The 63,100-nt window shown below is 37.9% G+C and overlaps 1 protein-coding gene and 2 long non-coding RNA genes across 3 annotated transcripts; 2 read left to right on the forward strand and 1 right to left on the reverse strand.

Moving 5' to 3' along the window:
- The first annotated feature begins 29,160 nt into the window (after nt 1–29,160).
- LOC126831927 (uncharacterized) lies at nt 29,161–31,214 on the forward strand. Its single transcript, XR_007684423.2, has 3 exons — nt 29,161–29,215; nt 29,881–29,948; nt 30,481–31,214. It is a non-coding gene; the product is annotated as an uncharacterized LOC126831927 (long non-coding RNA).
- Nucleotides 31,215–35,473: 4,259 nt separating this feature from the next.
- LOC126831924 (uncharacterized) lies at nt 35,474–39,784 on the forward strand. The gene is made up of 3 exons (XR_007684420.2): nt 35,474–35,543; nt 37,547–37,624; nt 39,178–39,784. It is a non-coding gene; the product is annotated as an uncharacterized LOC126831924 (long non-coding RNA).
- Nucleotides 39,785–43,609: 3,825 nt separating this feature from the next.
- LOC126832680 (peptidoglycan recognition protein 1) lies at nt 43,610–57,366 on the reverse strand. The gene is made up of 5 exons (XM_050563546.1): nt 57,340–57,366; nt 47,063–47,111; nt 45,960–46,172; nt 45,001–45,114; nt 43,610–43,809 (listed from the first exon to the last, which is right to left on the reverse strand). Exons 1-5 carry the CDS (start codon nt 57,364–57,366, stop codon nt 43,610–43,612), a joined length of 603 nt encoding a protein of 200 aa, XP_050419503.1.
- Between the last annotated feature and the right edge of the window lie 5,734 nt (nt 57,367–63,100).

The raw sequence follows: 63,100 nt of genomic DNA on the forward strand, positions 1-63,100 counted from the left end.
CTTCATTCGGTTTTGAGCATTCACAAGAAAACCTGGGTGAGTAAACAGCTACTTTAAATTTTTCAGATCTTGTAAGATTTCATTGAGTTAGATGATGGTTCGCTAGCCTGGGGTGTCCTGGGTTCGATTCAGATATTCGTCAAAATAGTTACTCGGGATTATCCGACTTGTTTCAGTGGTGTAGGACGGAGTGGACGAGAAACCGAGGCCACGTGTATACATTGGTGTGCACGTAGAAAAAAACCCAGGCCGCTTGAATCCGCAATACGGGTAGACTGTAGTGCCACTGTCTCGGCAAAATTCGCTCATATAACACAATGGTGTAAGCATGTCATCATTGACCATGATGGACGTTGAACCCCATTTCTTTTTCATTTTAAGCTTTCCGACAAGCACGGTACAGTCAAATTGTGAGAGGGGCATAGGCTCGAACGAGGAAGTCTACCATTCAGTAAACTTTGCTTAACCTTTGGTTCGCGATCGTCCAACGACAGGTAACAAATATATTTCATCGGTTTCCAAAGTCTAGAAGACTTTATCATTTGGCCATCTGCTTTTTTGTTTTTCTTTAAGTATTTCATGACATACGAATACTTTATTTATATTTTCCAGAACACTGAAACTTTAATAATGAATCCAGCAACTGTTTTTGTCCTTGTCGCCGGTATGGTAGTTGTATCTCACGGTAAGTAATATTTATAACCGCTTTATTAGATGACAAAACAACACACAACAGAGATTGTTAGAAACTTAATCGGTTTTAGTTTTATCGAGGATTTCCAATATACAACTCTATAGCAGTTAATAAGACCAATAAAAGAACGGAATCAGAATCAACACATTCGATTTTTCTTATACAAAGTCATGATTTCTATTTTCAGCTCAAGGCATGGGCGGTATGGGAGGAGGCATGGGTGGTATGGGCATGCTTGCACCTATGATGATGGGCGGTATGGGTGGTGGTATGGATATGAGAACTCTGATGATGATGAATATGATGCGAGGAGGTGGAGGTGGACGAGGTGGAGCTGCTGGGGGTGGTATGAGTGGATTATTGCCTCTCTTAGCAATGGGGGGCAATATGGGATCTGACGCCATGGTCCCATTGATGATGATGATGAACAAAAATGGACAACAGGGAGGAGCCATGGACCCAATGATGATGATGATGATGATGGGCGGTAATGATAGCTTAATGAAACTTATGCCTCTTATGATGATGAATCAAAACCAAGGCGCCGGTACTTCTCCCACACACGGACTTACAGGAGCTGCTCCCCCACTCGGTGCTGCTTCAGCAACATCAGGCGGTCTGGCGTATTAAAAGATTATCACAATATTTGAATATTTCTTGCTTGGACATGTTTTGTTTCAATGTTTCTAATGTATCAATGTTTTAATGAGCATACTCTGTTGAATAAATCCTTTTACAAATTATTATTATCAATTACTCTACGGTCAAGCCAGCATATTGGGAATATGTAAAGGGATCAAGATACCGTCGGACCCGCGGCCCATATTCAAACAAAAATGAATGTAGCAGCTTCTTTGCGCTTTAATACAAATGACTGTCTTTTTTAACAGATACAGTTTTCATCCTAACTCTGATGAACCGTATTGCCAAAGAAATAATATTATCAAGATAAGAAACTATAGAAAGGAAGATATTTTATTATTATCAACACTGTTTTGTTGGAAACCATAAGTAAGTTTCAGATGACAGTCCCGTTGCCACTGGCCAGAGAGCGTATCGTTCCCATGACAGACTGAGAGACTGAAAGAGAGTTGGTTTAACATTCTACTTCCACATACAGACAGCCTTGTCTCCTCGGGAATGGGCAATAGATGACACATTCAAGACGTGGGCAGCAAGGAGTCCATTTTGCAAGCATTCGCTACGACTATTGACTTCTTGATCTTTACTTCCCCAACCCTTCAGAAACGGGGGATTATGTACAAAATGAAATGTTTAAACGACCACTGGTCTGTGTTACAGAGACTCGAGTGTCACGGGTATGGTTACAATGAATCTTATTCGGGACACTATAGCCCTGCTCGATCAACATAAATATCTCTACCTCAAACAGAATAAATCATGTTTATAACTCCCTAGAATTCATCATTCAGTCATTATATTTACGCATTTCTAGGCGTGTAAATAAGAATATATGTGTTCCAAAATCCGACCTTTATATGGCCGAGGTAGGCGCTGTGCAAATCGTCAAGTATCCCGGATAAATTGTCCCGGAAACTGTTGTCTATATAATAGTTCAAAGGTACTCTTCTACATCTTCAAGGCGTTAAACGGCGAAGCTCCATCTTAAAGTCTTGTAGAACCCTATACTACCAGCTGAAGTCTCTGTTCTCAGGAGACGCGTCTTCTAAAATCTTTAACTATTACCTGTAAGTTGCAGTATAACGCCCCACGCCCGCGCTCATTGTGTAGTTTCAAAAACAGGTTAGGGATTAAATAGGCCGTCAAACGATATAAAATGGAAAATCGAAACTCGGGATTAGTCTAATGTCCATGTCACTTTATACAATTCAATTCGGGCCGTCTTATCTCGTTGGCGTTGGTTTGGTTTTTTGAGTTTAATTCAGTTTTTTAATGGACTTAATTTACGACAGTCCTAGACAGTTTCCTAGTTTTCCTATGGGGTAATCCACCTCGGGGCGTAACATTATTACAAATAATGTTCAGGCAACGTGGCAATCTTACATTATTTGAAATATTGAACTCGCCTGAAGATTTATTTTAATGTGACGCCCTCGTGCAGTACCAATCAATATATTACTTAATGTCTCGCTCGTTGGCTCGTTGACCTGTGTTCGATCCCTGCGTTGGGCGAGAATGTTCCACCTTGTCAGTGGTGCAGAACGTAGGGTCCGGAAAAGGACAACATATAGCCATTCGGATAGGACGAAAACCCTATGTCCTGTGTACACATTGGCGTGCACGTAAAAGATCCCTTGGCAGTTGGAATTCGAAATGAGAGAAGAGTAGGTTGTAGTGCAAAATGTCAGGGCCCGTGAGGGGGGAGGGGAGCTGGGACACTTGTCCAGGGGCCCGGAGGTATGCCGAATAATGTATTAAAAACATTTGTGGGTATAAAGTAATAAAAATACACTGTTACTTGATCGTAAAGTAGTAGCAGATTATTAAAAACGAAAGTGAAGGCGAAACTTTTACTTTCGTCTTCGTTTTAGGCCCTAAAAATCGCGATCAATGTGTTTTAGAAAAGTGACCTCCAGTTACCCCAGATATACACCTATGTGTCTTTCACAACTCTTCGCCGAGTTTGATGTCGCGGCCCTGTTATCAAATTTTAATGCTGACAAATGAACTTAAATTAATATAGGCCTAACATATATAAACAATTATAAGACTAATTATAGATCAATTTAAAGAACCTGACCATTATAACAAGACTCTGTGATTTAAGTTCACAGCGCCACTAACACATTGACAATTACATTAGAGAGGAAAATGATGTGAAATGAAATAAAACTGGGTTTAGTGTCCTACTTTTCTGTGCTGACTCAGCTAAAGAATGGCATACGTGATACAGTGTGCTGTGAGGGAATTTTTGGTCGGACAGTGTCGCTCCAGCCTACTCTTATATCGAATTCCAACTGTCAAGGATTCTTTAACGAATGACTAGACAAGGCGAAACGAGCCGGAAAATCCTGAGCGAATCCGGGTAGGCCTACTCCTGGTTAGCGACCCAACATCTTACTCACTGGGTCACCGCGGATACCCATTAGAAACTGACACACTTCATCAAGGTCAGGTTGGTGTCAAGTTCAGAAGTTTAGTACATTTTCTAACTGGTTTCGACAGTCGATTCCGAACATTAAACTTTTAAACTTCTGTTCCAGATACGTACCTGGCTTGTGAAACAGTGATATATTTTATGAAAATATACTTTGAATGATTTATGATAAAATAACACTTCAAAAGCTACTTTAAAACATTTCGCTGTCTTCATTATCCCAATCAATGCATTTCATTTCGTTTTCAAAAACATACAATGGTCTCTCTCTCTCAGTTACTGTCGAGAGGAGAGGGAAATGGGGTTTAACGTCAACACTACACAAACTAGGTCATTTCGGGACTAACATATGGTTTAATTTTATTTCAATAATTCGCTTGCGCGTAGGCGTCTTTAGCAGCGGGAGGAAACCGGAGGACCCGGAGAAGACCCACGAGGTTTTACAGGCGATCCTACTTCTTGTCACGTACAACCGGGGATTCGAAACCACGCCAGTTGACTCAATGACAGACTTTATGTTACAGCGCGCACACGCTCACCATTCAGCCATCCAATCCCGACAGTTATTGTCGATGGTCTTCAATTGATGCATAACACGTTTACGTTATATAGTAAGTGCAGGGGGCAGCGCTATGCACAAACAAAACCGAAAACTGTAAACTATAAACAGATATTGACAGCAATAAACAACAAATATCATATCAATTAGTGAAGTACCTGTTCGTGATTTGCATTTTTCAGAAAATATCAAGGTTTATTTAAAGCGGCATTAGGTTAAGATTAGATAAAGAGAGTTCTTGTAATAATAGTTAAAAGAGAGATAGTGAAAAGAGAATATGCTGAAACTGTTGGTCAAATTAATTTAATCGGGGTCTAGATATCGGCGATTGTCGTTGATACGGCGGTAATAAACAAAGTCTCGATTATCCAGTTTTACGGTAACCGCATTGACCACAGCACGTATTTCAATCAACTTATATCGCAGCCATCCTGTGGCATCGAGTGTTAATTATGGTATTGGTAAGTTAATTAACGGCTAATTAATAATTTATAGTACATTTCAGGCAAAAAGAAAGACCAGCAACTGGCAAATTTAGCTTGTTTTAGAAAACAAAATCAAAATACCCACGCTAGATACTCTCCTATCTTGGAATCAATCTGATTTTCAAAACATTTGCACGAGTTTGGTTCATGGCAAACGCAGATGGTGTTTGGCCAATTTTGTAGGGAGCAATATATATAAATTCATCATATCTGTGTAAATGAAATGAAATGAAATGAAATGGGGTTTTACGTCCTACTGTTCTGCTCCTATGCTGGGCTAATGAAGACGGGCATACGCCATACAGTGTGCTATGACGGAAATTTTGCCCGGGCAGCGGCACTATCGCCTACTCTTATATCGAATTCCAACTGCCAAGGGATCTTTTACGTGCATTCTAATGTACACACGGGACCTCGGTATTTCGTCTCATCCGAAGGACTAGACAGCTGTCCTTATCAGGCCCTCCGCCCTGCATCACTAAAAAGGGGGAACCACGCCGGAAAATCTCGATGAACTTTCTCGGCCAATGCAGGGATCGAACACCCGACCTCCAGGCTAGCGAGCCAGCGTCTTACCCACTTAGCCACGTGATCCCCAATTTGTGTAAATACCGAGCGGAATTGAACCATTTTCGAAAGATATTCTTAATAGAGATCCACGTTTCACAATATTGTAGTTTTCAAGGACTTATATAGCGCTAAAATCATGTCTATTTTAGCAAATCCATTCAAGTTGTATAATAATGGAATCAGGAACTCGATGGACACATCCCTGGTTGGGTGATCGCATGGTAAGTTCTTGGACATGGCAAGCAGTAAGATCTAACAACCTGAAATTTATACGGGTTCTCGAAACCGTATGATCAAGGTCAATTGTTCCGACAATTTTATTTACAATAAATTACTTGTAACCTTTAAAAGAAATTCCCAAATCATTTATAAAATCGAAATGGTGACAAACTTTTACAATTAGATCGTATGATCAAAGTCAAAGGGTTTGAAAATTTTAATCTTTAAAAATTCTTCTCAAATCGTTTACAATATTAAAATCGTGACAACCTTTCACAGTTATATAGGATGACAAAGTGCTACCCGGTTTATTTTTCGTTGTCTAGCAAACTATATTTTTTGCATTTAAGACTGTATAAATCAGTGTCCATTTTTTTTTGTTTCTTTTTTTTTGTTATGAATGTTTCTGACTGATGCGACCACGTTTTGTCTATAACCTATTCAAATCAAGTACAAACGCATATGTGTTTTATTATTGTTTTAACAAACATGGCTGTGTGTGTGTGTGTGTGAGAGAGAGAGAGAGAGAGAGAGAGAGAGGGGGGTATAACGTCCACTTGAAACAGACTAGGTCATTTCTGGACTAACACATAGTTCAATTTTATATCAATAATTCGCTTGCGCGTAGGGGTCTTTTGAAGTGGGGTCTGACCCAGATTTTTCATCGTCAATGTCATTTATCGTTGAAACTTTCGTAGGGGTGGCGTATTCTCAAATGATGGAGTGTTACTGGTAAATCAAATTTAAGAAATTTTGAGAAATGGTCGACAAAATTGTTCAAAATTGTGACTATTTCCGAGGAGGGCAGACTATAGAATGATAATTATGTGGTTGCTTGGGGTCCATTCTCATTAGTTAGACTGTTAGCGATGGGTAGAATAACCAGAAACACACAAAGAAAAGTATCTAACGAAGAATGGTGTAGCTATCTTCAATTTATCCGACACAACTGTTCGAAGAAATAAGAGGTATTCCCCATCAAATCAATGCAAACATGTGTTTATAATTTGTATGCTGTTTATGATGTAAATGTAATATTAAAAATCCAAAGGAACTAATATAATGATCTAAATGTAAAATAAACCGCATGTCGACTTCATTGGTTTAGCTAGAGCAGGACAGCGGCACGTTAAACACCATTTCATTTCATTTCATTAAACACGCTTATATTGTAATGTAAATCATTCCCTTGATATAAAATCTCATTTAATGTATAAACATAACAATAAAGCTGAACTCCGATTACAAAACTACAGAAATAATTAAATAAAAAGAAGTTAACGTCCTAAACAATCGCCGTACTTGTTTTCAATTTGTAGAACAAACATGGCGATTGCTTACGGCGTACAAAAACAGAGGCAGGCTTCGATCCCTGGTGTGAGCGTATGTGACTTGGAGATAGAGTTGCCTTCTCAACCTCGTGGATATACTCCGGGTACTCCAGTTTCCCCCCACAGGAAAGACCCCTGCGAGTGTGATAAGATAATAAAAATGAAAATAAGACAACTTGTCTGCGATATCACCTTCTGTCAAAGCGGACGTTAAACACTAAGAACAACAACAACAACCACGCCCACAGCAAGTATATGCCTTGTCAAGCACACCCGGCTAGGACTATTTCAACTACCAATTACCTCCCGATTGACGTTTTTTCACTACCAGCTTACTGAAAACATTATTACTACACAATTATTATGTCTGATCAGGTGCACATTATTTTACTTGTTAGACGAAATAAGTCAACCACGATGTACTTTTGCTATAAAAATAAGAGAAATATTGCCTTAATAGTTGTGTCGAGTGGACGTTAAACCCCATTTCTCTATCTTCTATTAATAGATTAAAATCATGTTTTGTTCGTTCTGATAAACCAAATCACCATTTAATACATATTGATCAGTTAAGACAACATTCGGGTAAAACTCTTAATCAAAATGCTCATTTTTTTATCGTCTAATAATGTATCGATGAAAATGGTTTAGTGTGTCTGAGTTTGATGTCGCAAATATTGTTAGTAATAGAGTTACTAGACCAGTTGATATTTCCCAACCTGGCTTTAATTTGTAAGTTAGATTATTCACAAATGGAGCAACAGTTAAACCATTTAACTGAAGTTGTTCATGATGATCAATTAATTCATATCTAAAAAGTTCGCATGAAATATGGAACTTTGCAAGGGTTAGTAAATTTTAATTTGGCCAAACCAAATAACTGGTAATGGATCAATGTAAATACTTATCCAGAATTATGTCATATTACTAAACAATTGTGTACTAATGATAATGTGTCAATTACTGGTAATTTTTTTGTAACTGAGTTGATTCGTTCTTATTCTTATTATATGCTTGTGAAGTTTGGGGCTACTCTAATATTACCAATATCGAAAGAATCAATATGAAATATTGTAAATATATATTATCACTAAATAATTCCACAGGTTCTTCGATAGTCTTGGGTGAACTGGGCAGGTACCCCTTAATTATCGATATTAAAGTACGAATGGTATGTTACTGGGCTAAAGTAGTAACTGATGAAAACAAACTGACAACTAAACTATACAAACTGTCAAAATCTTGCAATACATCCTGGATGAGATGTATTAGAAACATCCTTGACGAATGTGGCTTATCATACACATATGTAACACAAACCTTTTTAAATATAAAATGGCTGAAAACCCGTTTGCCCAGTCTCTGCAAAACCAGTTTTTACAATCATGGCATAGTAGCATAGCATTATCTCCAAAGGGTTTAAATTACAGACTATTTAAACATAGTCTTGATTTCGAAAAATATCTTTCAGTCTTACCCATGTACAAATCTAAACTAATATGTAGATTTAGAACTTGTAATACCAAATTACCCATAGAAACTGGCCGATGGAAGAAAACCCCGAGAGAAAATAGAACCTGTAAATTATGCAATCTAAATGCAATTGGCGACGAATTCCACTATTTATTTATTTGTACAGATTCGGTTATTTTAAAGAAAAGGAAATTGTCTATATTGCCTAAGTTCTACTTACGACCAAATATACAAAAGTTTAGCGAATTGTTTAACTGTACTCACCCTTAGGTAATAAATAGTTTACACGGATTAATTAAGGTTATAACACAAAGGTTACACCCCCACCCCCCCCTAGTTAAATCCTATTCATACATGTATATATATGTTATATTTTGTTGATGTAAATATGTTATTGTTTCTACACTGTATCTATGTACGGTTTGTGAAATAAAGAATATCTATCTATCTATCTGTTCACATCAGATTGTATTCATTACAATAGACTTGCTATGCAATTTAAAGGAGCTAAATCGCTAATATTTGGGACCTAAAAATTGACCCAAATGGGTCGCAACGCATATAATAATGTAATCTGATTATATATTCATTTGTTTCCGATTTGACTCTAATTTCAAATCAGTTATATCCAGCGAAATACGGTATGAGTCTCAACCGAATAGCAATTTCTAGCGTCTGGTTATTCCAGTCTATTGCGCATGCTTTCCAGATAAGATATGGCGTCACCGTTTGACATGAGTTGTGGAAAATGTCTAGCCTTGTTCTTTCTGGTCACTTGTTACAAATGACGCTGAAACGCACTATGGTACACGATTCGTGTACCAATGGTAAAATGTTTATTTTGTCTTAAATATTGGATATCAGAAGTCTACCTGTTCCTGGTAAGATCACAACATCAATGTTGATTTGAATTGACAAATAATTCGTATTTTCAACGTGTTAGACTTTGGATTATAATGGGTTAGAGACTTATCTACTTTAAGTAAACCTATTGTTACGTATCTATATTTCATTCATTTCTTATTTTTGTTGTGATGTTCGTTCAAATCTTCATTCAGTAAGGTATTTGAAGTTTTTTTGGATAATTGAATATACACTTGTATGTTTAGAAAATATATATGCTAAGCTTGGAGCAGTACTTAAAATCAAGTTCATAGACAAAATTTCTGAGATATTTTCAACTTTTGATGTTTATCGAATTTTAACTTTTCATGTTTAAAGGAGCTAAATCGCTAATATTTGGGACCTAGAAATTGACAAAAATGGGTCGCAACGCATATAATAAAGTAATATGAATGTATATAAACTGATTTACATTCAATCCTTTCTGTTTTTACTGTAATTTCTAATCAGTTTATCGGCGAAATACGCCAGAAGTCTACACCGATGGTATTTATTGCGCATGCTCTCCAGATAAGAATATAGCGTCACCATTTGACATGACTTGTGGAATATGTCTAGCCCTGTTATTTGAGTCCCTTGCTCCAAATGGCGCTGAAACGCATTATGGTACACGATTCGTGTACTAATGGAAAAATGTTTATTTTGTCTAGAATATTGGTTATCAGAAGCCCATCTTTTCCCTGTAAGATCACAAGACCAATGTTGATTTGAATTGACAAATAATTTGTGTTTTCAATGTCGAAGATTTTTGATGATATTGAGTTAGAGACTTAGCTACTTTAATTATATGTGAGTGAGAGAGTTTGCAAGGTTTTTTTTTCAGTCTGGTATTAGCAATGTTTTCAAAAGTCCTATATGAAGTTTCTGTTTAGAGCTGGGGATGTTGTATATAGTCCCTCCCAATTACTTGTTCACTATTCTAATTTTACAAAGTAAATTAATATTAATTAGATAAATGTGGTCTGAAACCTTCTTAAAAACCATTATGCTATATAGAGTTGTTTCCCCTGTTAATAAACGGCCTTAGTCCTAGAGGATTCTAGGATTGGGTGAACATCAAGATGGATGTTTGTTTTGATGGACTGTTATAAATAAAACCAAATATATCAAATGATATGCCAGGCGTATGGGTGGGGAGGGGTATCAAATTTAAATCGCCAGAATTCTACTTTCTACCGCCAGACATTCTACTTGTGATTTTCAACCGCAGATTTTCTCAAATATAAATGGGACTATTTCATTTGGGAGTAAAGAATTCGAGCAATCGGACCAGTGGGTTATCGGGCATATACGTTTGCCAACAACGTTAGGTGTAAGGGACTTTGTCTCTACCTCGCATAAATTAATCAAAGGCCATTTTGTTCTGTAAATGGAATTCCTTTCTCTTTTGGTCTACCACTGTCGGGTTTTTTTCTACAATAATCTAACCCCGACAGCAATTGGATTCCAACTTTCAATGGTTCTTATACGTGTATGCCAAAATATGCACGGAGCCTTGGTTCTTTCGTCCCATCCAAACGACTAGACACTATTCCTTGGCAGGCCCTCCATCCTGAACCACTGACAAGAGGAAACACTGCCGGAAAATTCCTTTTAATGAGCCAGCCCCTTGCAATTCCGAGGGCCTGTTCTAGGTCTACACTGTTGAGTGTTTGTCAGCAACTCTAGAGATTTTGAAGTTGTCAGCTTTGTATGATACAATACCTTACATACTGAAGGCTGGGGCCGCAGGTCATTGTAGAGAAATATAAATTGATAACATCCATTCACATCAAATCGGGAAATTGGATAAATCTTTGGGATATAACACGACAGTGTAAAACTGCTGTTGGAATCGTCAAGTAATTTGGTTATAAATATTGAATTAGCAAATCGGACAAACCCCAAATCTCAAAGAATTACTTGATAAAACGTCGACTGTGTCAAACCGGCGTATGACATTACAGATCGTGACAAACCGGAAGTACATCGTGCTTCAAAAGACGAAAGGAAATGTGATTTGTTAAGTGAAATGAATAAGATGACACAGTTATGTTGTTCAAGGATTTTAATCTTAAAAAAATAGAAGTTCAATATCTCCATTATAAAATGCACATATTTCAAAGGCACACATATGTCCAATATTAAAACAAATTCGGACCCGTAAGCAATTATCCACAATAAATATTATACGAAAATAATAATTAAAAGGCAGTGCCTGTCGCGCCCGCGGCACCTGCGGGGAGAGATGCGGCTCCTGCTGGGGCGGTTCCTTGGTGACCACCTTGAGTTTGAGAGTGCATCAAGAAAGGCAGCATTTGCATCATGTTGTCATTACCACTCATCATTGCCATCATTACGAGGGGATTCATGCCTCCTTGTCCTCCCTGGTTCTGTCCATTCAACAAAAACATTAACGGCATCATGTTTTCACTACCAGCATTACGAAACAGCATCATTTTCATTAATGGATTCATACCACCTGCAGCTCCTCCCCCCTGTGCACCCAACATATTCAGCATCATCATAGTTTTCATATCCATACCACTACGTCTCATCAACATCATTGGTCCGAGCATACCTCCGCCCAGTCCTCCACCCATTCCTGCGCCCACTCCTCCACCCATTCCTGGTCCCATTCCTCCGCCCATACCTGCCATCATTCCTTGTCCCATTTGAGCTGAAATTGTATACGTATATTACATTATTGGTATTACTACTAGGAAGAAAATCAAAAAAATTAAAATGCGTTTAGCGGAATACGGCATACTTTTATTTCGAATGCCCAGTATCAGGCGTACTTCGGCTATTTGAACTACGGTACGCTGTTCCTTGCCAGGCCCTCCGTCTGCACCACTAACAAAGGAAACCACGTTGGAAAATCGCAAGGTACAGTCTCGGACAACACTGGGATCGAACTCGAACCTCCTGTTTAGTACGCCGATGACTTACTCTTCATCTAGGAAGGAGTCAGCTAACACAATTTCTAATACTGGTAAAATTCCATGGAAAATGAGAGACAGGGTGAAAGGCCGAGATAGAGAACGGCTGAATTTAACATCCGCTTAACACAAACTGGGTACTTTTTGGACTAACATATGATATATTGTTTTGTTCAATAATTATCTAACAGTGGGATCAGCCCAGAACGATATATCGTGATATTTGAAAATGGGTCCTCAAGCACACTTGGAAGTGGAAGTATCGGTTACTACAAATAACTGCATGGTGCCAGCACAAAATACAAATTTATTTAGACGTGAATGTTTCACAATACTAATACGGGATTGTATAGTGTGTTGGACGCTTACGATCGGCCCCGGTATCCATTATTTATTTATTATTATTTTTTTTTTTTTTGATAGTTCCCATATGCCTTACAGCTGCATTTGATGTTACTTGGTTTAAAGTTTCCCGTCCTTACTACTGACTTATACCATTCTACTGCGAATAAACACGAAGGTAATTTTTTTCATTTACCAAAAGAAAAAATGCTTTCTTACCTTGAGAAACAGCCAATATGGCGACGAAAGAGGCAAATAAAAGAGCGGTGTTCATGATGATAGAGTCTGAAAATAAACAAATTAACATCTATTAATATTGAATGACACCTTGTCCATGTTTGCACTATATCTGTGTCAGTCGCTTTTCACTTTTAGGTTCTAATTCTCGTAATTAGAAATAAAATGAAATCTACATTTTGATTCACATGAAGTAATAATGCATAGCATGATACATTACAACAATTGCTCATTTTCTTATCGAGGGTAACAAAAAACAAAAAATGCCACGTTACACTCAAATAATAGACTTTGCACCATACATGCAAGTAAATACAATTTTCACCTATGCTAAAAAAAAACCCCAAAAAAACCAAAAAAAACAAAACAATTAATCGGAAACAAAATGGGGTTTAACGTCCTACTTTACTGCACCAATTGGGCAATGAAGACGGGAATACGCCATGAAGTGTATCGTAAGGGAAATTTTGCCCGGACAGAGGCGATGCGTAATACTCTTGTTTCGACTGTCAACGGGACTTATATCTTTCGTCCCATCCGCACGACTAGGCACTGTTCCTTGTCAGCCCTCCAATCTTGCTCCATTGACAAGTCGGAAACTGTACCGGGAAACACTAGGGGTTAAATCGGGAACTCCTGGTTTGCGAGCCTACTGGAAGGTGATGTACTCACTCGGACAAATCGTAATACAAAAAAAAATTATCATAAATAATAACCAACAACAGTTATAAAATATAATATTAAAGTTTTCTTACAAATTAGAGACTTTGGGTGTTAAATATTTTGTAAAAAAGTTAGACTTGTTTTGTCTTTCCTGTAATATTATCTATTTTTAGCTTAGGGTTCCCCACTGTCGTCATAACATCTCAGTTTTAATCAACAACAAACAATGTGTAATTTACGACCAACTGTAAAGTGACCTAGGAAACAATTCTATGGAACACTGTTTATAACCGTGCGACATTTGATTTGGCGTCTCTAGACTGTATCGAGAAATTATAAAATATAAAATATGAAGAGGCATTATATTAAAGCAATGTCCTATCGAATTTCTTTGTATATACTTGCTTGATAAAAAAATAGTGAAGACTAGCTAGTCGCTCAGTAATTATTAAAGATGCGCTGCGTAAGATTTAAATAAAAAAGAAAAGCTGGCCGTTCTTGCTATACTAGTTCAAAAATAGATAATGAAAAAGTATAGTTCAGCCAAAATGCTTTATTCTGTGCAAAGTTTTGACAAGATATAGTTTAAATATTCTCGATTGCCAAGTACTAGTATATGATAATAAGCAAAGTCTTAATTATACATTTTAACGTTAAATTATTAAATGGCGCGAATATTCTAGTCATTTATTTCTTGGCCATCCGATGTGAAAAATGTCTAAATAATAAGTCAGGAAAAAGACCTGAAATAGGCAGACGTAGTTCTTGCATAATGCATCTTTAAAATATATCTTCATTTTTTTCTTCGTTCCCATTATTGTTTTTATTTAAATTCCATTTCTGTTCTATAGTTTGTTTTTTTTTATTACGACAAACGATTTAACTCGGTTAGGCACTAACTTATTACCTATATCATATCAAAACCAAAGTACGCTACCAATTCAAATCAGACAAATTTCACTTGATCTGTTCAGCGGAATAGGGTAAGAACCAAAGACTAATCAAATTGTACTAGCCTGTCACGTGATATTTAAAATGGCGGCTTTTTAAGAAAAATGTACCGTATCGGTTAGTTCAGATGATTTATCCCCATCTGGTTCCCATTTATCAAATAATTCATCAATTATTGAGCCGGTTTTCATCACTTATACAAAAGGATTTATAAAATGTTAAAATTATGCTTACAATATTGTATGTTGAATTCTAGTTTGAAATGATAATGTTGCACATACAAGCAATTCTTGTTAAACGGGTCCTTACAGTTTTAACTGCTATAGTTTTTTTTTATCTTTAGCTAAGATGAAGTTTTCAGTTCAATAAAGTTCACCGATGCATATTTACACAACAGAGACAAATATTATAATAAGATCGCTCAAAATATTATACAGGGACACTGATTAAAAGATATTTATACGAAATGCCACGGGGTTATAAGTATTTTAAAATATATCTTGTAAAATATCGGGGTTTTGTTTAAAGAAACCTCCCAAGAATTATCTTTCTAAAACACCAAATACCGAATAAGTTCTTGTTGCTTTAATTGGGGTATTTTCAAAATCGAGAAATTCAAACGAGATGATATTTGCCTCGAACGAACGTTAACCCATTTCATTTCATTTCATTTCATTTGCTTCGAACGAGAAACTCCAGACAACGGATAAAAGCTAGAAATAATAAGAAATGATAAAAGTATATCAATATAGTTTAAACTTAGAGAATTTGGAAATATCTCAGTATCAATGAAGTAAGGGCAAACAAAATTATCTGTCTTGACGGTTATCCGAACCACTCTATTTATTTATACTCCACATGGCGATCCGACGCTAACCTTTTTTTCTCACTTCCCTTGTCCTATCAACCGGTTTTAGTGTGGTTTGCTACAGACACTGAAAATGCGGTATTATAACAGTCTGAATCGGCATTATTTTAGAGAACCGTACTCTGTAATTAAGCTAGAAATGCTAGAAAATAAATAATAAACACTCCACGGTATTTAAGGTGACACCAGAAAGGCTTAAGAATGTAAATATCGATGTAGTTTGTTAATTAAATAATTTATAAGTTCACTCAGTTCTATCCAATTTTAACCCACCAAACACCAAGTAAAAAAAAAAAAATTTTATTTGGTCTAATAAAATATATAAAATTAAATACATAAAACATTTTTAAAGCCAATCTCTTACCTGTGACTTGTTGATTCAGTGAAAATGTCCAAATTACCACTGAAAGAGGTTGGAATATCGGTTGTTTTATACCCTTTCCAAAACATCTTTATCGTCACGATGTGTTAATTAATACTGTCCATCAAGGAGGAATGATGACATAGGCGATCGCAATCATTCGACCATACATTTTTTGTCAGGACACTAACGGGTTCTGTGATTCATAGCTCCCCTATTTTTTGACTTTGATTATAGAAAAAGCGTGTAAAAACGTAATAGTGGGTGACATTCCTTGTACAGATTTCCTTAATCTATTAACATAAAAACATGACCGCTTTCTAACAAGTAGAACGATATAAATATTGATATGACAGACAGGTAAAACTTGCCACATGTATTTTGCTGACAGAGAGACTATTTTTGTTGCCAATTGCTTGTTGACGTTAGTCACTTTATTATATGGTAATGTCTAAAGCTTGAGAAATTTGGGATAATTTTAATTAAACCGCCTGATAACGTCGTTTTAAATGTATGGAGGGCATAATCAAAATCTAGTTGTTTTTTTTTTATTTTTTTTTTAAGGCCCAGTCGCAAAATGTTAACACTTACGTCTATACGAATAATACGCGGATATATACTGACCCAACCACCCAACTGCCAATCCGCCCTGATGGAGCAAGAGAATGTACACATGATTCAATAACCCACATTTAATTTGTAATTTTCTATACGCGAAGTTGTTCAACCCACACACTTGGAGCCGCGTTGGCTCAGAGAGCACGACTTGGAGGTCCTTTGCTCGATTCCGGTGTTGACCGAGGAAGTTCACCTGGAATTTCCGGGATGGTAGGCCTGGCAAGGAACAACGTATAGTTATTCGGATGGGACCAAAAACCGAGGTCCCGAGCATACATTGGAGGGCAAGTAAAAGGCCCCATGACAGTTGGAATTCCAAATAAGACTAGGCCGTACCGTAGTGCTGCTGGTAAGACAAAATTTACCTCATAGCTCACTGTTTGTCGTATGCCCGTCTTCATTAGCCCGGGGTCCTTTGTTTGGAGTTGGAGGTAAATGTTGAAATTTTGCGACGGTCCTTTAGAGAAACCTAAAGAATAACCTTAACTTAACGGTTATTTTAAACTCATGCTATTTGGCTTATGGTGTACCTGCTTATAATCTCAGGGAGTGGTGTGCGGGAAATAGCCCCCCCCCCCCCCACACTCCCTCGTGATATTTGGGTTCATTTATTTACAGGACCTGAGGGTAATACAGTGAAGTCAACAATTCATTAGAAATGATTTTAATACAGCAACGTTAATTCTTTAGAAATGTTTCTAATATAGCAACGTTGTTCTTTAGAAATAATTCCAATACATTAACTTTAATTCTTTAGAAATGTTTCTAATACGGTAACGTTAATTCGTTAAAAATGATTTAATTCTTTAGAATGTTTCTAATACAGTAACATTAATTCTTTAGAAATGATTCTAATACGGTAACGTTAATTCTTTAGAAATGATTCTAAGAAACAGTAAAATATTTGTTTTTCTTTAGTCCATCATTACCTATAGCTTAAATGGCGAATCCTTTCTCCCATTCTTTGCTAAAGCTCGTGATATTTACAGAATCTTCAGCATTAGCGTAGCGCCCATTATCCAGTGTAATCACCTTAGCGCACACTTTTTCCTACACCCAAAACTACACTTCCAAATTTACGCACGTTTATTATGTATCTAAAAATGGCTCCTGGGCGACAGGTAGGTAGGTTGCAATAGGGAAATAACATTTCGTACACGTAAGTTTACAAAAATACTGGTAGCTGGGGAGGGGGTACATGCCTTGGCGAGAACATTTCTCAAAGGCCGTGCTACCCCATTTCGCTCGGTAATACTACAGACTGGAATTATCCTTGCCCCCCCCCCTACCGCGCCCTCCTTTTTCTTACAGAGCTCGGTTGTAGTAACGTTCTTTATAAATCGCCATTCATATAAATTAGATATCGGTAATACGGGAATTATGGGAATAACTTGACCTTGGTATTTTCAGGAACAGTGGTTAGTCTACTTTGTTGATCGGGAGAACGAGTTGTGTAGAACTGAGAATCGGACGAGATGTGTAGTAGTGAGAATCGCATGTGATGTTATCCTATATGAAATTTAACATTTTCTGATTAAAAGGCTCATGGATAATCCCAGTTTGTTGTTATTACCGAAGATTCTCACTTCTACACATCTCGTTCTCCCGATCAACAGAGTATTTCCATGAAAACGGTATAAAACTCAGAATACTCTATGAATGTATACGTGGATATTTATAACAAAATGGAAAAATAGAAATTCACAATATACCAACCTAGAAATGAAGTGAAATGGAATGGGGTTTATTGTCTTACTGTTCTGCTCCGACTGTGCTAATGAAGAAGGGGACACACCATACAGTATGTTATGAGGGAAATTTTACCCGGACAGCGGCACTATGGCCCACTGTTATATCGAATTGCAACTGTCAAGGGATCTTTAATGTGCACGCCAATGTATACACGGGACCTCGGTTTCCCTCCCATCCGAACGACTAGACAGCTGTCCTTGTCAGGCCCTCCGTCCTACACCACTGACGTCACTACCAAGGGAGGGTATCATGGCTATTGAGAATGTTACTTGATAATCTCGTATATGGTGCGGACACAGTTGATGCCTATTTCTAGTCCAAACTTCCAACAGTGACAATTCGGTTCAGAATAAAGTAATTTGACTGAAATTGTCATTACTATCTTTTTTTATCATCTATTTTTGAATTATTATAGCAAGAATGGCTAACTCTTTATTACAAGTTATATGTTGATACTGCACGAGGCGTAAGCCGAGTGTTGTTTCAATATATTTCGCAATGTCTTTAACTCGAGACCAATATTTCATCTAGTATAGATAATTTACGATTGGGAAGTTGCCCGTACATTATTGGAAATAATGGTACGCCAACATCAACGGATGACGTCACATCTGTATTTTTAAAGTGATTAATCAAGTGGGTAGAAGAAAATCAGAAAAATGTTCACAATTTGTGCATTCCTGTAGCATTTGATAAACCTGAATTTCAAATGTTTAATAGGTCAACCTTTAGTTAGTCTGATATGATGGTGATGGTGATGATATGGAGGAAGAACGACATGATGATATGATGCTTATCCTTATCTGTAACCTATATAGTGGCGGCGTCCAGGGGGTGGGGGGGGGGGCATTTGCCTCTTCATAAATCTGGTTGGTCCTCTGTTTACCCCCCCCCCCCCCCAAATGATTTTGGAAAATAAAAAAAAATTACTTGTGATACGTTTCGGTAACCAATACCTTCTACGGTGATTAAATCCCACATCCCCACTCAGTCATAGATTGCATGTTGTAATAATAATAAAAATATGAACATTTGTATAGCGTCAATTCCACGCGTAAAGTATGCTCTGTGCGCTTTTTACAGACAATTTTAAATTACATATAACGTTAAAATAGGTATGTTTTAAGTCTGGATTTGAAACACTTAATAGAAGGAGCACTTTTGATGAACACTGCCCCAAATGTTTTCATTCTCCACCTTGGGATCACCAACTGTATTTGGTCACATTAGCGTAAACTCCGGGAAGGCTTGTAACTTTGAATTAGTTCAGTTAAATAAGACGGTGCTAGGTTATTAACACATTGATAGGTCAGCGACAGAATCTTGAAATCAATCCTTTCCTGTATTCGCAGTCAGTGTAAGGAGTTTAATATTGGTGATACATGGGATGTTTGTGTGGCATGAGATACTATCCGAGCGGCAGTGTTTTGTATCTTTTGTAACTTCTTGATGGACTCCTTTGATACACCACCAAGAAGACTATTGCAATAGTGATTTCTTACCAAGCCCATCCTGCTGTAAACCTAGTATAAACAATAACACGTGAACCACTTTGAGAAGTGCTTTTTATGATCCTCAAAGTTTTTGGATATATAGGTTCAAAGCGGCGAACATATGCATTCACTTGATAGACTCAATCCGTTCCTTGGACATTTCCCTCTCTGTTCGGATACGCTGGTAATTTGGCGACGAACAGCATCTGGTCAGCTCTATTTTTGAAATACTGCCCGGCTGCATTTCCGGCAGTCTATTTCACAAAATATCGCGGCAAAAATATTCATTCACTTTGATTCACTGATCCCGTCCGTTTGACACTTTCCTCTCTAGTCGGATAAACCAGTGATTTCGCGACAGGCGGTATCTGGTAGTTGAAGCTCGTGCCTTTGCCCCTTTAACCTTGGACTTTGCCCCAGCTTTGCCCATCCAACCACCGGCGGCTGGCGCCGCCACTGAACCTAAACTACCATGATAATTAATTGTGTATACTTCGCTGTATATTACGCAGTTTAAATATGAAATTATTATCATTTGGAAACGGATTCATACAATCTTAAAGCGTGTTTCAAAATCCATATATATATATAATTGAAATTAAAGATGGCAAAATAAAACTACATTTTTATGCTAACGTTTTCACCGCGATAGCGGCTCTTCAGGCATTTATTAAACAATAATTCAATTAACAATAGTCTATGATGTCATACAGGCAAGGGTAGTTATTTCTTAGCCTACAGGCTACAAATACATACCGTTCTCACACCGCACACACCCATTTCACACCACATACCTTTGTCACGCCGCACACACCAATTCCAGACCACACACCTCTCTTACGCCGCACACACCCATTTCACAGCACACGCAATACATGCAATCAAGATCTATAAAATAATCCCGCGAACAAGACACCCAACCGGAATCCGTATTAGACGAAACAATATATTGTAAGCCCAGATACTCTCTTTTTTCTCTCTTTTCTATTTTCAGGTGCTGGAACAAAAAAAGAAGAAATCAACGACAATATCGAACAAGAAGATCAAATAGAAGTGAGAATGGACCAGACAAACCAGACCGAAGAAAACGACTATTATAAATATATAATGCACTCTATGTCTACTTGTCTAATGGTTGTTTTGTTAAATAATCGCTTTGTCCAGTACAATGTGTGTCTGTCTGTAAAATGTCCCTTAGCACTTGTTATATAACTATACATGTCCTCGTCCCTCTGTTTAAATGTTTATCGTCCCGTCATTAAATGTTTCATCTGTTCTGTACATCTGTTCTACATGTATGCTAATTACTACAACTTGTAAATATGTCACTTTATATACATAACGTATAATTGTCTGCGATATCACTTCGGTGGAAGCGGACGTTGCATAAACCTATTTCAAACACACAAGACACACATACAACTTAAACATACGCTCGTACATTATGCAAAAGCTAAATCTGCCGATTGCAGGTCTTTCTTTAATCCTGAAATGTTATCCAAATTATTAATTAGATATGAATTAACTTATCCAAACCATAATCAACTCTCGATGCCATCGCTAGCCTGCGATATATAGCGGATTGGAATACATTTTTTGAAAAATAACCAACCGTAGAAATGGATAATCGAGACTTTGTTTTTATCGTACCGACTTTGGTAATGATGGTCGACACTAGCCTAAATTTCAAAAGCTGATATCTCGGTTCATAGTGGAGCAATTTGACTGAAATTTTCAGCATATTCTATTTACGTTATCTATTTTTAATTATTATAGCGAGGACTGTCAGTTCTTTATCTAATCTCTCATAATGTCCCTTTAAATATTACTAGCAATGAACAATAATTATATTCAATCACGGTAATGATCCGCCTGCCAGCCGCAGATATCAGATTACCCTAAAGGCACTGTAAGCAGCAGCCTACGTCCCAAGGAAAATCGAACCAAAAAGATTTAATGAAATTTTTAAAGTTGACTGAATTTCTTATTTACTTCACGAAAATCACTCTGATATAATTGACAATACACTACGGGAGGAAGCCCGTACGGTCGCACTCCAGATGAGTTGATCGAATGATCGAACAACTCAAGAATGAAAAGTCACTCGCTGGTATCGGTTCAAGCGATTTTCGCTTTCCCTTTCAAGATGATTTTCGTGATTTTCACCTGGCAAATTGCCTTTCTTTCAGGATGGTATGAAATGCTCACGACACAATAATGCACCGAACAGGTTCACGGCCGAGCATAATAGAGGTAGTTTAATGAAATATCCCACCAGAGTTCAACAGGGAAAACTGATAGACATTTGACACGGTTTATGTCTGAACTGGAGCACCTCTTGGTTACAGATTATATTAGTTCTCATCGTTTAAGACGTCACGCCCCGAGTTCACAAAGCATTCTCAGACTTAAGTTAATTTTTTACTCAACTTTCAATCACTGTTTATGAAAAATATCTTTGATCCAGAAACACAAAACTTTGCACATAGTTTCTTATTGATGTGTTTGATACATTAAAACAACACAAGTTTTATAAAGGGCTATATTTTAGTTAACATAAGGTGAACAGTTTTGAGTAAATTCGTAACTTAAGTCGGAGAATGCTTTGTGAACTCGGGGCCAGAACTTATTTTCATTTTATATTTTGCTCAATCTGAATAAAATACAGATCTATATTTCGTTTCGTTTTTTATACTTTCGATGGCCTACACTACATGAAGATCTGACCAATTGTACTGGAAGGTCGCGTCAGGGGTCTTACTAGCGGCTATCGACTCTATAACGTCAGACAATGATTACTCAATCAGCGTTGACATTTCTAGTAGTTTACCAACAGTTCCATGCATGGCACGCCAAGAAGTCACCATAACAGATGGTTTCATTGGCTAATCCCTCGCGCCATCCAGAACGCCTGTTATATAACAACTCTTCCAGATCCTAGTGTAGTACAGACAAATAAAACGAAATTTTGAACTATAAAAAACGGAACAAATTAGGATCTGTGTTTTAATCATATTGATATTTTGCTCTGGGCATCAATTGATTGTCGCAGGCTGGCCAATATCGTAATAATAGACTAAGTATTTTCACATCTACAGGAAATTTCGTTTACTCAATACACTTTATTTATATTAATTGATTGATTTTTAATCCTAAGTTGTTTATTTCTAGCGGTTTCAGAAATTGTATCCGTCGTTCTAATACATTTAATACCTGGGCCACACTGTTAATTTGTAAATAAAAGTAGACAATTTATATAACATTTAAAGTCAGATAAAGTCCTTACATAATTCATCTTTAATAATAGTTCTTCAAAAGAACTGTTTTTAAGTACTTTAACTATGAATTATAACATTACTCATGAATTAATGTGTGTTAAATTTTTTTATATAATTGTATTTTGTTATCCATTTAATGATATGACTAATAAATCTGTCTGGTGTGTTGATATGAGATGGCTATTATTGTTATTTTATGTATAGTTTTTAAAATGTTTTGTTTTGTTTTTTTAAATATTTTGCGACTCTTTAATTAATTATTACTTTACTGGTTAGTTTTTATTCTTACGTCACATGACTGTCATCTGCCCCCTAATATATTTCACTGTCTTCCGTGATTTTATTTCTGTCTTGACGAGTTGGTTTCCGTGATTTTATTTCTGTCTTGATTGGTGTAGGTTCAGTGGGTAAGGTAGTGACTCACTTACCCGAGTCGGCCCAAGTGATCTTATTTCTGTCTTGATTGCTGTTGGTTCAATGGGTAAGGTAGTGAGTGGGTCACTTACCCGAGTTGGTCTCTTGGTTTCTTGATTGCTGGTGGTTCAGTGAGTAGGGCAGTAGCTCAGTAACCTGGGCTGGATTCTGGTGTTGGCCGAAATGCTCCTCGTGATTTTTCACGTAGTTTCCGTTTGTCGGTGGTGCAGGACTGCAAGTCGGGCAAAGAATAGTGTATAGTCATTCGTATGATACAAAAACCGAGGTCTCGTGAAAATTTGTCCGCTACCTGGACAAAAATTGATTCACATCACAATGGATGGCGTATGTCCGTCTTCATTAGCCCGTTTGGTGTAAAACGTTAAAAGCCCAAATTTTATTTCATTTCATTTCATTTCAGTTCAAATTATTATGTTGAAAAGTTTTTGTCTTTAGGTCATTTAAACATGCATTATGTAAGATTTAGATAAAGAGCTGACAGTTCAATGGTTAAAAAAATTAGATAATGAAAAGGGAATATGTTGAAAATTTCATTCTGAGCGGATTTATCTTCGATTGCAGGACAGTATAATCACGATTGTCATTATCACCGTTGTTACGATTATAAACAGCCTCGATTATCCATTTTTAAAATAAATCATTAACCGTATTTTAATCTGTTGAAAATCGAGAGCATACGACAATGCTCCTTTATATATACTGATGTCCAAAAAAAAAGAATGACTAAGTTTTGTTTAGATTAAAAACATTTGATAAAGCACTACTGAGTTTGTCTATTGCGTCCAAACTCAACATTTCTAAGCAAAATAAAAATGTGAAACTAATTGACATTCTACCCAAATACCGTATACATGAGAAAACGACTTTAGTTGATGCAGCACAAAATGCACAGTGTATACTTTCCTTTGGACATTAGTATATATAAAGCTATATAGACAGAAGTTCGTTAAAAAAAATACGTATTATGTTAAACAATTCATTCATCAAAGTAAGTTTATATCATACGTATGTCTGGTACTGGGGCAATTACATTTGGTGTACATTGTATAAACTGAAAGCTAAAAGAAAGCATACGACAATGCTTCTTTATGTACATAAAGCTATAGCCAGAAGTTCGTTAAAAAAGAAAATACGTATTATATAAAACATTTCATTCATCAAAGTCAGTTTATATTATAATGTATGTCTGGTCATGAGACAATTACATTTAGTGTGCATGGTATAAACTGAAAGCTAAAAGAAAATTGTAAAAGTTTGATTAGTACTAGAAAGCTTACATAGGAAGACAGTACATTTAAAATGACCGTAACCAACACGACTTGTCTGTCTATCTGTCTGTTGGTCGGCCAGTTTTTGTGTCTGTCAATATCTATATATGGATATATGTACTTATGTATGTATACTTGTCTTTGCCATACTAATGTAGTGTCTATTCTCGAAGCATACGTGTTTATCATAATTTGTAACGACCTTCGTTTTTTTACCGAGGGTTTTATATTTTATAGGACCCGAACCAGGGGCGTGATGGTCGCTGAATTAGCACAAGGAATAAATAATGAATAAAATGTTGTTACAACTTTTAAAGTGGTTGACCCATAAACCCAATATGTATATTGTTAGGGTACTTCAGAAACTCGATGCCAAATTCCCTCATCACCCCACCCCTCAAACACACAGGGGTAGATTTTATTTTTACATTCTATGAGAGACCCGTTATCATTCATAGGTGATGTATAAATGCATCGGAAGGTATATAATTTAAATTTTGAGCTTCTTTTTTTATAATCATTATTTCTCTTTGGTTATATATATATATGAACATTTCTCTTAAATGATACAAGATTAGTCCCCATTGGTAATTATACATGATCAACATAAATTTTCAGTAAAATGTTGGACAACGGAAGTAATAGACCAGATAATCGGAACTACGTTGCTGTCCAAGCATAAGCATAGAATTAAGCTGGCCGAATCTGATTCAATTATTCAATTATACTATACCCAGGGCCGGCGGAAACAATTCTTTATTGGTGGGGGGGGGCTACCATCCTATGATGGACCAACTAGGCCCCGAAAGCTCCTGGAAGACAGATCTCTTCGGAGACGATTTCTGAGCGATTTCTGGATAATAAATTAGTCGGCAATGAAGTGAAGTTTTAATTCTTTTCTAAATCCGTTAGCACCACAACACAGTAGATGGTGGTACTGTACTGCTGAACTGGAAAAATATATGCATAATAATACCAATTTTTATCCGATTTTGATTAAACTTACAATGCATGTTTATAACCCTCAGATTTCGGTTCCTTTCGATATTGGCGCATATCGGACTGCCACTTCAAGGATTATGGCTCATGCTTGTACGACAAATCTCATTTTTAGCTTGTGGAACCTCTAGATGTCACAAATTTTATTTGATTGTAAAACACTTTCAAATATATCACTGTTATGTCATAATTGCGGTTGCATGAGTTCAAAATTCGTAAAAATCTGACTGACAATGCCGGATGAAATGGCCGCTCCCCTTTACGCAAATAGTATAAAAGTATGTAATGCACATTCTGTGGACCATCTAGAGGTAACAATTTTAATCCGATATATGTTTATATTAATTATATCACAAAGATCTGGGTTCCGTTCGATATTGCCGCGTATCGGACCGTAACTTTCTAGATTATGGCCCCTGATTGTACGAAAAATCGCGTGTTTCACTTGTGGACCTCTAGGGGTCACAATTTTTATATGATTTTAAAAACCGTTCAAATATCATCATGACACCATCATTACGGTTGTGTTCGCATTTCTTGAAAATTGGACGGAAACTTTGCGACAAACGGCCGCTCTCCTTTACGCAAATAGTGTAAAGGCATGTAATACGAAGGTCGTGGACCATCTAGGGACAGCCATTATTTTTCGATTTAGACGAAACGTAAAACGAGTATAGATAGTTTTTGGATACGTTCAATTTTGGTGCGCATCGGCCCCTTGCCTTTTACGAATAATATTTGAAATATGAATGAAGTTTGTGAACCTTCCTGACTCGTGAATTTTGTCCGATTCATATTTTGAAACTTACACTATGTGTTAAGAATCAAAGTCCTTGGATGTGTTCGACTTTAGCACGGATCAGACCTTCCATTCTAGAGCTATGGCCCCTGCTTTTAGGTAAAATGTGAAATATGTATGACGTAGCTCGTGGGGGGCGGGGGGGGGGGCTACAGTTGTTAATGATCAAAAGAGTCCAATTGATTTTACCCTTTCACAATACATTTCTTACAAAATGTGGACGTATGTTGCATGGCAACCGCTTATTAAAACTGGCCATGACTGATAGCTGTAAATGATTTGAAGGATAAGAGACACAAGGAAAGAGTGTGAGAAAAACTCTATCCCATCGTGTTTCTAATTACCTAATCTCTCATAGATACAACGGAAGTGAAATAAAGATCGACTGTTCAGTGAACTTCATTGTAACCAGTTACGTCATTGTATCTAACCGAATAGTTACTTACCTGCAATAACCAGGAGAAAGGAGTATTTGCGGCCATACTAACAAGAATCGTTTTCTATTTGACGCGAATATGTTAACAAATGTCTCAATTCAAAACTTTAAAAAAAATAATAAATTACTTTGATTTATTATATAATAACAAAACAAATCAGGAAATATGAAACATTAAAAAAGTAATATGTCACAGATTTATTGCATAAACTAAACTAAGATATTAATGTGACGGACCAGAAAGTGCGTGTATGTAATTGAAACACTCTTATTTCATTTGCTTCTGTCATTCTATTTAATTCTTTAGCAGCTTTATGGTGCCTGCAGAAAATAACATTCCAGCACAAAACTTTTTTGTACTTCTGATATTAAAACAATAAATAAATATAACAGGTTTTATCCATATGTACTTCTCAAATGAAAAAGTACGATGAAGGGGTGGGGGGAGCACTTTGTATCATAAGGTTTGTAATTGAGTCAAGTGGCGTTTTTCGTACCTCAAGTTTGTACGTGACAAGACCTTGGGTCACCGGTCTAACCTCATAGCATTTCTCTGCATTCTCTGGTTACCCCTGCGACCTTGAACATTATTCACATTTAATTGTACCATGAGTTAGTCAAGGGGTGACCCAATCTGTGTCGACTCCCTCTCCACAGGTAATATTGTGGTCAAAGATGGGACACCAACCCATGGCAATCTGATCGCACGGAAATTTATTACTTTTAGTGTCTAATTGGCTCAGCGGCGTGCATATATTTGAATATACCGAGGACCAACTGCTTGGTGAGCCTAGTACATTTCAAATATGTAAGAAAAAACAAATTTAATAATTTTTACTATTCAAAAAAAGAAGGGCAGCAAAGTTAACAGCCTTAATTTCTAAAACCTACTTTTAGTTGCATGGCCCCTGCAATGAATGCCCAAGGTCGTCGCACACCTTCGTCCCCTCTCTGCACGCCACTGAATAGAGGGTGTTAATGTTAAGTAATAACAGAGTTAGAACCGTTCAAATCATTTGAGATCAAAGCTATGCTCACAGTTATATATTGGTATATGGGTGTCTAGTTGATGAATGGGCAACTGAGATTTATAGCGTACACTAGATGACAATGGGTGATCAGTACAGTGGATTATTATTATTATTATCATCAATCCCTTTGTCAATTTAAACTTGTTATACATTGATCAATGACTAGAAACATATAAACCTATCAAATATTTCTAAACGGACATAAACAGTATTGAAATGACATGGCGAAATTTTGCCCGGACAGCGGCGCTATGGCCTATCCATATTTCATCCCAAACTAACGACCAGGTGTTGTTCCATACCAGACCCTCCAACCTGAACCAAGCTGGAAAAATCACGAGGAACTTCAAAAGAGCTAAACCTCTAACCCAATATTTTCCATAATATTCGAAATTAAAAACACGAATTTCAATTCGAAATTTGTCTATTTCAATCAATATTGATGTTGTTAGCTTCCCGTGAAAATATGGGATTGTAAAATCCTATATCTTATAGGAAAGGGTCATTTTAAAATCAATATACGAATCATGTATTTTTATGGCTTCGGATATCTTGCAAGACAATGTGGAAGTAATTAGTGATTCACAAACAACAAAATAATAATAATGATATTCGTGTAGAATGCATTATAGCAAGCGTAAACAACTGTCCTTCGATTTTGATATCACGTATTTCATAGAACATAATTCATTGGAAATTACAATAGCTTTTTTAAAGAAAAAATGAATATAAAGCACTTTATATACATTCATATTATATAGATGATAGCTTTTAGACCAATGTTCGTCTATTGTAAGGTTCAAAGAATAGATTCATACGCCCTTCAACTGAATTCCTAATATCAAGGGTTCTTTAGCGTGCACAGCAACTTGTACACATGAAAGTATAAAATTTAATCGTATTCATTACTATTAAAGGAACAACAAGCTAGACATGTTATTATTTTTAATATGGCGACCGCTATAAAATCATGTCATGTAGTAAATCAGAGTTTTAAAAAAATCATGAAGAACGATTATAACTATAAATATCTAAGATACAGAAAACTTATGAATAAAATTAATTAATTTAAATCTTAAATGTCCATAAAATAAAAACTGATCCATGGTTGGCATGGTTTTTTATAAACAAAATGTCCTTTCAATTGGGTATAACTTATTATTATTATGTTCGTGACTCTATCCGGAAAGGTCGCTTTAATTTGTCCCCGGGGTGGCCGGTAAGACAACAGACAAATGAAAGACAAGCTTGAACTCAGTTAACTTTTAAATAGGCATAATCATGATGAATTTGTCATATCACAGCGTTTTGTAATTTGTCTGCGTCAATAATCCGACAAGATTTGTTATCCAAGTAATCCACAGAAATACGCAACTGTCAACCACAACTGCATATAAAACCGATAGAAGTTTTACAACTTCACCATTCTTTCACGACCCTCGGACAGAAGGTAAATACATTTTCAGTTCATATTTCAGTTGATTTTGTTTCACTTTAAATTGAGAGTGGGCTGTTTTAATATCTTCGGTATGGTTTTTTTTTCATATGTATTCGCCGTTTTAGAAAACTATTTCTTCATCCAGGACAATCGATTTTAAACCACAAATCGAATTATTTATTGTTATCAAAAATATATTTATATTTTACATTGGCAATGAGAGAGAGAGAGACAGAGAGGGAGAGAGGGAGGGGTAGGGGGTACAGTGTTATTTCGATAACATAGGGATCTGTAGCACTGGGAGGTACCCGGAGGACCTGTAGAACATCCCGCAGGCTTGGGATCGAAATCTGTCACTTTATTCAGTGACACTCGACCGCTCAACTCCCCACACTGATACGGAGGCGGCATATACATTTTGATACCCTAAAGTATAAATATGTATTTTAAAATGTGGCTCATGGCCCGTGCATCGTGTCAGACGTCTGAGATCTATTTCTAATCTGTTATCCAATCATTGTGACGGGTGTCGCTCAAGGGTTTATTTTTTTATGCGCCTGTATCCAGAAATAATTACAAGGATAATGTGTTCAGACATAGAGAAGTTAATTTTGTTTCCTTTTACATAGTTTTTAAAATAAAATGCTTAACACGAATACGTTTTTTTTCTCTTTAAGATCAAAATTAATAATGAAGGTTGCAGTTGCTCTTGTTTGTATGACCGCTATGGTCACCATGACATCCGGTAAGTACATTTACCTTAGTATTGCCATCTATTTTAAATCTTATATACTGCAAAATCCCACGCTTGAAAATGAACATTAAGGCACAGGCAGAACAAATAATCCATATTTCGCAACCTAAAAAGCGATAAACATTCGAAGAAAACACAGTACACTGACTGATTAATTTGCTTAATATTTTAAAAGGTAGTAAAATAGTAAGCATACATAGTATAAAATTAGGTTCCTCATGAAAACAGGGAACTGAATCAAACCACACCGTTTACGGCGTCTTCTCAGTAATTACTCGACGGCAGTGAAGGCTACATAGGTGGCATAGATTACTGGATAAAACCGCACTATCTTAGTGTTTTCTAAGACTCGAAGACGAAGACTGAGCACTGAAAGCTAAAGTAGAAAGGGGGGCTTGTTGTAATCCAGATGAAATGGCCGGAAGCGGCATATCCTGCTATATGTTCATAGCACCAACCTTGATGTAGGAAGTGTCACATGTTCTATATTTGTTCTTACAATGGATATATTTTCGGTTTACAGCCCAAGGTATGGGTGGCATGGCTGGAATGGGCGGAGCAGGTGGAATGGCTGGAATGGCTGGAATGGCCGGGGCAGGTGGATTGGCTGGAATGGCTGGAATGGGCGGCAGAATGGGTGCAATGATGAGATTGCTTCCCATTTTACAAGGTGCCGGTGGTGGTGGACAAATGAACCCTTTACTATTGATGTCCTTGTTGCAGCAACAAAATGGCGGCGGTCAAGGTGGCGGAAACAATTTAATGAAAACGATGATGATGATGAAAATGATGAAAACAATGGGTGAAAACGGCCCTTTGCTTATGTTGGCCATGAACCAACAAAATGGAGGAGGTTCTAGTATACCAATGCCTTTGCTTATGATGATGCTGTCTGGTAATAGTGAGGGTATGAGTGGCATACTACCCCTTTTATTAATGCAACAGGGGAATAATGCCGCTGCCCCTGCCCCTGTCCCGGGTTCTGCTCTAGGTCCACCTCCCATGGGCGCTGCTGCTCTCAACGCCCCTGCCCCTGTCGTATAAAAGCTGGTGTAGTTATGCCCCTTTGTTAATCAGTTTGGTGATAACACACTATATTGTTCATTGTCCATAATGTTTTGTAGAATTAATATCTTTCTGTACATGAATTTCTACATCTCAATGATCTTACTGTATGGAAATGAATAATCTACGGCTCGTTATCTTGTTATGAAACCGAAAGATGACGTCAAATTATAATATATCTTTTGTTAGTTATTCTTGTCTATTTTTGGTTATTCGATTATATATCCATTTGGGTAAGATGCTGTCTAATGTATATGAATACCCCAAATCGACTAAATGACGTTTCTTAAATCCGTCATTTTCGCCAGTTTTTGTTCATATATTTTAACTATTTAAAATAATTTGAAGCATATTCTAGTAGTAGGTATATATGTATTTATGCGTGTGTCCACTTAAGAAACCACTAATACTATTCTGATATATGTATGTATTATATACATGGATATATCCATTTGATTAATTATTATGCATTATTAAATAATTGTTACAAAAATATTTTATTTAGTTATTAAATGTATATTTAAAAGTGCATTATGTTTTTATATACTGGTTAGAATATGTCATGAAATAAAAAAACCGGGACTACAATGGACACGATGATAACATAGTCCTAGGAACTGAAAATTTAACAAGAATATCATGAGATATATACTATTCAAAAAAAGTAGGGGATATTTGATTTTTAAGTGTTATTAAAGTCACCTAATGAAACTGACGAAGAAACAAATGACAAAATGAAATGAAGTTCACATTCATCGATTTATTCCAAATGATCGTTAGACTAAGTAAGGCACAGACTGACCATTATAAGGGTAAAATGATACCCGGGTCAAACAGCAAAGTTACCACAGCATCACAACCAAGTCAGTAACGGGTAAATCCTCCTCTGTTTGCCAAACAAGCATTGATCCGACGTGGCATACTCCTAATGAGACGTCTAAGGTCATTTTGGTCCAGATTGTTCCATTCCTGTTGCAACGCAGCAGCAAGTTCTTGGACATTGGCAGGACGTTGTTGACGTTGACGTAACCTCTGTCCAAGCATGTCCCAGACATGCTCGATGGGGGAGAGGTCGGGACTCAGTGCTGGCCAAGGTAATGTGGTGATGTTCTGTTGTTGGAGGTAACCTGTAACGATCCTGGCCCTGTGACATCTTGCGTTGTCATCCTGGAAGATGAAACGGCGGCCACAACATGGACTGCCAAGATGTTGTCCCGGTAGTACTGGCCTGTAACACGCCCTGCAACAACATGTAAAGCCGTTCTTCCAGCAACAGTGATGCCTCCCCACACCATAACAGAACCACCCCCAAATCGATCATGTCTGATGACGTTAACGTCTTGGAAGCGCTCGTTTCGACGACGCCACACCCTCCTACGTCTGTCCAAAAAATCAACAGTGAACCTTTACTCATCTGAAAACATCACATTGCTCCAGCGTCGATTATCCCAGTGTTGACGATCCCTACACCAACGACGTCTTGCCTGAATGTGATGATCTCTCAAACAAGGGATCACGCGAGGACGTCGGGCGCGAAGGTGACTCCTATGCAGTCGATTCCGAATCGTCTGGCCACTCACTCTCACACCAGTGTCTGTTTGAAGACGAGCGCTGATCTGATTTGCTGTGATGACACGATTTCTCAAGGCCAAGGTACGGATAAATCGATCCTGGGCTTGAGTTGTCGCCCTTGGTCGACCTGAGCGTGGTCTGTCCTGTACAGATTGTGTATCACGGTATCTGGACCATAGCCTGCTTATGACAGACTGAGAAACATTCATCGTCCGCGCCACAACCGCCTGTGTTGTGCCGATCTGTAGCATGCCAAGGGTACGTAACCTTTCATTTTGGGTAAGCCGACGCATATCAAAATTTGTTTTCTGGTCACTAAAACAATTAAACTGATGTTTCCACCCTGGAATTCAATGCCACAATGACTGTAACATTCAAAGTCAGAGTCGTGCAAATCTTGGGTTGGACCCCCATGATGATCCCAAGCATCAACTGCATTCCATGCGGTAGCTATTGGTGCGTTTTGGCGTCACATGTAACTGGAAATGTTTCTTCTGTTAGGTTCTATAGTGACTTTTTTCGTAGTCATTTGCATATTTTAGTATTATGCCCCCAAAATCAAATATCCCCTACTTTTTTTGAATAGTAGCTACGGTGTGACAACCATGGTCAGTGGGTGGGAGTCGGGTGGCTCAATGAGTTAAGTAGCGTGTACACTATCAACTTCTCGGTAACATGTTGACCAACATTTCGACAACATACCTGGTCAACATACATCTGTACCTTGTATACACTGGTTAACTCTTCGGTAACATGTTTGGCAAAACGTGCTGTGTCCACGCCATGTCTATAATTAAACAGGTATTTTGTAAGAGCTAAATCTGCCTATTGTAGGTCTTTCATTTATTGAGCTTGGTTCATATGAGATTGATTGTTCACGTGGGATCCAATGAAAGGACCCTTTCCTAAATATCTAAATATTTTCTACCTCTCCTAAAATATTGTTTTGTTTGTGACAAGGAATATTAGGTACATGATGTTTATTCGATATTGTTGCAGGGCGTTGGTGGATACCATTGGGCATTTTGGACCTTTTCACTTATATAATACATGATATAGATTCGATCTGAATATGCTTGGATGCTGCTTGGGTAGTTTAGTTTTCGTCATATAAAGTTGCTTAGCCTAGTGTGGGTGTGTCTGGAACACAAAAATTGAAAAAAAACAAGTGTATGACGTTCTGTTCTTTGGATGGTTGCGCATTGAAGGGCCAAATTTAAATATTTAAAGCATCTGTACATACTCCACTGGATTGATCCTAGTGTTTTACTACATGCTTTTTAGTACAGTATACCTACGCGTAATGCTCAAAGAACGCCCGACATATCTTTCATGAATATGTATAATTCACTATTTTAATGTCTACCGTGACATGCAACATTATAATCAGTTGTTGAACACAGACCAACGTATATAATTCGAAATATTAGTTTTGGGGCAAGGCCTCTCTACATAAAACAAACGTAACCCGAATGCTATGATGAAACCAATACCAATCGACTCAGCTATACGTGAACCTGTCATAGTGTTATGTAGTATTCCAGGAAAAAGTGTAGAAAAGACCATGTGCGCTATTTGCATATTTCGGTAAATATAACAAAAATATAAAATGCACTCTAATTAATTGTTTAACATTTAATTAGAACATAAAATCAAAACATCAACAGTCGATAATCTTGAGTCAGATTTGAAAGAATGCCATTAACAGATTCAGCGAACGATATAGGTCTTGACAATATATGCAAGGAATGCCTAAAATTACCAAATGTTCAATTCATCACATCGTTGTAAATTGTAAACAGAGTTGGACTATTTTCGGATTGACATCCCGTTTAAGTCTGGCTCACGATCTGGCGTACGTGTTTTGACACGGACGGGTTGTAAGATCTGGTAGCTCGCAGACCAGCTGCAAGAAACAGTGTAAAAACTTTGTATGTGTAGGGCCAAAAGACTCTACGATCAGTCTGCGATCTTCTACGGTGCCGAACATACGCAAATGACGCGTAACTCTCACGCACGGGCTTACTAAAATTTCCCTTGTAGACTGCCCGTGGTAGCACGTACGGCGGGTTGTGAAGTAGGGCTTTGGGACGCAACTTTCACAATATTCTAGTTTGCGAGGGATTAACAATTCCTCAAATAGCGACCAGAGGCTTTAAGTAATTCCACTCCATACAGAAACAATTCCAATAGCACTGAGGTTTATATAAACCCGCAATACCAGATCTAGTATTCACAATGATCACTGAAATAGTTAGAGGTGGTTTATTTGTAGCCATTTAGTTAAAGACTAAGGTCTATATTCGTTTTTCTTGTTTTAAATGCATCAATTTGATTAATTAAAGATGGCGCGTTGGTGATTACCAAGGAAAAAAATATTAAGAAAAACTGTCCAGTTGTTATGGTATTTTTTTTTTACCTCAAAAGACAAGTTATATTTCCATATATGGAGTAGTTGCGTCTTGTTTTGGGGTATTTTTTTTAAAGCCATCGTTATTTTTATAAAATATGCATTTGGCATTTATTATGTTTAAACAATAATAAAATTATAATCTAAATTTTCTTTTGGGCAACATGTCGTGTCTTATTATCATTTAAGGACCATGTACAATGTAAGTTATTTGTCATTTTAAGACATTTTAACTATTCAAATTCTTTTTTTAGTCAAAGAGACTAATAATATGTATCATCATGTCATCCTTTAGCATGCGTATCGTCTGCTTTTAAAGTCATCATCGAGTGCATCAGGTTTTTTTTTAAATATATAATTAAGACGGAAAATCAGACGTGATAAATTTGTCATATACGCACACGAATATGTCAGAAAACGAAGGATTAGTTCCGACAAACAACCTGTTTTACGTAAATCGGTAATTGCTATATAAACAACAGCAAGACCTGTTTTTGCAACACATCCAGTATTTCTGCTGCTTGTTTTAATTACTGCTGGTAAGTCAACTTTTCTAAATACAAAGAGAGAGAGAGAGAGAGAGAGAGAGAGAGAGAGAGAGAGAGGTGGGGGGTACGTCCACTCGGTAAAAACTAGGGAATTTCGAGACTAACATATGGTTCAATTTTATTTCAGTTATTCATTTCCGCGAGGACCCAGAGAAAACCCATGTGCTTAGACAGGCGACCCTACTCCTTGTCACATACAAGCGGGTAATCTAAACCACGCCACTTGACTCAATGACAGAGCTTCTGATCCAACGCACACGCGTTAGCCATTCGTCCACCTACCTACCCACCACCTACCTACACTAGATATGCCCGTTTTCTTAAAATTTCTTCATTGTAGTACCGTTTAATGTGTAAGACTACCCACTATTTTTTTCAAATTTGAAAGCTATTGAATTGAAAATGGTAGTGTAATAAATAAACTAGCTTTAAAATTGTGACCATGGTAATGTGTCTTTTTGAAAGTATAAAAAACTTCGTTACATCATATCTCTGTTACTAATTATATATAAGTTATGTTTGCCAAATTTGCAGGATTTATAAACATAGAATCAGTTAGTGAATTTGCTCATACACAGTACTGGCCCCAAACCGAACAGCAGCGCTACGACCTACTCTTATTTCGATTCCTTCTTCTAAGGGGTCTTTTACGTGTACGTCAATGTGTAAACGGGACCTGTTTTTCATATCATCCGAACGACTATACGCTGTCCCTTGCCATGCCCTGCGTCCATAACGGATATGGGCGAACCACACCGGAAAACTTTGAGGATATTTCTTGACCAACAAGGTCAACAATTGAGTTAAGTCGCGTGGTTTCGATTCCCCACTTGTACGTGACAAGGAGTAGGGTCGCCTGTCCTGCTAAAGACTGGGAATTATTGAAATAAAACTGAACCATAAGTTATTTCCGAAATGACCTAGTTTGTGTCGAGTGGACGTTAAATCTACTCCAACTTCAACCCCTACCACTATCCCCTTTGTAGTCTGAACACGGCGTTTGGGAATTTAGCATTAATGTTACCTATTCCTAGTCCTATCACTAACATATTCGTGTAGGAATTTAGGTTTAAGGTTATCTACTCCTAATCCTACCCTACTACTAACACTTGATAAGACTATAACATGGCGTGTGGGGATTTAGGATTGAGGTTACCTACTCCTAATCCTACCCCTAGTATTAATACTTGTTGAGTCTAACACAGCATGTTGGAATTCCTGAGTTCTCAATATTACCTCTAGCATTAAGCCTTGTTGAGGCTAACACAGCATGTTGGAATTCCCGAGTTCTCAATATTACCCCTAGCATTAACCCCCGTTGAGTCTAACACAGCATAGTGGAATTCCCGAGTTCTCAATATTACCCCTAGCATTAACCCTTGTTGAGTCTAACACAGCATGTTGGAATTCCCGAGTTCTCAATATTACCTGAAAAATCTTCATTGTTTTTTGGGGGTTTGGGGGTTTTTTTTAAACATAATTTCATTTCAATGGATAAATAGGGGTCAGGGAACAACCATAGCGTTTTACGGAACACCCTATGACCGGGATTAAACATATATACAGTGTTAGCAAAGGTCTGTCTCTGCGCCAGATGCATTATGTACGATTTAGATAAAGAGCTGACAGTTCTTGCTATAATAGTTTAAAGATAGATAATGAAAAGGGAATCAATTGAGAATTACTTTATTCTGAGCGAAGTTATGAATATTGTAAGTTTTGATAAGAATAGCGATCATGTTCCAATCCATTAACCATCACAACCCTCCGATTGTCTAGAGAGTTGATTATGTGCTTGCCAGCGAAAAGGAAGACCTGCAATAGACAGATTTAGCTCTTACATAATGTGTCTTTCAGTTTTTGTTTGTCCACTTTAATTGTCGACATTTAAAAATTCGTCAGCTTTTTGTCTCATCAGTATATCTTATATATAACAGTACAACCAAAGTTATTTCGCTATGTAAATGATTTTATATAATACTCGTTTATTTCAGATACTATTTATAAAATATAGATTATGACTTTAGCAGCACTTCTCGTTGGATTGTTCGCAGTCGTTGGCCTTAGCAATGGTAAGTTTAAAATCGTCTTTATTTTGTTTTCAAAGACTGTACACATTATTTCGTCGGACTGAACGGCAGCTTTCACCTACGGTGGTATCACAGACAAGCCTATATGTGAAACACCCAACGACAAACCCATTGTCTGTGATACCATCCTCCTTGGACGTGGACTTTAAGTCCTGCACGCATACAAATAGTATTTCTTTTAGTGCAGTGGTGGTGGGGGAGGGGTTGTGATAAGGTGCAATACTGGTGCGTATCGGACCACAACTTCTTGGGTTATGCCCCTGCCTACCATATACCTATGAAATATCTACGAAGGTTTTGGGCCTTCCAGAGCCCACATGTTGTGGTCCGATTCAGATATATGTTAACTGCCAAAAGATCTTGGAGGAGTTCAGATTTGATCTGTATCAGACAGCATCTTCTTAAGTTATGACCCTTGCGTTTTACGCAAAATTTGAATTGTGTACAAAGTCTGTAAGTCTGTAGACCCTCTACAGAACCAATAATTGTTGGTCCTATTTAGATGAAACTTAACATATATATTAAGGATCAAAAGATCTTGGGGAGTTGCGATTTTGGTCTACATCAAACCGCAACTTCTTGGGTTATAACCCTTGATTTTTACGCAAAATGTGAATAGTACTCAGGCGCGGACCCAGGAATATTTGCAGGAGAGGCTTTGCCAGACTCCTGTTAAGGACATTTGACTGTTGACAATGCATGATGCCATCATCGTCTCTAAATTACGTAGGCATACATACACACTGAGCTTTTTAAAGAGAGTAATCCAACATCCCATTTGATGTCAATTTTTATAATGAATTAATAGGATTACGTTGTGATTCAATTTCTTTGATTCAAAGCATTAATTGTGATATCACATTTCGTGTTTTGAATGCCTATCCCATCCCACCATCTGATGATGAATGATAAAGCACACAACCTTTGCACTTTTCTCATAAAGTGTTGTTTTACAATTTTTGTATGTAGCTGAGCAGGGTGCGGTTTGGACTCCCCCACCCCCGCCCACTGCATCCGCCCCTGTGTACTAGGGTCGTGGGTTCTCTAGAGCCCTTAATTTTTTGTCAAATTTAGATAAAGATTTATGTTGATGGTCAATAAAATAGGAAAGTGTGTAAAACCTTTATTTAACGTCCGTTTCTACCAAATTGATATCGCCGAAAGTATTTGGTTGCCAGAAAGTCTACCATCTTTAAAATAGCTGCTGCACTATTAAAGTTAGTAAACTGGACAAATGGATTCACAACTAAACATACTCCGGGTTCGAATTCACGCGTGTGCCTTGTCTAACATGGTTTTTACATAGCACGGACGTCAAACCCCCTCATTTCTCACGTTAACAGAAAATACTATGTTTACAGCTCCGTTCCTTAATATGCGAGATTATAATTATATATAACCAAGAAAATATTACACAATAAACAAAGATGCACAGTGCCAAACACCAAACATCAAAATGTGATCTCGGGTCATCCAGTGCCGCTACGTGGATCTAGAAATAAAGTAATGCTGATATTTTTGATTTTTAATTTCAGCATTTATGATGAATCCAATGACACTGGCACTGATGACTGGTGGTGGAGGTGGCAACATGCGTAATCTTGCGTTGATGTCAGCACTCAGTCAGCCAAATGCGGGCGGAGCAGGTGGTGCTGGTGGACCTGGGAGTAATATAATGCAAATGATGATGAAAATGCGTATGCTTAAAAAGATGGGAGAAAATGCGCCGTTATTTTTGGCCATGATGCAAAGTCAACAAGGAGGACAGGGTGGAATGGGAGGTATGATGGACCCAATGCTCATTGCTGCTATGTCCTCCGGTAATGACAAAATGATGTCTATGTTACCAATGATTATTATGCAGAGACAACAAATGATGCAGCGTCAACAAATGATGCCACAACAGTCAATGATGCCGAATGCAGCTGCGTCTACGGATCCAAGTATGCAAAACAGCCCCGCCTTTTAAATATCACGTGTTTCATGACTGGACTTTAGATTTATTATATGTGAATATTTTTTGTTTGTTTGTTTTTATTTTAGTTTTTTTTACAATGATTACATGTTTAAAAAATATTGTATGGACATTGTGATATTTAATATGATGGTTGGATTTTGCATGAATAAATGAAAATAAATATTTGTGATTGTCTACCAGTTCGCTATCGTACTAAGATCTAGAAATGAAATGGGCTACATCATGCAGTGTGCTATGAGAGCAGATTTACCCTGCCCGTGGCGTTTCCGCCCACAAAGATGGACTAGCCGTAAAATATTAGCCAGTAAAATTTGCAGGTACGAAAACACTTTTCGGCAAAGAGCCGTTAGAGACTTAACTGAACTTGCCGGATAGAGCAATACACAATAATACATACTTATGGAAAGGAGCGACGTTTCCAAAAGTATTCGCTCAATGTTATCCAGCTACATGTAATATGGAAAAAACAGGTATTTATTTATTTGGGCAAGTTTCGAAGAGTATTCTCTTAACGTTTTCAAGCTAATATGGGAAAACAGCTACTTATTTATTTTGGCGACGATTCGAAAAGTATTCTCACGGTGTTATCTAACTATTTATTTGAACCAAATTCCGAAATAAATAAGTATGTGTTATTGTGTATCCAAGCAGATAGTGAAGAAAATATTAAATTTGAAACCATCCCTTTTCTTTTGTTGTACATGCTGGCATACCTAAGCTTTCGATCTGTTTTGATATATTTAAAATATCCTCCTGGCTCACATCTTTAAGTACTAGTCTCTACATATTTGAGTCTTGAGGGCATACAATCAATGAGACGAATCCTGGCATCACCCAAACTCTGCACGCCACTGTTAGAGTGAAACTAGTTTCCTGAACTCTACAATCTACCGTGTTATAATTTGTTTAAAACAGGGTGGGATAATATCATTTATTATTCCCGGCTTTATAGTTATACCACACTGATCACTTAGTCAGCTTTCCAGCGATACATGTGGTCAACTTGAAGGATTCGCCCTGTGCGAAATGTCACCGCATTTAGTATGATATATGTGGTCAACAAAACAAAAAACCCTCTAAACTGCGTGAAATGTTAATATACACTTCATCATAAACAAAGGGCTATCCAAAATCATTTGAAACATTTATATATGTAAACAAGCAAGAATGTTTGGGGATCGGTTGATAAATGGTTGAATTCCATTGTGCTGGGCGGACTGGATTAAAGCTTATAGATAAACAGTTCGAGTATAACTATTTGCAGCACGCAGAGATGGGCTTAGTACACGTGATATCCCTTCTCAATTGTGTTGTATTTTTGTATGCTTCATGGGCACCTTCATATGAAAACAGCTTTAAAGCTGGTTACTTTTTTCCCGAAAGAAAGGTTATGTAAAAATAATGTTTATCTTCCTCATAATAAAGTGAAAAGCATGCTCAATCTTTCTTGATTTTTTTAATATTTGCACACAATAAGCTCTACCTTTATTTGTGTGTGTGTGTGAGGGTGTGTGTGGAGGGGGGGGGGCCCTTACATGTGGGCTTTAGATCATAAGCTGGGTCCCGCGTGGCATGTTTTCAACAAATAGGGATGCCTGCATAACCTTTGGGGCTTCCGGTCCTCCGCCACACACACTGCTAAAAGAGCTGTACATTTAAACGAATTATTGAAATCAGTTCTCGAAATATCCTAGCTTGCGTTCAGTGGACGTTAAACCCATCTTTCTTCTCTCTTTTCTTTCTATCACTTTATTCCCGTTTTTGCTAGGGGGCAATATTTCCATGTAATACAATATGTTAAACAGTTCTATTCCAAGTTCCATGTACGTGATAAAGAGTAGGATCGCCTGTCAAACCAGGTTTATTTTGGCCTTGACTTCCTATTTCTTCTCAGGTTAGTTCGGCGTAGGGGATATAGAAAACAAAACGTCGAGCCATCCCGTAGATTATAGGCCCCATGGGCTATTCAATCCCATTGCGTCAGTGCAGATGGGGTAAATTCCCGGGGACACCACTGACACACCTTATTATCCGCGGAATTCATTAACCAACTTCTGCTTTGCTTTTTGTGTGCGTGATATAACAGGTTGGGCAATCTTACCAAACTGGAAAATTTCAGTTTAGGTAAACATGTTGTCACTTTTCAAAATAATGTAATAATTATCATTATATTTATAATGTCACTACTTTATCCACAGGTAAACATATCATAGTGCCATTAACAAACACGAATGTCATTATGACACAACCTGTCACAACTCATCACGCCGAACACATCACACCACAACTTGACATTGACAGTTTCAAGACAACGTCTGTCCATCCAAAAACAATGTTCGTGACAGAATCTGGCCTGGGGGGCTCCTATAATTGTATAATCAATCTTTGCGTTGTATTATTTGTCACATCCATAATCACGAGTCGTAAAAGCCTATTTCCTTTAGTCAAAATGAGATTAGAAAATCACAGCACTGGTTTGTGATAGTTATGGGAGCCACAGTGGCTCGAGTTCGCTTCCGGTCGTAGTCAAATTCCAGCTGCCAAGGATGTTGTTTTACGTGCTCGATAACCTGTATATGAGAGATCGATTCTTCGTCACATCCGAAGAACTAGACGCTGTTCTTTGCAAGGTCCTTCATCTTGCGCCACTGAAATCCAGAAATCAGGTTGTAATAACCCGGTTTACTTTTTAGGCCAACGCCGAGATCGAACTTGGCAGCTCCTGGTCAGTGAGTCAGCGCCTTACTCATGGAGCCAGATTATCTAATCCAAAATATCATATGATCGCCATTGCTTACTGCAAATGTATTTAATAATGCATAAACGTTTTTAGGTTTCTTGCAGGACAGAGTAAGATCGTCTACCCTTAACCTTCAATATACACGTTCCTCCCCAACAGAAATATTCTAGACTGTTATGGTAGCCCAGAAAGGCAGAATACTATATAGGAAATATTCTTGAAAATTTCAGTAATTTTGAACAAAATTTCTATGGCATTATCAAATGTGACGTAGAGAAATATGTTGATCTTATAACAAATGCTCAATCCACATACCCCCAAAAACAGCAAGGTTACAAAACAACAGTTTCCACCGAGTTAGAATTAATAACACACAAGCTAATTTAGAAAATTATAATTCTGTACAAAATGAATTTAGTATTGTTTGTAAAGTGAAAATAGATAATAATCAGAAGCAGGTATGTAGCGATCTCTTGAAATCCCTAGATGATCCATCCCAATTTTGAGGTGTTATTAAACAGTCATGGATCTCTTGTTTGCTAAAGATGTATGTGGTAAAATGCATCATGTATTGAAAAATATTTCCAAATCAGTCTCGTCTTGTGTAAAACTGGGACCGGAAATAACTTCATATTTCCCACGTCTATCTGGGGTACGCCAAGGTTGTATACTTCGTCCAATCATGTTTCTGCTTAAATCAATTGGTCGATTGTGACAATAATCAAAGAAGAATGAAGTAAACAACACAGGATCTACTCTTTTCTTTAATGTTAAAATTACCCAGTTCAAATCGTGATTTTCGGACATAAAAAATGCCATCCGCACCATACTTTTATTACTGTTGACTTCCATTATAAATGAATCAACAACCACGTCATCTCCATAAAAATGAAAAGAAATTAGAAAATAGTTTTCGCCTGTCACCATAGGGTATGAAAGGATTTTTGTACGTACTTGAATCTCAGAAGATTACAGCTTGTTAATAAAGAACTTTATTGGCTTAACCAAGGAACGGTGTTATTCGTAGCCACAGTATTTAGGGTTAGGGCAACTTAAGGGATTAGAGTTGGGGCAATTTTGTATTGGGACACAAGCACAACGAATGCTAGGTAGCTTTAATGCGATAGGGTTAGGTCACGAATGCTTCAAAAGAATTTATGAATACAGTATTTACGAGGTAATCTTTATTCGTAAACACTGTGTTACGAATAACCTCCTCTTCTTTAAAACGTGTTTATACACTTTAGTTTCAATAGTGAGGCCAAGTTTTGATCAAGGCTTCCAGTTTCTCTCCAGGGCAAGCTGTTGGATTTACATCTCGATGTCCACGGAGTATATAGCTGGTTGATATTTTCCCGTTTTTAACACCACAATTTATGAGTTGTTTCACAGCATTCAAGGCGGCGGTATTTGGTAAACGGCTTGTAAAATCACCAATGATACAAAATCCTGAAGTTATTACACAGTAAACGTTTATAACTAACTCATATTATCCATAATGTCGACATCACAAACATGTATTATGATTAAATATTTGTTCATTTGAGTCAATATTGATGTGAAGAATGGGCTCCTGATACCTACGTCAGATTACAAACTGAAAATGATTAGTTAGCTAACAATAAATAAAATAAGCAGGGAATTCTAAAACGTCAAGCGAGTGTTCGCAAATATGGTGGTATTTTTAGATTAGAGTTTTTCCGATTATAACTCACAAGATATCTTTTTGTAGAAACAAATATCAGTGCCCCGGTGGCTCAGTGTGTAGGACGCTGGCTCACTAACCAGGAGATCTCGGGTTTGCTCTCGATGTTGGCCACAAAAGTTCCTCGGGATTTTCCGGCGTTATTTCCTCAGTAGAAAGGACGAACAGCCCTTGAATTTGAAATAATAGTAGGTCGTAGTACCACTTTCCGGGTATAATTTCCCTTATCACACACTGTATGGCGTATGTCCGTCTTCATTATCCCAGTCGGTGCAAAAATGTATGTTGTTAAACCCCATTTCATTTCAATTTTTTATTTGAATATTTTTCCAATCAATTGGGTTAAAACTTCATACATCCCCCAGAACGATACGTGACCACACTAATGTCATACCGAACGATTTCGGAAGGATGTGACTGTTTAGACAAGGGGGGTTAGATGGCCGAATGGTTAGCACGTGCGCGCTGTATCATAAGGCCTGTCATTGAGTCAACTGGCGTGGTTTCGAATCCCGGTTGTACGTGACAAGGAGTAGGGTCGCCTGACCAACCTCGTGGGTTTTCTCTGGGTCCTCCGGTTTCCTCCCACTGCTTAAGACCCCTACGCGCAAGCGAATTATTGAAAAAAGATTAAACCATATGTTAGTCCCGAAATGACCTAGTTTGTGTCGAGTGGACGTTAAACCCCATCTCTCTCTCTCTCTCTCTCTCTCTCTCTCTCTCTCTCTGTTTAGGCAACAAACGATGTATAGTGGTTCCAATGGTAAGAAAAATGGAGGTCTCGTGTACCTATGTTCACGCAAGTAAAGAAACTTTGGTATTTGGATTTGAAAAGAAGTCCAGGCAGAATTTCCCACGTAGCACACTGCCCAGCTTTATTTTCCCAGTTGATAGAGAAAAATAGGAGAACCTCCATTTCATCACTATGTACTTACCAAGACCATTATAATTATAGTTATATGTATGTGCTCCTATAATATCCCAGCCTCTCGCCTCGTATACATTGCCATCTTCGCCAATTACAAATGTATACCCTATATCTGGCCATTCTGTAACATAAAATATTCGAAATGAATATCAAAACCCAGAGTAACGCGTAATTGAACTGGATATGAGGCAATCCGCCGAATATCACTATTGGTGTTAAGTTTGCTGTTAAAACAGTACGCTTTAGAGCATTAGGTCAGTAATTGGATCAAGTGTCGTAGTTTTAGGACAGATGGTCTGTTATTGAGTTAATGTGGCGTGGCTTCGATTTCCAGCTTGTCCGGGACAGGGATCATGCTCACCTGTCCAAACAGCGTTTCCTCCAACTGCTAAAGACACAGGTTTTTAAAAACCTCAAAGTAAAGAACCTAAAGTGGATTAATAAAATGCTCTTTTTTTTAAAAAAAAAATTGGATTAACCGTGTCTGCGGTAAAAGAAAAATGGCGTTGCAGTAAGCAGATGAGCATTATTCCGTTACGTCTTTTTTGTAAATCTTTTTTTATTTCATTTCGAGTGAAGCCTGTACTATTACAGGCCCGGGACTGTACAGCACAGTGGACGCTGGCCGCCGGATCCATTCACTTGATTTAATATTTGTTTATTTTTTTGCAATATCTATATTCTGTCTTGTCCGCAGGTTTATCGTGTAGATTTTGTTTTGCATGTAGTGAGGTCCTCCTGCACTTACTAATAGAAGATAGCTTAAAGAAAGTACATGAAAAAGAGAATTGTACCAGTACTGTATTCTAGTACCAAAATGGCCCATTTTCTGTTAAGTTGACTTTAAACCCAATTTCATTTCTTCTTGGTAGAGAGTCTAGGGTATACGAGATTACATTTCTCCTATCACATTTGCAAACAACCAGATACTTTTGCAAAGAACATAAATAAATCATCTTTACTTACTGTGACCATCCATATGGTAGTTTTGGTATTCTCGAACTTTTTGTTTACAGGAATTCTCAGATGTACATCCTGCTGTGGCACCATGATGAATAAAAACATATGTAGGAACTCCCGGGAGATGTCCGATGACGTAATTTGCGGGGCGAGCTCCCCATTCTGATCTTGAAATGATTCTCGGACATCCAGCTAATTGCTGGGTCGATGACGAAGAACCTACAACACATCAGTAGGGACAGTAAAGCAAGATTTTCTAAGGCTTGTTTTTGTTCTTTTTGCATTCCTACTTTCGGGGTGGGGTCGAATGTTAAATGACTGCGCGTTAGAATATAAGGTCTGTCAATGAGTCAAATGGTGTAATTTTGCTGATACGAGACAATCAGTAGGATAGCATGTTTCAACTCGTGGGATTTCTCCGGGGTCCCTGGTTTTCTCGGCCCCTCTCGCCCCTCTCTCTCTCTCTCTCTCTCTCTCTCACACCCCCACAGACACACACAGACGATTTATAGAGAGGCATAAGACATGGATGTTAACATTTTATTGCATTTATTTCCTTTCTTTCTTTTTTATTTATCAGGCCTATTCATTCTACAGTGGTCTTCCTCCACGGTATGATACAAGGGGGTCTCGGGTTAGCTCCGGTGTTAACCAAAAGGTTCCTCGGCATTTTCCGGTGGGTTTTCTCCTTGGCAGTGGTGCAGGACGCCTGGCAAGGACGGTATCTAGTCGTGCGCATGGTAAAGACCAGGTCCCGTGTACTCATTGACGTGCACGTAAAAGAAACCTTTACAGTTGGAATTCGAAATAAGATTGCCCTCATAGCACCTTACATGGCGTATGCCCATCTTCATTATCCGAGTTAAAACCCATTTCATTTGCTTTTGGTCATATGCCGTGAACTTATGGGTAAAGGGAAATAACTCTTCTTTTTTATTTAAAGAAAAAAAGGTGACTATCAGATCACAGTTCGTTTCTCGTTAAATTCAGTGTTTTTTATCTATACAAAATCGAACAGCAAATCTACAAGCACATACATCTTACAAAGGAACAGTGGATGAAACACAGTGAAAATTAATATTAAAAGATTGAAACGGTCAAAGTCTTACCTCCGCCACAAGGATGAATGTTCAGCCAATTTGTTGCTGCCCAAGCAACCTGAAAGTATTTAAATGAAGATAATTGTTAAATTGTTGGATGTAATATTTAAAGGGGGATAACTATTGGATGTAATACATATCATTGCTTGCATGTTTGTTTGGGTTTTTTTTAAATCACACCACTTAGCATTCTAGTTCAATATGTGAAATTATTATAATAGAATTTAATTGTACCAAGTGTTCTCAAAAGCACGGGGCATGCCACTACTTCGGGCAGATACTTCGATATCGGTGGATAGAGCATGGATTTAAAAACTTTAAAATTGGCGGTAGTCTTTTAATGGGGGGGGGGGGGAGTGGAGGGGTGGGGGTCGACTATAGACAAATGTTTGTCCAAAACTAACCTGACCATTGAATTGTATTTTAGCCCAGGTATAGCCATCAGCTGATATTTGTTGATCTTTAGAAGGTACACAATCACCAGCATGTAAGCTTCCTAACAATGTATGGCTCGTTCCTGCTCCATTTCTTACATGTAGTTCGTATGTAGCACAGGCACAGTTAGCTGCGTGTGTTTCGTAAAGATATAACAATAGCAGTAAGATACACAACATCTGAAATCAAACAGTGGAGTGTAGAGGTTTATTGTTCCCCGGGGCCATATGCCCCCAATGCTCAAGTTTTGGACCTAGTACTAAGAAATGTGAGAATTGAAGACATTTTAAATATGTACAAAGCGATTTTACGTAAAACCAGGGGCCATAAATCAGGAAGGTACGACCTGATACGCACAAGGAACTCAGATCTTAATAATTCGCTTGCGCGTAGGGGTCTTTAGCAGTGGGATGAAACCGGAGTACCCAGAGAAAACCCACGTACAACCGGAGAATCGAAACCACGCCAGTGGACTCAATGACAGACCTTATGATACAGCGCGCACGGACTGTGGACGAACTCCCGGGCGGACAGGGACGACGACAATATACGTCCACATGGAAATGTGGGCGGATAGAAATCATGATATGAATCATCGCTCTCGGGGCAGTGGTAGTCAGGTGGAAAGGACACTGGACTCCTCAATAGAAGGCCCCGGGTTCAAATCCCTTGAGACTTGCGATCACTGTAAAGTAGAAATCGTTGACTAAGCAACAAATAACTTTAATAAATGAAAATATACGATACTAACAGATCAAAGACGTCATGTAGTCATTAAGTAGGTATTTTGTCAATTAGGTGTTAAAACCGTGACTACTGAATGATATACACCACTATTGTACAATTTTATGTAACCAAATATAGTGATGGGTGTTATAATTAGTCACCCTTGTACACCAGTAGTGACATCTTTTACAGCTAGTTACACACCTGCTAATTAATGACAACTGTATAATTTCTAACCCCTTTCTAAACATACTAAACATTAGTTTATAATAATGACCATATATATCATTTAATGATAAAAATAGTCATTACTAAAAGTCCCAGGTTCATAAATCAACGGTATCAGCTTACCAGTATATATTCTCGTCCATTAGGCATAACAGAAATGTAAGTCTAGTCGTTCGTATGGAAAGAAAAACTGTAAGAAGGGTGAATGTCTGGAGTTATTATCATGACAGCTCTGTAGTCGTTCGGATTGGACGAAAAACCGCGGTTTAGTGTACACATTGCCGAGCACGTAAAATATCCCTTGGCAGCTGGAATTTGATATAAGATTAGACTATAGCGGCGCTCTCCGGGTAATATTTGTCTCATGGCACATTGTATGTCGTATGCCCGTCTTCATTAGCCCATGCAGTTGGTTGGTCGTTAAACTCCAGAATGAGCTCGATTCTGACCGCGGAAGGAAACGAGCCATGGAAATGCGTCTTATACAAATAACCACGTGTAGAGAGAGAGAGAGAGAGAGAGATGGGGTTTAACGTCCACTCGACACAAACTAGGTCATTTCGGGACTAACACACGGTTCAATTTTTTATTTCTATAATTCGCTTGTGCGTATGGGTCTTTAGCAGTGGGAGGAAACCGGAGGACCCGGAGAAAACCCACGAGGTTGGACAGGCGACCCTCCTCCTTGTCATGTACAACCGAGGATTCGAAACCACGCCAGTTGACGCAATGACAGATCTTATGATACAGCACGCACGTGCTAACCATTACCCCACCCCCTAAAATAACCACGTGTACCCCAGACTTCTTACTATGGTTTTACTTTTACGTCACCTAACACAACACTACACAATGAACCTCAAAACAGAGGTGAGACTGGGAGGTAAAACGGTTAAAATACTTACTGTTGTCAATGTGTTAATCATGGAATACAATAGTGGTGGGAATAAAACTGATACAAATTCTCACTGTTATAAATTTGTTAATCTGTCGAAATTCACTCTATCTGGGTCATGTACTGATTGTTTTTCCCAGGTGTTATAAGGGATCGGCGATTCATATATTGACCTATATTTCTAATCGGTGTACATTTGAATTATTACTTTGGTCTGTAATTGCGAATAGATCCAACTGGTAGGGTGCCCCACCTAAATAAATATCTCCAAATAGCTCGACAATTACACCACAATATTTATATAATATATATACCAATCCTTAAATCTGTTTGGCACATTTATAGTCACTAAATAAATGGTCATGTTGTACTTAATAAGCTATGACCATTTAACCATCGATAAATAATAGACTGAAAAATGGTTCCGATTGTCGTCCATAATATCCAGTCACTTTTGAGCAAAAAATAGGTTTCGTATCCTTGTTTTGAAATTAGTCTCGCTTAACCAGTCTACCAACCATTCTCCGTCTGATTGACAGGCCGGGATAATCAAGACTACTTTTTTTTACAAAACATGACAGAAAGCTGCAACAAGAAATTGAATTTAGATACACGCACGGTAGGCAACTCAACAAATGTTTTAAGAACCTTATAAAAGTTAAATGAAACTACTGCTAGCATCATGTTCCTGTCTAACCCGAGTTTTTCAGAGATATTATTTGTACTAAACCAACAGATGCTGCTCCTAACGGTATAGTTAATGATAATGCAATTTAAAAAATAAAACGAAAGTAATTTCTAAAGCTGCTGTAATAACCAAAAAGCTAAATAGTACTGCTATTCAGAATCGTCAACAATAGATTTTTTACGGCTGTAATAGTTGATAGATGTGTTGAGAATTTCACGTGCGATGGCTATTTATAGACTCAAAGACATGCAGGACTAGGCAGAAATCACTTCGAGACAAGCCACTGAAGCGTGCACATTCACCGTGTCGAGTACTACTTTTAGTAGGGAAAATTTTAGGCACATGGGGCACCCTACAACTGGTACCAGGTCGTAATACGGTAGCTATCACTGAGAGAAGTTGAGGTAGTCGAGTGCAGCGGCCAATGTACGCTTTACTAAATTGTCCCGGATCCTACGGTACTCCTTTCGTGAACGTAGAAAAACCTCTTGTAATTTTTAACACTAGGTTCACTCTTCGGGACGGGCAAAGAAAGTGATACGCCCGTTAGCATTTTACCGTTCACATAAAACAGATCAAAGAAAGTATCCATAATATAAGCAAGGTGCTCGGGTAGTTGAGAAAGGAACGCGTTGCCCAGTTTTTCGGATGGTGCAAGAAACTGAGAATAGGAATATATAGAAAACCGCTGTCCTGATCAATTTTCATTCCTAGCATTGCACACATGGCCATATTAAACAAAATTAGCCTCACATGATTCTTAAAACGGCTGACGTATTGTGCTTTTTTCTAACATAACTCTCAGGTAGTTAGAATGGCACGAAATCTGTTTTCCCGTTTACGGAGAGAGAGAAATGGGGTTTAACGCCCACTCGACATAAACTAAGTCATTTCGGGACTAACATATGGTTCAATTATATTTCAATATTTCGCTTGCGCATCGGGGTCTTTAGCAGTGGGAGGAAACCGGATGACCAGGAGAAAACACACGAGATTGGACAGGCGACCCTACTCTTTGTTAGGTACAATCGGGGACTCGAAACCATGCGCCAGATGACCCAGTGACATACCTTATGATACAGCGCGCACGTGCTAACCATTCGGCCGTCCAATGGGAAGTGCATTTGAACATCTAGTTTTGATTTGCTATCCGGAACATGCAATGCACAGTAAATTTTGTTCACTGTCTAAATTATGAGGTGCCACCAGATGCTACAGAAAGATGACACATGCTGACTCGTTTAACATAAAGAGGATCTTATTGATAACGGAATACTATTTTCGTCCAAATATATTTATTATATGGAAAGGCATATATACACATAAACAGGATTGCACACACATGCTGCCTTTCATAGCCACAAAATATGCGCAGATGATATTAATGTTATAATACCTGCGTCCCCCCCCCCCAAAAAAAAAGCCCAGATTCGAACGGTCGGAAAATAGGGCGGGTTATCTTAAACATAGTTATTTTCCCCCTTTGATCTTATTACGAATATACAGTAGAATATGTACGAGCAGCCATTCCTATTCAGTGACATCTCCTTGTAAGCGGTCACGATAAATTCCCCCCCCCCGTTAAAATTCTATTGTTTCATCTCTTTATTCATCGGTCACTCCTCTAATGCAGCCAGCGGGCACTATTCTACTAATAAATTTAACAAAACATCGCCCATTCAACGACCATTGTTGGTCCAAATGAAATATGCAGTGATGGCGTTGTTGTTCAAGCGATTTTGACAATGAATGAATATTTTAAGTTTTAAAACGTTCTTTTAGTTTAAATGTTGAATAGTGCTAGTGATACGATTGATCATCTGACTCCACGTCATCTAATAGAATAGTTGATCGAATAGAAACAGATTGATTAACCGTGAATGATTCCTCGTCACTTGTATACGACGTAATTGAATGATGATCCGCCATATGTTTGAGTGCATCTCCTGGATTATCTGAAATGAAATATTTCAATACATGAACATATATGAGTCACGGGGTTCAGTCGGTATGATGCTGGCTGACTATACACCCATACTGACTTTAGGTTGTCTATCTTCAGTTAGCTCCGCTTGAGAACAGGCATAAAGCTAGTTGAACGACATGTTAATTACTAAATCGACGATTTTAGTCGAAAACACTATGAATACTTCGAGAATTTCGGGAAGTATTTATTCGGCATCCATTCAATAAAATTGAAAAGGTTTATTTCTTTTTTGTGTGTATGACAGATGTGAAACGGAGTAAAACCGCATTACAAAATATTATACTAATTTTTGGATATGGCGGCCATTAAGGGAAGAGATCTATTCTCGAAGTATGAAGTAGATGGATCTTTGTGTGCAGAATATACACCAAGCGATACAGGCTCGGTCCCAGTTGGCCGAGAAAGGTTCCCAGGGATTTTCTACCATGATTTCCCCTTGTCAGTGGTGCAGGATAGAGAGCGTGGCTAGGAAAGGTGTCTGGTCGTTCACGAACCGAGGTCCCTTGCACACTGATGTACACATAATCATTGACAGTTGGGATCCGAATTAATAGTAGGTCGTAGCGCCGCCGCCTGGGTCAAATCTGTTTCACATAGGGATTCCGAAGGCCTTCTTCTTATACCTCTTTGTAAGATGACTGACCTTTATAAAGTTCATGCATTCATTTGTCGATAGCGTGTTCAATGTTTACACAAAATATGAACTGGTCCGGGCAGAATGGTGCCTTTTAATCATTTTAATACTCATTTACACTAAATATAAAATATTTTTTATCCAGATATACTTCAGATACCTTTATTTTTTTTTCTAATCTAATACTTAATTTGCAGATGGAAAAAAGTTAATATCACGAGGTCTTTAAGCCGCCTCGATGTCATCTCTCTCAGTGATTGTAGCGCATAGCGAATATTCATTTCTGATCAGTGTAATTCTTTACAACTGAAAAATGGAATACACACTGGAAAATCCTAGGGAACCTTTATCGGAAAAACACTAGGATCGATCCAAGGACATCTTTGTTAGCGAGCCAGCGCTCTAACTACTGAGCCACCTCATTTTCATAGACTCATGATTAATATGATCGTTAAACGTTACATTACAACAGGCGTTACCATCAGGTATAATCTGGGTTTGAAACGGCTGGTATGTTAGCACATTGAACATCGAAGCATTGGGTGGACGTTCACATCTGTGTGTATAACATAACTTTATTTCGTTACCTTTTTGAAATGTTATCATAGACAATTGTTCCTCTGTACAAAATGTGTTGGTTTTCACAGGACTCCGGATGTACCAGGTATTGCATTAAATCAAGTTTATTCGATAAAAAAGGTCGGAATCTTAAAGATGCATTATTCGAGCGCTAAATCTGCCCATTACAGGTCTTTCTTTAGGCCTTACATTTTATATAAATTATCTATTAGACATGTATTAACTTGCCAAGATGATAATCAAATCTAGATGCCATCGGATGCTCTAGATTTTCAACAGATTGGCAGTTAAGGATTTAATTTAAAAATGGATAATCGAGACTTTGTTTATTATCGTAACAACGGTAGCAATGGAAGACTACATTGTTCTTCCAACAACGAGAACTGGGCTCACAATGAAGTAATTTGACTGAAATGTTCAACACATTCCCCTTTCATTATCTATGTTTTAATTATTATAGCGAGAACTGTCAAATCTTTATCATAATCTTACATAATGCATCTTTAAGTGCATCTGCCTACACCTGGGAAAAATGACATACTGTAAATACCAACACAGTTTTGCCGTCCAAAATTTTAATTTGTTGGATTTTGAATCCTTTAAGATTGTGTGAAAGTTAAATCGTAGTGGAAGGAAACCTGAGAAAACCCACGAGGTTGGACAGGCGACCCTACACCTTGACTCAATGACAGACCTTATGATCCAAATGCTTAGCAGTCCAAACATAGTTAAATTCCGTTCAGTATTTAGGGGTCTTTCGCAGTGGAAGAAAACCTGGAAAAACCCACGAGGTTGGACAGGCGACCCTACACCTTGTCACCTACAAGCCGGCAATCGAAACCATGTCACTTGCCTCAATGACAGACCTTATGATCCAACCCTTCACCCCCCCCCCCCCCCCACAACCTCTCCGACAAATAGAAATGACGACCAGCGGCCATAATTTAATACTCACTGCAGATAGATAATGAAGTTGCAATTCTTCCTCTTTGACCAAATGCTGGTATACAGTCACTTAGAGAATGACAAGACTCCCTTTTCTCCTTTTCAGTCATTGCGCACTTTTCTTGAAATGCTCTTATAGCTAAAAACGATCTTTTTCGCAATCTGGAATTTTTTGGAACTTTGGGAGCCTTCATGAAACTTTCGTCAAAACTTGAATCACTAAGCCGGATGTCCGATGATCGTCTTCTCTGGCTCAATCGCCTCATGTTTCCGGATGCTCTGGAACGATGATACATGTCGCACCAACTGTTGTATACGCCTGTCGAGTTACGTCGGACTTCTTCATGGATTTCTTGTACATCCTTGTGTTCGTCTTTGAAATCGGGGCTGTCGTCTTTTTCATTAGAATCTTCGTGTGCTTCCTGATTACATTTAAAGCTTTTTAAGGTGTTATTTGAAGCCGTTCTGTGAAATGCATCCAGCTCTGATGACAAGGTATTCTGTGAGTCTGTATGTGCAATTTTACTACGTGACCTAATTGATGCATTTTCGTCTACATTAGGATGTATCACTGACACAGGGCGCGACTTGGTTGTATCTGAAATAAATGCATGTAATGAACTTGGTTAGAAATAAATTTGTATTAAAGGAACTAAACCTTTAACTCAATCCGTTATCTTCGACATGTAACAACACGCATTAGAGTTCAATGTTGGATAATTCATTTCAGTCAATATTGATGTTGTTATCATGCCCCCCTCGTTGCTCTGAGCTAGTTACGGCCCTGGGCACTGTTTCACGAAATTTTAACTAAAGATAAAATACAAATTTTAGTAGATACTTCAATTTTGATTGGCTAAGCACTATAAAATCAATCTAACATTATCCAATCAAATTACTAAAATTTGGATTTTATCTTAGTTAAAATTTCAAAGGATAGAGATTTATCTCTTAAACTATTTTTCATAAATTATACCGCCTGCTTAACATTAGAAATGATTGTAATATTTCTAACGCAAAAACATAAATCAAATTATTAATATTAATACTATATTGCTTTGATATATTTATACGTAATTGGTTGCCCAACAATGTAGCTCCAGTCAGAAAAACAGAAGCCACTATCTTCGACCTATACAGGGGCTAAGTGAGAGGGACGTAATGACGCGCTTTGCGTCATGGTTTTGAGTTTTTGCACCCCCTCGCGGTTTTCAAACGATATATTCATTAACATAATGCTCAACTAGTGTCAAACATAATCGTGGGTCAGATATACTACAAATCGACTTTAGCATGTTCCACACAGCCCCAATATTACTCGGCGGCACTGGGAGGGACCCTAACCCTTCCCCGCACACACATATAAATATTGTTTTAGGGGGCCCGGGCGGGATCTTGTTCCTCATGCAAAATGGTGGGTCATCATACACCTGGACTTTTAATGGCACACCATCTCAATTTACTTAATGCTTACCTATATTTCTTTCTTTATTAGAACCTGAATCTATAGATAAATTCCGAAACCATGACTCATATCCCGTTTCTACACTGCTTCCTTTGAATGATACACCCGAATTATTTCTTGTAGAATCTGAAAATAATTTTACATGGTGATCTCAATTATTTATTTTGAATTAGCTGATATATGTAGAGATTAGCCCAGGAAACAAGTGGTGTGCTCTCCTTCTTTCTGTTTTAAAGAAACTGTCGTTCAAGACCCCAAAAGGTCATAATAAACTCCCGAAGCGCTTCTCGATCAACAATTCGGCAAATATTGGTCATATTACAATTACTTTTATTTTAATTAAACTCACTATGCCATTGAGATCCACTTCGAGCATCGTCGTCATTAGCCCAGTCAGAGCAGAACAGTAGTACGTTCAACTCCATTTCATTTCATTTCCACTTCGAGCAGACTAATAGACACTCCAACTAATGGAATAAAAAAAAGAAAGGGGCACAGACACCTCAACCGAGTACACACGTGAAGGGAACCACGTTGGCTCAGTGTGTAAGACGTTGGTTCGCTAACCTGGAGGTGGCCGAGAAATTTCATCGGGATTTTCCGGCGTGGTTCTCCCCTTTGTTAGTAGTGCAGCCCAGGGGGCCTGGAAAGGGACAACGTATAGTCGTTCGGATAGGACGAAAAACCGAGGTTTCATGTAGACATTAGCGTCCACGATAAAGATCCCTTGACAGTTGGAATTCGATATAAGAGTGGGTCGTGGTGCCGCTGCCCGGGCAAAATTTCCCTCATAGCACCTTGTACGGCGTATGCCCGCCTCGGAGCAGAATAGTAGGACGTTAAACACCATTTCATTTCACACACGTAAACATTACGGGCACTTTAACTAATCGAGTACAAAGGTATCCAGAGAAGACACTTCCGTACATAGGTAACCAGACACGTGCACTTCAACTAAATTGGTACAAAGGAAGGACACTTCAGTTAATCGAATGCAAAGGTAACCAGATTCTGTTATTTTTGTGAACAAATGTGAAGGTTTCTGTCATAAACGATTAGATGTGAATTTGCTTTGTAGACGTTACAATCAAGTTTGTTAAGTTCATGAAGAAATGGGTATTCGATTTTATGCTCCATGACCCTTTTTGAAATTTAAAACTCAGTTGTCTTACCCATTGTCTGTGAACTATTCATATATACCTGAAAATATACAAATGATCATTGAAAGAAATAGTTTACGTTAAAAAGCAAAACATGATGTACAAATAAATGATTTGACAAATATCGGAAAAGCTTCGGGTTCGAGTGTATATATTAAAATATTTCTTGGCAGTCTTTATTTTCATTATTTTCATCCGATGAGTGTGAAAAAGTTATGGACCAGAACATGGCATGATTTTACGATTTGGGTTACTGGCGATACGAGCTGTGGTCCGATTCCTCTGTTTTTTACATGCATGTTAACACTTGACAATAACAGACACTGACGTACACGTAACAGAACCCATGACAGTACGGTTCAATTGAAGTAAAAATACACGTCGCTATCGGAACAATAGACTTGTTTTAGTGAAATTAGAGTACCGCCAATTCTTGGATGACACCATGTATGAGGCCCTACCATTCAGAAAAATACTCATCTTAAAGCTTATTAATTCACTCTCTTTTCCTCTAGAAAATCTAAAACCTAGCATCAAGATTTACCTGCATGAAGCGTACTGTAGCCAGCATAGTATCCGGATTACTCCTCTCCGTATTGATAATGTACGCATGTCCCGTAACCTTTATAAAATAAAACATGGTGCAAATTATCATAAAACGTATTCCAAGAAAACAGTTGCTCATTGACCACACCTATATACTCTACAATAGACTGGCATCAAATTCCATCGCTTATGATATGTCAAACCGAAAACTCTATGTATCGGTCAAAAGAAGAACAATAACGACAAGAACAACATGACGAGTAGTGCTTTGGGATCAGTTCCTGATCCAATGATACATTTCTGATATAATTAATTTAAAGGAACTCAATATTTTTCATAATATTCGAAATTAAAAACACGATTTAGAATTCAATATTGGTCAATTTCAATCAATATTGATGCTGGTATCTTGCCGTGAAAACATTGAATTTAAATCACTTTACATACATCCATATTACATCTTTAGAACCATTTTCGTCTATTTCAAGCTCCAAAAAATAGAGCCATACGCCCTTTAATATATTACACTGTACATAATTTAATTTGAATTATATAAGCTACTCTCAGATTTAGGTAGCCTATTTCAAATATGTAAACAAAATCATCGAACCTCTCTTCCGTCCAGAAAACCCTTCACGGTAACAACAGCTTTTAAAGAATCAGTCTCGTGCAGTGTACACAAAATGGCAAATGTGTCAGTTGAAATTTCCTCTGGCAAAGACTCTGGAACTAAAAATGTTAAACAAAAGTGGGAAATTTTATTTCAATAATTCGATTGCACGTAAGAGTGTTTATCAGTGGGAGAAAACAGCCTAGACCCGGAAAACAACACCGGGGTTGGGAAAGCGACCATACTCCTTGTAGCGTACGCTGCTTGGGATCGAATCTACGCCACTAGAATCAATGGCAGACCTTATTATTCAACGGACACACGTTAGATTAGAAACTCCCGCCCCTCCCCATCCCCCGACAACTATGAGAATCTGAAGCTCTAAAAAAAAGTACAGTCCTTTTTATTACCAAATCCACGCTATCCCCAATAAGTTATATTTGCGATTATCCACACAGCTCAATATTTTAACCTGAAACTTCCAGACAACCTATATGGATTATATATTTTTTTTACAATTTGACAACTTATATCGAAAGTATGCTGAGATATCTGAGAGGCCACAACAAAAAGTTTACCTTGTTGTTTAACTTTAAGTGGACCCCAATCTATGAAGGGTTTTTCTAATACAGTAGCATTGGGCAATGATATCACCAACATAATTGACTGTGGGCCCAAAGCTTGTTCTTGATCATTAAGGAACACCGGCAGTCCTATGTATGTCCAATGCACACCAATAGAAGTGGCTGACGGATTTCTGATCTGAAATCAATTAACAAATAGCCAAAATAAAAATACTGATTAACTATTGTGGCTTTCCTCTCGGCGGCTCGCAACGGTTAGATAATGGTAAGCCGTAAATGGAGATATTAGGCTTATAATTATTTATAACATTAATACATTACCTGTTTGGAATTCGTATTATCACACGTGTGTTGATTGATTCCAGTTCCGCGGGACGCTCTATTTGACCCGTGAAAAACATTGGTACCTGCAAAAATATTTAAGTGTTCGGTAAAATCTTTTGATGGGGCTCTTTTTAATCCGACGGTATGCAAGTCGGTGATTATCAAACGTAAATGTTAAATACGTAATTTGAGCACATTTTAGCATGAAGCAAACCGTAAAAAATTCGATATTGTTCCAAAATACATATGTCAATAAGCCGGTTTAATTAATTGCAATACATTAAAACTACCCATCAATATTCAACAGTACACCAATACAGCTCAAGCACACCAAAATATAGAGCCAAAGCCATTCAACAGCGATATAAATGAAATGAAATGGGGTTTAACGTCCTACTGTTCTGCTCCGACTGGGCTAATGAAGACGGGCATACACCATCCATGAGCTATAAGGTCAATTTTGCGCGGACAGCGCCCTACGGCGTACAATTAAATCGAATTCCAACTGCCACGGGATCGTTTACGTGCACGCCAATGTGCACACGGGACCAACAGCGATATAAAAGCAAATGTAACAAAGGACCGAAAAATTCAAGATCAGTGAAAATTATGTCAGCTATGTGATCCTATGACAGGACAACTCTCTCGAAAATAATAAATGACAAGTGATATCAGGTGTTCTAGATATAGTTTATGAAGGCTCAATGGTCAAAGGAATTTTAAAGAAGACGAATCTGTGGAATTCCTAAAATTTACCCATCTTCAATGTTAATGGTCGTTCAGATGTAATGACGACAACATAAAATCACTAAGCTCTGTGAGTATAAGTAACAACCGAGTTAGATTCGGTAAGGCTGAGAATTTGACCAAATACATATAGCGTCAGAAAAGAGAGCATCTTTAAAATTTAAATGGGATAAAAAAAAAGATTCGATGACATCACTTGGTTTATTTTGTAATTTAATGCACCGGGTTAACGTGATTTAACTGCCTTTCTCCAAAATTTCAATTTTTAGTCGGCTAAAAGCTATTCATGATATCTTCATGCCATACTTAATCCGTGCTTTAGGCCACTTTGAAAGCCGTTAACCACCGATCTTTCTTATTTCTGTTTTATACTGAAATATTTTTATACGAAAGCAAATAGTATTACCTTTTGAAGAACTACACGAAATCCCCATCACTAGGTACTGGTGGTGGTGTTAGGTTAAGACATAGTTGATATTGGACACCGATCAATTAAAAACACACGCATGTAGAAATGTTTTGTTTATAAAAGCCGGTGTTGTAGAAGAGAGCGTAGGTTGTTTTTCGCGGTCTATACTTGTTACCTGGAAACCGTTTTAAAAAGTCAATATGTGATAATAATATTAAGAATACAGTGCAAAGCCAAAATTAGAATGCCAAAAAACATATTAACAACACATGTGCCATATTGGTCGCAAAGGAGGATGTCATAGACACGTATTTCCTGTTAAACTTGCAAGAGAACTCATTTGTAGGTGAAAGGTTCGTCTGATGTAGTTTGGAGATGGAGCGACTGAGAAATTTTATCGCCCCCATGTCCTTGTTTGAGGCACAATCTTGCCTTCGAAGTTACGGTATCCAATGGTGATGTTAAGGACCATTCATAGTATCCTTTTAAAGGCGTTAGTACAAAATGATGCTTGGTTGGATGGCCGAATGGTTAGCACGTGCGCGCTGTATTATTGATTCAACTGGCGTGGTTTCGATTCCCCTGTTGAACGTGACAAGGAGTAGGGTCGCGTGTGCAACCTTGTGGGTTTTCTCCGGGTCCTCCGGTTTCTTCCCAAAGACCCCCTACCATGTTTTATTTTATAAAAATTACGGGACACGTGTATATTACCAATACAAAGAGGGCTTAACGTCCGTTCGACACAAAGTAGGTCATTTTGAGATTAACGCCTGGGTGGAAACTTGAGAACCCGGAGAAAACCCACGTGGTTAGACGTGCTATTGATCAAAACAGAAGATGTGTTTAGAAAATAACTGCATTCACAATATAAACATCGCGTGTATAAACAAAAAGCTTAGTTTCCCAATCTGAACAGAACATGTATTTTTAAAAAAAAGAAGCTTAGTTTCCCAATCTAAACAGAACCTGTGTTTAGAAACTAGCTTCGTTCATAATCCAATAAAAACATCTGTTTAGAAAATATATAAATATAAAAACGTGGATATGCTCACATTTTATGTGGAGGTATATTTGATCCACTTTTTCTCCACATCATAAAACGTCCCCGACTTCAATTCATGGAATCATTTGCAAGCTTACGTTGTCTTCTAAAATGTGTTTTTAGCACTTTACGGGGGTTGTTAATTCGAAGAACAAAGCCGAAATTTCGAATCGTGTCAATTGAAATGGGGTTTAAAAAACATTTCCACAGACAAGTATTTATCGGGTGATTATTTCCAATAAAAGTATTGCAATTTTTGTAAATATGAAAGATACAGACACCCAAACTTACTGGATTCCCTGAAAAATACCCATGGAACGCGAACCTGAAATAAATGAGAGGGTGTCACTAATTGACAGTCTGATGATTCAGGGCTGTCTGCTCGAGTGACGTCAAATATTGCATGCGAAGATTGTCTGATCTCTCAGCGTTAGGGAGCGCTTAATGTATGTGTTAATAAACTTGACTTTGGAGACTTAAACGTACAGTAGTCTTGGGTAAAGAAAAACGCGGAAAAAGACGTGGGCATGGGATAATCCGAGAATTTACCCAGGTGTCGATATTTATGCTAAATGGACAGCGATTAAAGACAAGATCGTCTTTTATCTATACTAATATTTGTGACTGTCGTTTGTCTGTTTGTCTGTCTGTTCGGGAGTGGCGTCTACACTAGGTCTGCCCCGAGTCTGAAATTTGGGGTATAGGGGTAGCTCGGACCGGGGAGTAACATAGGCCGGGTGGCGTTAGTCTACCACTTAGGGTTTCGGAGTTATGACCCCGAGCGAAGCGGGGTTGGTGGCTACACTAGGTCTGCCCCGAGTCTGAAATTTGGGGTATAGGGGTAGCTCCGACCGGGGAGTAACATAGGATAGGCCAGGTGGCGTTAGTCTACCACTTCCGGTTTCGGAGTTATGACCCCGAGCGAAGCCGGGTATCCTGCTAGTATGCAATAAATTCTCGTCCGGCTTGGCGCCCATTGCTAGCTTCCGCGACCGTTCTCTCAAGTGAGACAAACATCACTTCTTTAAATAGATTTTTTATAGATTTGGTAAACAAACACAATACAACGTTGTCGCTCTAAGAGGGGCGTTTGCTAATTGGCTCTAATAGGCTTCATTATCTCTGTGTCGGAAACGACGTACATTTATAATATTTAGGAATAAAGCTGTAAATTATGTAAATTGTCTTCTATTTCTATGGTGAGAATAACTATGGTGTGGTTGGGTGTGTTTGGGGTGAGGTGAGAAATTTGAATATTAAGAGACCATCTTTGCGTATAAATGAAAAATGTGTACCGAAGAATGTCCTCCATATTGGAGAAGGGGGATAACTCTTGTTGGATTTCCAGTGATATTTGCTATTCAGATCTTTCCTTCAACTAATGTAAAGTTTCCATTTAGAAAATCAACTGTATTTCATTGAGTTGCGAAGCCACGGTGGCTAAGTGGGTAAGACACTTGCTGATCAACCAGGAGGCCCGAAGTTCGGTCCAGGTGTTCCCAAGAAAGTTCCCCGGGATTTTATAGCATAAGTCCATCTTGCCATTGGTCCGTGATGGTGTAGCTGGCAAGGGACCTTGTCTAGTCCTGTGGTTGGGTTGAACAATTGGGGTACGAAGAGTAGAGAGATACGCCACTATCCGAGCAAAAATACTCATTAGCCCACTCGTTTACCTGTTAATGTTTTATAATAAAGCATAAAGACGTCAACATTAAATTACTCCAAGTTAAGCCCACCGATAATTCAATTTCTTTTCCTTTCGTTTCGTTCTGTATACAAGTAGTCGGGCTCAATCTATTGGCAATAATTGCAACAGGTCGGGTTACAGTTTTAAGAGTTGGGAATAATTCTAGGGCGTATTCAATAAAGTCTCGCTGTGGTCCAATGGCCCGTGGTAAGAACGTAGGAATAGGTCGTAGTTATTTCTGAATCCAATTACTGCGCAAATTATCTAATCAAGCAAAATTCGTGTCAGTGATAGTAGACTGGAGAGGGTTTAATTTACACAGTCAATTGAAGGAGAAAAGTTGAGAAAAACATTTC

The sequence above is a fragment of the Patella vulgata genome, chromosome 9 (genome assembly GCF_932274485.2).
Source record: "Patella vulgata chromosome 9, xgPatVulg1.2, whole genome shotgun sequence".
In the NCBI taxonomy this organism is placed as follows: domain Eukaryota; kingdom Metazoa; phylum Mollusca; class Gastropoda; family Patellidae; genus Patella; species Patella vulgata.

What these genes read in the sequence shown, in the direction of transcription:
- LOC126832680 (XM_050563546.1), bottom strand. Translation starts at nt 57,366, where the DNA reads ATGCTGGCTACAGTACGCTTCATGCAG. An exon ending in CTACCATATGGATGGTCACA is followed by an intron (nt 45,115 to 45,959) that starts GTAAGTAAAGAT and finishes TTTATGTTACAG; the next exon opens with AATGGCCAGATATAGGGTAT. An exon ending in CTATAATTATAATGGTCTTG is followed by an intron (nt 43,810 to 45,000) that starts GTAAGTACATAG and finishes TAATAACTTCAG; the next exon opens with GATTTTGTATCATTGGTGAT.